This window comes from Rhea americana, unplaced genomic scaffold, assembly GCF_003343005.1.
Source record: "Rhea americana isolate MKP2758 unplaced genomic scaffold, rheAme1 scaffold_60, whole genome shotgun sequence".
Taxonomy (NCBI): domain Eukaryota; kingdom Metazoa; phylum Chordata; class Aves; order Rheiformes; family Rheidae; genus Rhea; species Rhea americana.
Genome location: NW_028186757.1, coordinates 4,712,245 through 4,784,333, shown reverse-complemented (window position 1 = coordinate 4,784,333; position 72,089 = coordinate 4,712,245).

Sequence of the window (72,089 nt, the reverse complement as noted above, 5' to 3'; positions counted from 1 at the left end):
TTTCTGTTTCCCAAAGATYCTTATCAAGCTCTGTATCTCAGTTAAAAAATGTGAAGAGACAGCTGGAGACACTGCCCCTGGGGGATATAAAGATAAATTATAAGAAATAGGGATTTAGCTCAAGACTTGACATTTTTTTCCCACAGTCTCTCTGGGAGGACACGTACACCACAGACTGCAGTGCAATGTAGGGCTGCCCAGGCCCCCCCGAACGGATGAGGTGGGCACCACGAACTGTTTGAGGCAAGCAGCGTGACGCTTCTTCACGTGGATTGGTCTCCTCTGCTTTAAAGCCGAGCAGATGGGCCCACACGGAGCTCAGGTCCCAGCGGAAGGACTGGAGCTAGCCCGCTTTTGAAATGGTACCCTGGCGTGCATCGCTCTTCTTCCAGCGTTGTCTCCGGAGTGGGCTGGCACTCTCTCCTCGTCCACCTCCTGCTTGCCACATCTCCCCAGGCTTCCCGGCCGCCTTGCTCATCGGAGTTTACTCCAGCTGCYCTGGGCGTGCGGCTCTAAGCTATGCCCCTGCCTTCCTCTCTTCGCCTCGTGCTTCCCAGGCAYGTTAAGTGGGAGGCAATAGTGTGAAACTGTAGCGTGAACTGGAGGAACATGAGAAAAATCCTGCTCAGCTGAGTATGACAATGTTATGCATATATCAAAAATCGAATTTTCCCCTGTGTTCTCTTCCGCTCTGACGTATTTGTTTGACTTTTCTGCCATCTGTCCATCTGTCTGATCCTGCAGAGTGACGAGGATTCTCCACTTGGGTTAAAGCCGGGAGGAGGAGTGCCTGTGCTTGGTCTGCGGGACCAGCACTTCCAGCATCAACGCCGTGGTGCTGGTCTCCCGATTAGAGCGTGGGCGCCCACCAGCGCAGCTCAGCCCAGCAGGCAAGGCGCCCGTAAGSCTCCGCGCGCCTCCGGGCAGCGTCTCCCCAGCTTGCCGCGTGCTGCACGCAGCGTGCGAAAGTCAGCTCCTTGTTCAGGAAACGTCCCCAGGAGCTCACCTGTCGGCTAGAAATACCTTGGCTTCCATCCTAACCTTAGCAAATGAGCTTGGAAAAATATACATCTAAGCCACTTAATAAGTAGCTTCTCTACTCATATCCACATGATCTTGCTTTGGTAAACTTTGTTCTCTCTCTTTTTTTTTTTTTTTTTAATTCATGGATTATATGATGCATAAAAGCCAGAATATGTATTCATCTAAGCAGAGACGTATGTTTTGCAAGTTCTGTAAAAAGTCTTCACATTTTTGACTAAAGGAAAAAATAAGACAATAATCATTGATTTCATCAGAAGCTTGAATTAAAAAAAAAAAAGTAAGGAAATAAGTTCTTGATTTTTGTGATTTTTGATTCCAGATCTAAAATGTGCACAGTCTGAGAAGTGTATCTGGGAAGAAAAATGACATGTAAATGTAACATATGACTGGCCTTGCTACTAGTAAGATGATAATCAGGACTACAGGTAGATCCATTAGTGAAATGAATAACAAAACCCTGTTGCTAATATTCCAGGCTTTCACTTAAAATGGAAGTCTGTAACRTTAAAAATAAATAAATAAATAAAGCTTGTTGCTGGTGCAGGCTGGCATGAAATTGCTCCTTTTCATCACTAAAAGCATTTGCATCCTAGTGCACACTAACTCTCTATTTTCTTTTCCCATGCCCCATAGTGCTAATTGAAGATTTTGTTACTTACTGTGAATGTGCAGGAAATGTCTACCAGGAACCCACAGCTTTTGAAATGAATGAAATTTTTTGCTAACTTGTTAGTGCCAGCATTTGGGCTTCATTAGTAAGCACTAGTCATCCTCAGGCTCATTGAAATTAATACCACTTACATTTAAAGATGACTCAGAAAGAGTGGGTTTAATTCCACATGTTCAGATTAAAAAGGTACTGATGAAGCAAAATTGTGTACTGTAGAAAAAAAAATTGTGAAGACAGGAAAATGAATATCAGTGCCTCAGTGTTTTGCTATCTTGCTGCTCTTAGCATTTCCAATAATCTAATTTGCAAAATTGGTTTATGATGCCTAATATTTTTTTARTATTGCATCTAATAAAATCACCTATAATGGTTGAGTAATATTCCTGCCATATTAGGGAAAGAGTGAAATAAAAGGTGTAACTTAAGCAGCATTGCTAGACTTTAGCTTTTATTGCTTTAATGGTTGTTGCTCAAACAAATAATTCCTCTAATATTGAAAATCAAAAGAATTTATTCTTCTATTGGACTAAAAATACAAAGATTTCAGTATTATCAAGAATAAACTCATCAGAAAAACATTTTAAAGCTAGATATATACACTCCCTAGGAACCTAGCAAGAAAGGGAAGGGGCTGTCTTTTTCCAGTTAAAAAATAAGTGTTTCTTTATAAAARCGCCTCTTCAGGGCTGTGATTTCAGCCAATATAGGATAATATACGGATGCGGGATAACAGAATCACTGCAGAGRTTGGGAAGAATTCTGGATGGCTTCTTCAATACACACTCAAGAGCACTGAGGCATGGAGGGCTTTTTTCAATGTGGTTGGTAGAAGTTGTGGCAGCAGGATCAAGTTACAATTGGGATGTTCATTAAATAGAACTTTGCATTTTTTGTAATACTTCCAGATTTTCAAACTATATGGAGATACTGATGTATGCAGCCTCACAAGCACATTTTGATAAGCACTGTTCTCCCAGCTTTACAAAGAAAGGGAGAAAAGATGTAGAAAAATGAAATTACTTGAGTCACTGAGTTTATGGCAAAGCTGGAAGGAATTTAGGTCTCTTACGTCACTGTTACATGGGCAAGCAACTGAATCCATGTATTTCCATGTGCTTACAACTACAAACTCTGCATGAAACAGAGTTTACTGTTTAAAACCAACTCTAAAGCTCATTGTTTAAAAAGGCTGAATAGAAGTTGATTTCTTTTAGATATTGCTAGGGTTTCTCTACTTCAATAACCCCAAATTTCTCTAACAAAAATAATACTCCTCTGAAAGCGATATTAGTTACTCTTCCCATCCTATGCCTATGGAAGTAAGCCAGGAATTCATATTTAATCACTCGCAGCCTTCAGAAAATCCCCAGTTAGACGTGAAGTCTGTCGGCACCTGGGTTTCTGCTGGTACAGCTGTGTGCTGCTGGATTCGCACAATGCTGCTCACGTCGCTGTAGTGCTACAGTCGTTCAGGGCCTGTACCTGAACAACGCACTATCAAGATTTGTCAAGACGGTTGTGCTGTCAAAGTGTTAAGTAAAGGGTAATGAGATCTCTGCAAAATTAATATGTTCCTGGTTTGTTAAGTCATTTTGTTCTGTGACTGCAATTGCCATTAATAGGAATTATGCACCTAGAGCAAGTCAGATCATTTGACTAGTCTTCTAATCCGTAATCTTATTTTCACTAACTAACCATCAGAACCTGTTCTGCCAAACCATGTTATCATTTTCTGTCTCGAAAACCCATTCTGGCTGCAGAGTTTCATCCCTCATTACTGAAAGCAAAGGCTGTATTGCAGCAATGCTGCCAGTGTCTTCCTGCTGAAAGATATGTATATTGGTGTGAAACCAGATTGATCGATGTGATAATACAGATTTTAAAAGACCATTTAAAGCTTCTATGCCTAGAATTTAAATAAGTCTGCTGATACGTGGCCCAATAGATTGTACCTGTTCCTTTGAATTTTGCTAGCGTAGTGCACTAGCATGAAACAGTGAATTGATTCTATTTTTCTAAAATAGACTTAAATACTGGCAGTGGTTTCATCAAGCTTTGTATATAGAGGGTTTCCAGACATTATTTTAATTTAAACTCATTTTAGAGGCCTCCAGGACATGTTCAGCAGTCTTTTCTCTCAAGTGCTTTTGCACTGTATTTATTTCCCCTAAAAAATTCCCAGAGGTTGGACGGCGTTCCGGATACATTGCAGACTTCAGCTGCTGGCCTTCAATTTATAGTCCTATATATCCAGCTAGTTTTACTGTTGCCTGTTGCTGCATACGTAACCAGACTGGACGTAGCAAAGCCCCAAGTAAATCTCTGTTGGCTATTGGCTTCTGAAGGAGGAAGAGACAGGCTGTGATTTGCAGGGGTGAGGAAAGGAGCTGGTTTCGTCTGGCCTGCTCCTCTGCAGAGAGGCCATAGCAGCTTTTCAAAGTGCTCCCCTATGTGGAATAGCATCTCTTCAGGCTAAACYGGTGTTTATTTGAACCAAGTGCTCTTTGTTCAGGATCTGATTTCTTGTATACAGTCCTGCGTCTAAATACCATTGCTAGAGGTGGAAATGAAGAAAGAGACTCCGGTGTCACCTGCTGAAAGGTGGTGACCAAGGTTATAATGAGAAAAACAAACAAACATACACAGTACTGCTTAAAACGTCTGACCAGCCAGTGCTCCAGCTCTGACCTGCATTACTCGTGAGGTCTGTTTTAGTGCATTCGGAACCGGCGGATCCAGCTGTCTCTGTGCCTCCATACCCGCCGCCTAGGGGTTAGTGACCGTCAAAATAGCATGTCTGGTAAGACAGCCCAGTGGTTTAGGTAAGCTGACAGACAGACAGACGGATAGATGGGTTTCTATTAATAGACTGATTGCTGTGACTGAAAAAAATTTAGTTATGCAAATGAAGCCTGTTCCTCTCTGCTGAATTAATTATTAAAGAAGAACTGTGACTGAGACAYGAATTCCCAGCAAAGGTATGACCCAGCGCRTACTGATCCTCCTCGGGACCCTCGCCGTGCCCCGCAGCAGCTTCCACGCTGGCCCTGCACCGCGAGCCATGCGGGGACAGCGCCGGTGCCCGGCTCGGGGGGCCGGCCCAGTTTCGCTTGTGCCCCCCGTTTCCCAGGCAGAGCCATGGGAACATCACCAGCTTCCCGTGAGGTTTCTTTGAAACCGAGTGACACAAATTCTATCGACTGAGACTGCGTATTTTTGTCAGCCAAACTGAGGCAAGAGCTTGCTGGAAAGTGACGGTAAAGACATTTCCGCACTCCCGATGGACAGMGACAACGCTGCAAGGGGATGGAGAAAAATCACCTTGTAGCTCTGGTTAGTCTGAGGTTAAACGAATCAAAGTTCAGCCGCAGCTCGTGGGGCTGCTGCTAGGCAACAAGCAACTTTTTGCACCCAGAACTTTATGCCTTTGGGACTAATCGACCCCTGACACGGCTCCCTGGGGGTTTTGGGGCATAGCGGAGGGTTGCTGAGAGCGGAGGGCAGGCTTCTGCCTTCCTTGCCAGSCTCAGGCACTGCCGACCGGCATCAGCTGGGTACCGCTACGGGGAAGCTTAAAAGCAAGCAAAGGGGAGAGCTGGAGCAGGGACTTATTTATAGGGYTTTTTGATCCTGGGAGAATCAGGTTAATAGAAAGGAAGGGGAAGCTTGCCCGAAGGAKAAAAATGAGCCTAGTAAGTGTCTGAGTGTCAAAATCCTCTTTGGCAGAGGGTCACTGCTTAAATAAAGACAGGTCCTCTGTTGGGTTGGCTCTGTGCCTAACCCTGATAAGATTTTACCCTCTCTCTGCTAACTGCAAGACTCAGGCACTGCAAAAACTTCCTCGTGGATTAAACTATTGTTCCTCATAAACAGACACCGATTCTTGTTTTCTCATGCATTATTTATTTCCTAGCTCTTTCTTCTACTGCAGAGAAATGCGAAGCGGGGAAGAAGGAATGCAGAAGGAAAGAGAAAGAAAGTGGGATGTTTCAAAGATGATAGGAATTATGTGATTATTTGGGGGGCAACAGTGGAAACCCCTTTTCATGCCACAGAGGTAATGAGGAGATGTTACACATCTACATCCCAGATGAACATGCTAAATRTTACATGATACTCTTATTTCACTTCCTTTCCAGCACGTCGTGAAAACACCTGCTGTTACTCTCTTTCTGCTTTTTCCTGAAGACTTTATGCTGTTATTGGGTGGCTCAGGTCAGGTGTAACGTGGCTCAGGGCGGGGGGGGGCAGGGGAATATTTAAAAATAAATCAGCTCTGAGTCGTGTTAGTAATGATGGAGAACACTTTGGATGTTGTCATCCATTCTACTTAGCCAATACCTTCAAACGAGGTTTCATGTTGAGGATGTTGCACTTAATTGCTGATGACCATGTTGGTCCCCCTGAGAGAGGGATGGAGCTACTGCCAACCTGCGCTACACCCTGTTCTGTGATAATCTCAGTTATAAATCAGTAGCTATTCCTTACATATATACTTGTTGGAAAGACTGCATGAATACATATTGGCACACTTTTCAAATATGCTACTACTACTCTTTTTAATATCTGATTAGATTACCTTTTGCTATCTTTTTTCTCTTTATAATGGCAAAATCTATTTAAAGAGGAAACCAGTATTTTTGTCTCTTATTAGAATTGTAGATTGTCTATGTGAGGTGCTAGACAAGAAACAGGAGACCTGACTAACATGTATTYATTTGTATGCGAGTGTATCCTGGTATGCTTATCCCATTTTAAAATAGAAAAGCATTCCAAAAATACTTAGACAAATTTAAAGCCTGACCTCTGCTGTCTGCAATTCCTCGTGGAACAGCAAAAGTGAAATGCACTACCCAAGAGAGCAATAAAGAGCTGAGTGAAAAATCAGACTGACATATTTGTTCCTTTTTCTTTTAAAATTACACGTAGTTCTCTCTTGATTATTCTTGCAAAATAACTGTGCTACCATTTCATAGACTTTTAAGAAAACCTGAATAAGCTCATCCAAAAACATTTCCTTTTTCAGATTTAGACCAATCTTATCTCAAAAGTCACTAGAATTTAATTTTATATTATATTTATTAGAACATAATAAATATAATAATCATATTTTATAATGCAATAAATATATAAGATATAMATTTATTTTATAAATTATATACACAATATAAATTATATATTTTATATATAAATACATAAAAATTGTTAGCACCAAGTTATCCAGAAATGCATACCTATTGGATTGGTACTATTAAACTAACCTTTTGCATATATCCACACCCATAATTTGGCCATGAGCTCTTCATAATTTCTGAATATTCAGGTTTTGTTCCATAATAGTTATTTACCTGACTAGTAAAGCAAAATTTCCTTTCACAGAGACAGAACATACAACGAAAAGACAGTGGGATGCTGRCTCCCTCAGAGAGAACTTGAGAGGCACTTCAGGGAGAGAAGAATAAACCAGATACAAAGATTCATTTGTGGTGTAATTACAGGGACTCCTCAGAGAGCACGTGAGACCAATTAGTCACAGTGTGCTTATTTGCTCTATAATATTTTTCTGTGTCTTCTCTCTGCCACCCTGTGCCATTTTTTGCAATATCATTTAAGTCTTTAGAGTCAAATTTGTAAACAACAACGTGAAGATGAATTCAGTATTAAGTAAAATAAATTGAATGCCATGTACAATATGAGGCCCAATACTCCTAATCAAGTCTGATGAGCCAAAGTACATCTACATATGCTTTAAAATAAGATTTTAATCTTAAAAACAAGAAAAAGTCTTTGGTGATACTAGCTGAAGAGGAGACAGCCATTGTTGCCAATGATGCCTTGCCTATGTTTACCTCTCTTTAGGAAAGAAAATACAAGCTTGTTGCTGTATAAGTTTTCTCTAATCATTCTACTGTGCTAAATATTGTTTCTGCTAAAAGAATAAGTGTTTATTTTATTGTTATTATTAAAATATTGGTGCACTGCAATAAAGAGTAAAATGATGACTTAAATGTGCTCAAGAAATTTTTAGCTCTCTTTTTGTGTTGAATCTTAAATAGAAAGTAATTATAATGATGTCTTAGAGTAATCTCAGCTTAACGAAGGAATTATATTGTCTGCTTTCGGAATTCTTACAAGGCACCATATAATAGATAATAACATACACTAACATCACTATATAAGCAACTGTGATGCTTTATTTATGACTGCTCCTGGCAAAGCAGTTACTTCATTTTACAGGCCAAGTGTCAGTGAAAATTCTGACAGAAATGAAAGATGAACCTAAAAAAAATATGAAAGTGAAATAAAAAAGATTTTCAGCATTTTAGCRTTTAGACAAGGTAAGTAGAGTTTCAAACTTTGTCTTTTATTAATCTCTTTGTCACTTATTCTTTCAGATTTTGGCTCTRCAGTAAAGTAATATATCACCTCCCTAAATTTCAGACTCAGATATTTCAAGCTAATAATATTTTTCAGTGGTACAAGTTCTTATTTCATTCCTGCTGGAGAGGCAACAGGCTTTAACACATAAGAATAAGATCTACATATTTATACGTAGACTTCTATATAGTAAACATAATCATGTCATATATCTGGCTGTATCCTTTTACATTACATTTTCATATTGTAGTGCGTGGAAGAGTGAACGGCGCGATCAGTAACGAAACACAAAAGGAAACCAGCCTCTGYTTTGGGGACTGAGGTTCCCTGTCGCCTCAGACACTGGTTTCCTACCAGCAAGCGACTGGCAGGACGTCGCGCTTGTGGTGGCTTTCTGTCTAAGCCTGCAAAGGCTGCGGGATCCGGTCAAGCCGGCACCCGCACTCGGTGACTTTGATCGCTCACAAGCTGGCTGCAGAAGAACRGGGGGGTCACGTCTGCCTGCGGCCTGACCCCGGCGTTACGGATCTCAGCAACGCAAGCCGGACCGAGATGACCACAGAGCACCTGGGGAAAAGGAAAGGGGAACAAGCAAAGACAAACATGGACAGAGCCAGCGGCAAAACAAGCCAAGAAGAGATCTGAAAACACGCACAAGCCGAAGAGGCGTTCAGACAGCGAGGCAAAGGGTGAAACACAGCAGGAGGCTGTCTTCAGAGGCACACTAGTTTACACCTGTCTCTCCTTCCCATGCACAACTAGGGGTCTCACCTGCCCTCCCATCGCTGTCCCCTCAGGCATGGCTGTGCCWCCAACACAGGCTGCAGCACTGTGCTGTTAACCGAACCAAGGAAATAACGCTGGGTTGAAACCAGTGTGATCCCATCTGCGACGGAGCCCCTTAGAGCTGAGCGGGTGAGGAACGAGGTGCAGGAGCAGCAGTGGGTGGCTGGGGGTCAGGGACCGGCACCTCCTCAGGCAGCTTTTCCTTATGTCTTAACCTACCACAGGGAAAGAGCAGGTTTGCTTGTGCCCTGGCAACCTACTTCCCACTCAGGTAACCGGAAAACAAATAGGACACTTATCTCTAGCCCAGCCTTTCCTGAAGGCATCCTTGTGAGGCTCTGCCATGGGTCCTGCTGGCCAACTGGGGCACAGTCTTAAGGTGATGAAAGTCACCTGAGATGTAAAGTCCCTCCTGACTTTGTGCTCCTTTCAGTTGGTGACCAGAAGGATTAAAGGAGCCTGGTGGCATCTCAGCAGCTTCCTGTCTTGCCTGGGACAGGCTGGGAAATCATTTATATCAGCTTTGGCAGCCCCATGGGCAGACAGGCTTGCTGGGGTCTCCTTCTGACACTGATTTTACCTGTTTTGTCAAGATCATGGTTAATACTCTSCCTCTATGAGGGCCCTGCCAGGAACGACCTTATCCTGCCCAGAATGGCTACACTGATGACACTGAGTACAGTAAAAAAGAACTAGAGAAATATTTCATGATCATTGCAGTGTGATTTTTGTGCAAACACAATTTCATACAAGCTCAAGGATGAGTCAGCAACTGATTTTATAAATATTTCTAGAGTTTTCTGAAGAACTGTCTGTCACTGGCATAAGAATACGATCATTTCAGAATCTCATATCCAGAACATAGAAGAGATCTTTCAGGCAGAAACAGATTTAGAAGCCCTGGGTCTTGTAGAAATCTCAGAACTATATAGGAAGATCTCCACAACAGCAGAACAAATGCAAAAGGTTCACAGAAAATTAAGTACACCTGGAGTTAAAAAAAAAAAAAAAAAAAAGAGTATGATAAGAGACTGTCAAACCAATGCTTGTAGTCTGCTAAGCCCCTGCAATGGGAGTGATGCAGAACATGTTACAAAAGCCTCACTGAACAGCTGGTGGACAAGGAGTTGAGATCTCAGATCCTATCCATCCTTTCTCAACTTTGCYGTTATAATTTGTCTGCTAAAGAAAAACGTTGAACATAAAACCCTAAAAGAGGAATGCTGTCACTATAGCAGRTGTCCTAAAACAGAGTCTTAAAACAGATGAAGCTGTGCGATGGCAAAGGTACCCAACAAAGGAAATAGAGAAATATGTAAATGGATGAAAAAAAGTAAGCAGACAGAGGATTTTGGTTCCTGAAAATCTAAAAATGGAGTTTTATTCTAAATAAGATGTTTAGCTAGTTGAGGCTGGGAGAGTTTTTTTATTAAGTGTGCACTTCTGTATTTGGAGCAGTATTTTCAGGCTATTAAAAAGTAATTATCAGTTGTGTTTACTGTCGYTGTGTAATTGAAAAAGTTACTAACCAAAATGTGTGGGAGGTGAAATATCTTTGATAACAATCTGCCCTGCTAAAGAAAAGAAATGCTTARTAAATATCTTGCCCACCACTAATCATCTGCCAAAAAAGCAGTTTGCGTTGGAAATGTTCTCTCCGTAAGCTAACATCACTTGACAGTAACAGAGATTTCAGCACTGGGACCTGTACAAGCCCCTCTAGAGGAACTCAGAATTGTCTATATTAGAGGTATCTGGGAGAAAGTACAATGTATTATTTTTAGAGAACAGGACTATGATTTTGCTATTTTTTAAATAGAACTAAAACTAATCACGTACTGCATAAAATAATCTGAAACTACATGCATTGCTAGCAATAACAGAAAAGCATAGGACCTTATTCTCTGCTTATTTCCACCATGTCTAGTGAAGTCTGTTGAACTGCAATGATGTGCAATAAACTGCAATAAAAACAAATTGAGAGAATGAAGAATAACAGGCTGTATTAGCTAATTAATACAAATAATAGTTTAGGAGYGAATAGGATTATTTTAATGAAAAATAATTAAATAAAAACATTTTTTGTATTTCATTAAGATGTAAGAATTGTAATTGATAGATGTAAAATATGTAGGGAGAATCATGAATCTAGATTGACTTTTGTAATTTTCACRTTTCAGCATGAAAAATAAAAAGATGTTGACAAGGCATGTTAAAAAGCAAAAGCAAAATTGTTTGCGCTCCTTCTTAAATTTTCCTTTCTTTAATTTTTCAGCCTTCCAAAGTCAGGAAAGTAAATGTGGCATAAGAACATAAGATGGTACTGAATCAGATCAAATTTCCATCTAATCTGATATCTTGTTTCTTTAGTGGCCATAGTGATGCCTAAGGAAAAAATAAAAAAATGGCAAGCATATATGATATGATGTTTTGAAAGCATGAAACTGAATTGCTTTCATTGCTTAAGGGTTGGGATCTCTCAAAAGCCATATTTTAGTCCTCAGATAACACCACCGAAACAACTAGAATTGTATTCAGAACAGTGATTCATCCAGCCTAAGCAATTCTCACAGAGTAACAAACACTTCTGTTTATCCAATGTCAGTTGTGCTTCATAAAATTTTCCAGCCATTGTATATATAAGAACACTGTTGCCTTCTATGGCTATACCTGAAAACTTAATAYAATTTGCAGATTATCCTTGACATCACCTTCTGGTCCTGTTAATGGCTGCAGTAACATCACTCACAGGGAGGAAAAGGTTTTATCTGAAAATTAAAGTAGCTGAAAATATCTTTGTAATACTAAGTATCTCAGACATCATAGATATCAATTTTCCGTGAATCCTCCTTGATCATAATCTACTATGAACCGAAAGGATCATGCAGGTCTGCACTGAACAAACTGAGCAATACCTTTCTTCATTCTCTACGCTTCTTTCTTCTAGACATTTCTTCTAAACTTCTTCCTTGGTAATTTGGAAAAAGAATAGGTGAAATTAATACTTATCCAATACTAGCAAGTCTTCCAGCATATGGAAATGAGCAGGAAAAGCAAAAATCTATGCAGTAAAAGGAAGTTGCATCTGTTAAATACACCACTTTGTCACCCAAACAGGTGATTTTCTGAGTTCAGATTTTTTTTTTAATATATATAGCTGCCTAGATAGTAGTAATTATTATGATATCTACACATGGGTATGCAAAAATCTATGCCCTGCAACTCCTGGAAGAACAACTTCTGTTTCATTTGACAAAGTTTAATGAAAGTATCACACCTTTGGTTTGATAAGACACTAATTTTTGAAACTGTTCTGAAGAGATATGAATTGTATATGCAGAGTAGTAGAACTGCTGCTTTGGAAATAGCAAAATCTCTTTGAAAAGTTTTAGTTCTGTGAGCATTAAGTGTAATATTATTTGTTTTCCAATCTAGAGCTACAGGTAAAGCCAATTAATGACCATGAAAACATGAAGAGGCMCATTATGCATTCACCATGACAACAAATTTGTAAAATACATAAAATATGCACAAAACGRTAATCTTTTTTAGAGTTTTTTTTTTTTAATTTTCTGAAAGCCTGGCATTTTCGAATTGCACACACATCACAACACAAAGTGTGCATGCAGAAACAACCTTTCGTATAATGAAAGGAAATATTATTATTATTTGCTTTATATAAGCTGGAAAAAAGACAGATTTCACCATTATGCATTCCTTTCAGGACAGAAGCTTTTCTGTGGTCCTTTTATGAATATCTGTGCTTTCTCTATCTAAGATTTCATAAATTTTGAGTGTTTTAAGTAGTGTCATGATGTATTTTTGACATTTGTCAGCTATTTGTACTATTATATGGGAATTTACCTGAGTATTAGAAGCAGTCTGAATGCTATATGCATCCCAAACATGTGGTGAGGTAGAGTTCTAGCAAAACGGGAAAACTGAGATGTCTTTGTAACATATCAACCTACAATAACAACATTTTTAGGAGAGGCTCAAATGGTATAGAGGATATGGCTGGTAGGAACAGTAATTGCTGGCAAAGCAGAGGCTAAGGAAGTGCCAGATACCATAGACAACCTCCCAGCCACAAATRAAGCTAACTATGAAACTGTGTTTCTTTGTGGCCTTATCTTTAGAATTTGTATATTCTCTAGAAGTCTCTTGTTTGTACTCTTTCTCTCCTGTAATGATTTTAAATGTCTTTGAGTCAGGRTCTATCTGTCTGCTATGTGAAGGATGTAAGGTGGGTATGACAGTGGAAATAAATTGCATATTGTCACTGCAGAAATTTTTTTTTCTCCTACAGCTCTTTAAAAGGTAAAGATTTCTCCATATTRAAAGCTTGTATGCTCCTGAAGTGATTGCTCAGAATGATTTACTAAGCTGAGRAACTGTTTCTTGCATGTGCTTAAAGATTTCAGGGGAGTGGAGATGGAATTTTAGTTTGCACAGCTTTCCGCAGAAAAACGGACAAACATTTAATATTCTCTAGGGCAGTTTTCAAAGACTCTATCATACTTGCCCTTACTCACATATAAACAAAATCTATTGCTACTCTGAGTGCATACACTAGTAAGTCCGATGTTTTACTTCAGTGTCTACTGAAMTATATGAGTCACAAAAACATTTTTATTTCCCAAAGGGTGGAAATGAGATCTCTCTCTCTGGCCGTCTCTTCTAGTGCCCTTTCAGTTTTCAGTTCCATTTTTTTCTTTTTTTCCTTCTTCTCTTCTTTCTATTTTTMCCTACTCTTCATGCAGGAAGACAGAAGCTAAGGCTAGGATGGAGTTAGTATAACTCCATTCTGCATTAGTCTTGGCATCATCTTCTTGGCAAAAGAAGCATTAYATCACTTGTGGTGAGAGATTTTCTGAGTCCTGCTACTGGGGTAATGAAAGTAGCATGTCTGGCACTGCTTATGAAGATCTTTTGAGATATTTGCTAAAGAAGAAAAAAATTATTGTTAGTCAGTGCAACAAGAAAATAACTACCTTTTCTTCCTTACGGCTGCACCCTGGATAAGGACTACAGCAGCTCTTGCACCCTTTCCAGCAGCCTCTGCACCCCTCCTAGCAGTCTGTGCACCCTCTTCATATCCCAAGGACAGTCCCAGCCATGCCTTTCGAAAGCTCGCTGGAGCATGCAAATGTTCAAATGCCAGATTTGAGTGTAATTTCCATAAAGCACAGCAGAGACAGAAGAGAGTCTCTGTGTAACAAGAACTAAAAAATACAGGCCACTACTCAGCTAATGAGCCACAGTGTATTCCCACGTGCCCAAAGGAAAGGTCTGGTGAGTATTTTTCTCTCTTTTAGGGAGCTAACAAACAAATTATTTGCTAGATATTGCATGGATTTTGGAGTCAAAGCCTATCATCTGCTTTGTGCAAAACTCTTCTCTCACAGAAAGTAAAATTCAGACCTTCACAAACAACCGGAGGCAGATCTATAAAAGTACACGCAGCATCTGCCTAAGTGCTTTGATAAGGTAGCAGTGGGAAGTGCATTTAAGAGCCTGTATTGCACAGTTGCTAAGAGCCTAAATGAAGACAACTGAAGACTTACAGCTAGGATCAGCAGGAGCTTAAATTCTGCCTGCCACATCAAAGCTGTCGTCAACGTACGAAGCTCAAATATCAACAAGGTCTCCAAAGTGGCTCTGGRGTTCTGTTCTAGACCAAGACAGGGTCATGTATAATCCCTGTGTATACAAAAAATGCATCCCCACTGTCTTCCTTACCCCCCCTGAATCCCAAGGGATAGTGTTTTGACAGAATGTTTTGACATCTGAAATGCAATGCAGAAATCATCTTAAAAAGCAATAAGCAATCGATATCAAAATTCTCAGAATTTCATAGAATGAAGTATATTTGCTCTTTGCCCAATATTATGCATAGGTTTGTCAAAATAAAAAGGTACTAAAAAAATCTTTAGTAAAATCAAATGATTTTAAAAATTTTAAAATTTTTGAATATTCTAAATATAGATGTACTATATATTTGTATAGGTGCGAACGAAGTACTCCTGTGGAAAGCAGGTGATTCTGAACTTCCAGAGACCAGCGATGGGCTGGTTCAGCCTTCACTGTAGCTTTTAGCCAGACTGAGGTCTGCTTTAAGTTGCGTGCAAGCTGCCTACAGGATCACACACTGACCAGTTACATTACTRAAGTACAGTGTGTTTGTGCCACAACTGCCTTCCTATATGGAATATCCAACTCAGTGCAAAGAGATAAAAACCCCCAAAGGCTTATGAGAATGTAACTAGAGTCATCAAATAGGTTTTTAGGTCAGTCTTTGTGCTATGTTGTAGTGAGACCAAAGACAAAACTTACCGTGCCAATATCATGTACAAATATGCTTATGCAGCAGGATATTCTATTTAGGTACAKCTTGTGCTATGACCAATCATATACGTCATCCTACCAGCAGTGGCAAGAAAATATCCTCTTTTAGGGCAAGCTAATTTGAGGATGGCTTACCAAATCATTCCTTCTAATACTTTTCCCTACCTAATGCAGTAATGAAACCTCATATTTTTCTGTTTAAATTATGGCAGCTAAAGAATRCCAAAAATCTAGAGAAAAATGTGCATTTATACAACTGATTTATGTAAATAGCCAGCTTGCTGAAAGGGTGGCTACAGCCATTGTGCAGAAGTGCTTGGAATAATGGATCACTCAGGAGCAATTCAGGTGTTAATGAAACACTTTTATCTGCCTATGAGAAGAATGAGATAGTCAAGTATTTTCAAATGAGTCAGTGAACTACTCACATTAAGTACCAGGTCATCAGCCTACCGGTGAAATTCCTTTAAAAGCTTCTGAACTCTCCACCCTCCCCAGTGCCTTCTAGGAGCATAGAGCAGAAGAACCTGTCAGACTTTTTTCCCTTATGACTGCAAAATGCTTTTAAAGTTAAGGATTCACTTAGTGTAGCTCATTTGTTTTACACTATAAAGTTTTACATTATAAAGCTTTATTTTTATTTCTTGAGTTGTATGAAACCTTTATCAAAATTATAATCCTGCAATTGTTTCAAAGCATTTAATACGACAAAGTCCATTTGTAGATGACAGGAGATACTCTATTTTCCTATCTTTTCAATTTTAGGATTTGACAGCATTTGAATTAAACTAAAATTAAATCAAATTAAAATCAAATTAAAATAASAAAACTAGACAAAAAATCTTCACCATGCCTGTTTGCACCCATCCTCACTCCCCTCACCCGATTTAGGCTTCAGTGAAGACTGTATCTTGACCTGACTTTCAGGAAACCCTATGGTCCATCCCCCATGCCCCAGAGCAGAAAYGGCTATATCCTATGCCATTCCTGACAGATATTTTTCTCTTATTCTTAAAAGCCCAAGTGACAGTGACTCTCCAAATCCCCAGGCACTTTGTTCTCATGTTATTCTGTATTTGCCTTTGGAATTTTCCCTAAATTTCTATTCTAAAACTCCCTTGTCACAGTTTAAACCCATTATTTCTTCTTCTAGCCTCTATGGAGATAGAGATAGAGTAATTACTCCCTTCTTCCTTTCAGCTGTCCTTTACATATCTGAAGTTAGCTATCATTCTTCTTCTCTGTCTTCATGGTCTCCCCAGGAAARGCATTGTTATTTAGTATCATTGCCAAACTAAGAAAAAAGATTTGCTGGTAGTATTTATGTAATTATTGTCAAGGGAATAGTTTTTCCACTGTCTCAGTTTTCAGTGATATTTGCAATGGGATTATGTTAGGAGAAATGATAACATTCTTTCTTTTTGTAGTTCTAGGGATAAAAAGAATAAAATGGTCTAATGGGAACAATTGCAAGGGAAAGAACCCTTCAATAAATTTTTGGGCTGCAGCTGGCTCGCAATTTCACTTCTATTTACGTAGCAGGCCTTGTCTCAGCCTGATTGCTGTTTGTGTAACAGCACAGGACAGGGAACTTGAGGGTTTGCTATTTTGTGAGTATGTGYCCGTGTTTGTGTGTATATGCATGTGTATGAAGAGGTTACACTCTGAGAATGCTTCCAAAAAATGTTTCCTGTTCCATGCTTATAAGCATGTCAAGTCTCTGTGTTAGTGGAAAGGAGACTATTTATTGCCACTGACTGATATTTGGGCACCTGAAGTAGCTTCTTCCTTCTCTGATGATCACTTCTCCATTCATTTTGACTTGCTGGGGTGGGGACCTTCCAGCTGTCATTGGGTAGCTAAGGCCACTCTCCTAGGGTAGCATTATCAGCAGCAGTCTTGGAAACCTGGGCATATTTACTCTTGCTTTGTGCTACCATCAGTACACTCTCTTTTTTCCACCTTGTTTACAGCTTTACCTACAGTGCAAAACTCCAAGGTGAGGCTATAGGTAATTTTGGTTCAAAATTACTGTTCATGTCACCATGTTGCTTAGAGGAGTTCATTATCAGCAAATCACAAGTGCCTCCACACTCTTAGGTGTGGGATGTCAGAAGACCTCTGTGGGTCTGGTGAGGAAAGCAACTATTGTGAGAACATCTGAGCTCAGACTGTCTACAGATCTCAGAAGYAGAACATAGAGACTGGGGATCTTGAGAGTACGGTTTGCTACAGCTGATGCCTTAATGTTCTTTAGGAGCTTAACAGTCCATGAAGTTCAAATGATCATCTGGAGCATCTCTCCAGCTGTAAATAAAAGAGATAGTGCTGGATGGCTAAGAATACAAAGCAACTACACACAGTATAGACCTGTACTAGGCCATAAAGATTTTTCATGATCTTCCTTCAGTCCCTGAAGACTCAAAAACAATACCTGCATATGGTTCCTGTAAAGAAGCAGTAAAAATATGATGTGAGCTTGGGCTCAAGTGCACGCTGAAAATACCCCACAGGAAGAATGAGAATGCTTGGTGCTAAATAAGCTCTTCTCCGTAAGGAAAGTGTACACGTGTTGTGAAAGGAGTCAAAGCATAAAACAAAAACACATATTTTGGAGGTATTTTCTGAAATGAGATAGCTCTGGACACTGTTCCTTTTTTTTGTTTGTTTATCTAATTAAATTGGAAGTCTATTTAAATAAAACACACTTAAAATCCCAGATTAGTACCTGGGATCTTAAAAAAAATAGTCTTGTAGGAAGTTATGTTCATTTTAGTATCTTTCCCAGTTCTCCTAAAATAGCCACTGTATTTTTCTGCTTCATCGTTCCCACAGAAGTGCCATATTTTGTGAATGCATACAAGCTATTCTGGAAGACTCTGTCTTTCTCTAAACCCCTTCACTGTAGATGATGACTTCTTGTACCTTGGAATTTAAGTGTAATACATTTTCTACACGTATTTATCAGGTATAAGCACCTGATGCATTCTTTTTTCTGAGTTAATGTTCTTCGCTTTTGTAAGAATTTTTTTCCTATCAAGTTAAGTGTTTGACAAAACATTCTCTGGCATCATCATCTTCTCACAGATACTTCTTTTGTATGTATTTCATTTATTCTTTTCTGTGCCATGAGATGACAGTAGAAAAATACATAAAAATACATAMAGTACTTGAACAGCTACCAAGGATAACTGCGAAACCAATACTGCTTAAAATAAACCACTAAGAAGGCACTGATGCCAGCATATGCATTTGGACCAGGGACATGCTTGTGAAGTGAATTTCTGATCATCCCCATGTCCTGTCCTACTCACACTAAGGGCTGGTCTTGGCAGTCCATAAACTGAATTCCTTTTAAATGAAACTACACTGGAAGATGTGCTCCACCTAATGTGCTCTTAGCTTCATGCTCTCCGGGTACAAATAGGCTTTCTACGGTACCAGAGTAAATGTACTCCAGAGTGAGCAAACTCCTGAAATTTCTGTAGCTTGCATGTCCGATCATCAGTGCTAGTGTTTTACTCTGTGGATCCACTCTTAYGCAACTCAACTCATAACGTAGACATAGCCTTAGATGAGTTGCATTTCACCTAGCAGCCAAGCAGGGCACTCAGCCTTTGCAGACACATTCCCAGGTCTTCAGGTCCCAGTGTTGCACAGTAGTTCTCCCATTACAGTGGTCAAACTCCCACTCTCATGACTAGGACATGATAAAGCTGGAAAACCCTGAGGCTGTATTACTTTAAACCAGTTAACTGAAGCTTAGCTTTTATATTTCTGTTTTCAGGAAGTTTTGGRAGGACTTTTCAAGCTCTCTCCTGATGTTTAGGTTTCAGAGCCCATTATTCATCTCTCTAGAAGCATGAAATTTAGAGGCAGCTATATGTTTTCCTGTAAGTTGGGTCAATGAGTCATGACCACTTTATGTTATCTGGTTTATAATTGTTATTACTTAACGATCTTGAAAGTAGTAAAATTAAATTGATAATAAATAGCATACAGAGATTAAACAAAGATGCTCAATGAAGAGTTTTAGCAACTTCATATTTCAGATCTAATGGTTCATCTAATTCTTTCCAAAACCTAACTATCATAGCATTTGGCATTTATAAGAAATTTTTAAAATAAATCCTAATTGTCTATAATCTATGAACTGATGCAGAGGGACGCCAGAGCTACTTTCTTCATTTGAAAGTAGGACAGGGACTGTTGCGATCTTAGAGACCTAATATGGAGCTAACAGGCAGGATCATATTTTAGGTACCTTTCCCTCATTCTGCTTTAAGTAGGAAACATAAACCATTATTAAATCTGTGTGGGAATATATACCTCAAAGGAGAATGACAAAAACCTGAACTACCTGCAGGAAATGCTTGGCACAGGAGATGTGCCTGCAGGTTGCAGACCTGATCTAGAATTGCAGAAAGCTAATTCTGTCCACAGAAAGCTAATCAAAGCCCACACCAGAACCTACACCTGCACTTTGAAAGAAATGAGACTGCCAAATCCTTTTTTTTTTCCTTTCCTTTTAAAAAAGTAATTAGGCACAGATTTACCAGGGATTTTAGTCATCACCTCTCCTAGCCCTGCCTCCCACTCACTCCTCACATTCTTAGCGCTGAACTGAAGCTTATGTCTGGGTCGACTGAAATGTGTCAGATACATGGAGTTGAGCAGAAGCTGTTGGGCTGTGCAGAAGGCATGGAGCAAACGTGCTCACCCCCATCTACAGTCCCACACTGGTCATCTGCTCTATCACATGGTCTGGCAGGGCTGCAGTCCTTCTTAGCCCTCATTTACTGTAGAGATCTGCCTATCCCTTCAAAAATTCATGGAATTACTATTGCTTATCTTTTGCATACCTTGGTTTGTACGACGTCTACAAAGCAGGCAACCTAGGTTCAGTTTCTTTCTCCAAAAGGAGGATTCGAATAKGAATCTCCCTGTAACTGCTTAACTACCACTACCAGACTTCTGAGAATAGTCAGATCACTGACCAAGCGCTCTGGAGATTATGAGAAGGAGCTCTGTGATTCACCTTTACTGGTTCAAAGTGTAGGGAGCATGGTGAGAAAGCCTGTCTTCCCAAATGAAAATATCTTCCAAAGACTGTCACAGGAAGAAAGAGCCAGAGTGAGAAATTTTGCATTTGGAAARTGCTTTCAGTCTAAAATACAACCTGAAGAAAGAGCAATTCTGTGCTTGGAGTTCTGATTAAAAGTTTATTTATGTCTCTGTTGAGTCATGTTCTTTCAAGGAAGTTAAACTGTAGCCAGAATATCTGTAGGTTCATAGTTGAAGGTATGGAGAAGATTGAAAGGCTGCAAGACTGAAGAGACTGGGCTGTGAGGTCGCTTCCAATAGCGGTGAGCATCAGGAAGACTGTGCGTGAGAATCACAGGCAAGGAGTGCTGTGCTGAAGCGCCTCCAAGGCTTGAGGCTAAAAGTCGCCTGGTGGATTGGCTCACGGTAGTCTGGTGAGCGTGTGAGGTGCGAGACGTTAAGCTAGTAGGCAACTTTCTTCTTGTCACAGGTCATGAATTGAATGTTGCAAAGTGATTCGATTAGATTAATGTTAACCTGGTGGAAAAATAGGTCAGTTTTAAATAGTTACCTTTGTGTACATTCAGCAGAACTCAATATTCACCTTTGACTTCTGTGCGTGCCTTCTTGTATATGTGAGCTTCCAATCTTAGAGAGCTACTTCCTTATAGAAAAATGTTGTGTCATCGAAGGCTTCTGTCGGTTGCCACCACAACGAAGCAAACATTGAAATGTGTGATGATACCTATTTTTTAATTCTCTGTTTAATGGGTTAGTTTCTTAAAACCACTTCCCACTGAGAGCTCTGCATAGGTGTCTGTGTCTCAGTGCAATTCATGACTCTGGAACCATTCATATTGACTCAGTCCTTGGAGACCACCTCATAAAATTGTCCTATTGGGAATATAGTATGCAAAACTATTTTCACCCATTTTCCACCTATTGCTCAGAATGCAAATGATTATGAAAATTTGAGACTTCCCGTAAAGTCTCCTGATAACTGTACTTGGCTATTTTGCTTTATTTGAGGGCTTTAAATGGTATCCTAACAAGATTTCATGGTAATTATGTAATCTATTACTTCGCCACAGTACGTTTGAAATTATATTTAAAGGTTCATGTGGTGATAATTTTGGTTACAGCCACAATTTAACTTTCTACAGATCAGCAAGTGATACTCATAAAAATACAACTCATTTTAAACTGTTCCAGTGCACCAAACAAAATTTATGATCTTGGGAATTAGTTAAAGTCTAAATGTTTCTTATTTCTCTTAATGAAACAAAATGAAAAATATTTTTACTAATCTATACAGTCCCCTAGGTAACAAAGATAGCAAAGAATGAAAAGGCTTTCTTAGTGCACCATCTAATTTGATAAAGACTGAAAGAAATAATAACGGTCTGTCATTTGATTTTTATTTGGTTGTCTTTTTAAGGAGCAAATGTTCAAAGCGGGAAAACTGGTCTGTCGGTTTTTACTTGCTTTAGTAAGTTAGAGCTTGTCCAGACCCACAGCTTGTGTTATCATTGGCAGCCTTTGTCTTTCTCTCCTAGAAGAACTAACATGTCTTAAGGTGCCGCCTAAGAGAAGCATCTGTTCTGCCGGAATGAAACCCTTCCACGTTAAAGTTGATGGTCATTGTTATCAGAATTTGAAATCCATATTAAAGCTCAGGCGTATCTCTGAAACACAGAAGTTAAACCAAACTGCTGCATTGGTCTGTAAAGTCCCATGAYGTGGTATTTGACCTTCCTTGAGCTTCTGCAGATTTTTTCTGGGCTCTGAAGTCAGAAGCAAGAGAGTGAATCTCCTCAGAGCGGTCCTTTCTAGTACGTTCCCTTTGGCAGCAAGGAACTGCTGAACCAGGTAAAGAAAACCTGGATTCTCTGGAGTGCCCGCTACATTTCCATGGCTGTATGTAGGATTTTGTTTGTGCTCAAGACTAACTTTTGTTTCTAAAATGACTGTGAAAGACGAGTTCATCAACTCTTTACGAGAGTTACTGACTTTCGGAACGCAGGCCTGGTTCACTGGGTATATCCACGCTGGTGCAAGCCAAAGCTTGCAGCTGTACGAGGCTGAAGCAGGATCTGGAAGCCAGCTGTCTCTGTCTTTGCGCAAACTAAGCTTCTCCTCTCAGTGGCAAGGCTGCTGCCAAGAGCCGCACTAGCCTGGGTGCGACGCAGTATGGATAACTCATTGGGTTATCATCTTCCCTGACGGGAGTGATTCTTTTTGGGGGGGTTTCTGAACATAGACAAACTGCAAGACAGCTTAAGGATGATTACGGCAGGCAAAGAAAACCATGTGTAATCACTCAGYGCTGTGACACTAGCTGGGGGGATAATCCATAACCAGCCAGGAGAGGGAGAGGTCGCTGGAACATGGTCTGGTGTTCACCTTGTCAGCTGCCCAGCGTAGCAGGAAAAATGAATGTCTACTACTGTCATCCTGAACACGAAGTCCCGCGGTTATCAGGATGATTATAAAATCAGTCAGCTGAGGCTGGGAATAGGAGTTGCAGAAACGATTAAAATCAGATCACTTGTGATATAATTCTCTCAGATGCAGCCATTGCAAATGAATACAGTGCCCTACAGTTATAGAATTTATTTGGAGGAGCACTCTGAGCAGTAGTGCCATTAATAAATATTATCTCAAAGATGCTTTGAAAAAAGTTCCCTTTCCATCCCTTGCAGAAGACAGCTGCTTTCTGCYCAAAGAAATGAAATAAGGAAGAGCTAACTGCAGAGATATCAAATGTCTTATTTCTACAGAATATAGGTGTCTTTAAGCTTATCAAACAAAGARAGAAAAAGGGAAGAAATATAAGGTTATATTTTTAGCTATGCTATCAGCTGATTTAAAAATTATCCATTCCCTCTTTGCTTGAAATAAARCACCTTATAATTATGGTTCAAATATCTGAGGACAAATCCAGCACTTTTCCATACTAACATATATATTTAGTACTTATGGATATTGCCTGTTAACCAGTCCAAAAAAGCTTTTTCTGTGATGAGCCTCACCATTGCTGCACAGAGAAGCATATTTGATTTCAACATCTTTTTCAAGTTAAGTGCAGCATCTGCTCCCCCGTTCTCAAAATTCCTGTGAATTCACTGTAATTGTTCATCAGCCTTCCCAAAGCTATGTTTAATATACAATAGTTCCATTAAATATCACTCATCTATTGGAAATGGAGCTATTATGCGATCAACATATAATGCATGGATGAATCTAAATTAATAACTCTTTCCATGCACAACAATAACTTTTACTGTAATTAGTTTTGCTACATAATACACATAATTTACCATTTTATCATACCCACTCAACTATCTGGTTTAGCAGTGAACCCTGCTGCAAACCTGAAGTCATATAGATAACTGCTCACAGTCGAAGGTAGACTCCTGGGATTAAAGAGAGTCAGCCTCTGAATATTTYATGGTCTTAGGGAACTCGTTAATATCTGTGCCATAATTTTCCAACATGTAAAAGGGTGCTAATGATGCCTGATGACCTCTGCGAAAGTGCTTTGAGCTTTTATTGTACAGAAAATGTTATTGCTGCTGTTCTTCAAGGAAGGAATCTATCCTTTGGGAGTGTGGTGAAGCTTCAAACTACATGAAACAATGAAAGAGAAGATTTTAAGAGCCTCATCCAGAAAGAAATTTAAACTTACAAAGCTTTGAATCCTGAGGCTAGCACATCAGGCATGAGATGAGAGACAGGCCATCAAATACCTACTTTTTGCCCACCAAAGGCAAATGGGATACAGATTATTGCAAAAATCTGGAAATATAAAGGATGGTACAGCATTTAGGTTGAGCATTTCTACAGAATGTTTTGATTCCTTTGCTGCTGAGTTGCAGTTTCCACAAGAGGGCTGAAACATATAGGTATAACTTATAGGTATGACTTATAGGTACCGTCCTATAAGTGAATTTGTGGAACTGAGTATTACATAAAAAAGTACAAACATCCAGATACAAAAAAATGAATCAAACTATATGAAAAAAAAAATAATCTTCAAATATAAAGATATGAAATTTTAAATAAAATTGGAAAAATCCAGCAGCATATCTCAGTACTGGACCAGCAATATCTTGGCACTAGGATTTACAGGAATTTGGGAAAATTATTTCTAATCCGGGGGAGGTTTAACTTCATTTCATTCATTTTGCTATGTATGGCTACAGAAAGTGAAAGGAAATAAAGAATTATACCTGAAAATTATGTTTCTTCTTACTCATCCCTAGGCTTCTATACAATCCCCATCTATACAATCCACTCCTACATGATTATGGAGAGAAGAGTGGAGTGGAATGGAGTGGCATAAGCAATGACAGAAGCTCTTTGTCTTTATAGCACATATGTAAGAGTGAATAGTCAAAGAGCAAAGAGAGTGCAAATATTAAGATAATATTGTGAAGTCACCCAAAAGTCCATGCCTACCTGAAAAAAAAGGATATTTTAAAAAATGTGTATCCTATACTGGCCTTGCCAGGGGAATACTCGTTCCTGAACATAGATTCATTTTGTACTTCCACTGCAATTTTTAAGTTGCTTCCTGAGAAGGTATTTATTCTGGATTGAAAATGTTTGATGATGACATCTAGTGAAGAGTATTGGCAGACTGACAGTGCATGCTGTGGAAAGGATATAGCTATTTTAGCTGTAAGTAAAAAGATAGGCTTTCACACAGAGATATAAGACAAAAAAGAAAGAAAAAGATATCAGTTATGTGAATATGAGTAAAATTGATTTTTGTTTTCTACACAAATATTATGCAGATACATGCCGTGCCAGTAATTAATTTCAAATATAACTAATTTAAAGGAAGCAGTATATATATATTTCTTTTACTTCTAACTTTCCTGAAAAATTTCCTGAGAAAATTAAAGACTTTCATCTCATTCCAGCTAAGTATAACAACTTATCAAGAAGGAATGAGAATTCATGAATTCTCTTCGGTGTATACTGTGTTAATTTACACTTTTGCTTTTAGATCATACTCGGACAGATGAAAATGCATGCATCATACAGCAGCTCATGCAATAACATGTAAACATTTGTTTACACGAAGRTGTACAAACATCTTGTAAAATGTTATTTACTATTAACTATCAAAGGTTTATCTGCATTACTGGTATTAAAAAATAGTCTTATCAAATTGTCTACTTATTCTGCTTTCACATTCTTAATAGTATCAAAAGCAAGGAAACAKCAGAAAATGTCTTTAGCCTTAAGGTTAGAGCACTGTTAATACAGGCTTGAACCAAAGGCTTTGAGACTGTTCTCATTCATTCTAGCAGGCTCAGTTTGAAGCACTGTATCCAGAAGGATCTGTGTATCTCTGGAGTGACAATACATGTCACAACAAGGTTACAGCAGACAACTGACTGCAGCTCTCATTTGCACTGAGTCAGAGACTCAGGATTTGTCATTCTGACTCTCACCATCCATCTTTATAGGGGAAGATACTAATAGAAAGGAGGTTTATCATGAATTTATAGTAAATGCGTACGTTATTGCAGCTTTACAAATGAATAGCACCATTAAATTCTCTTGCATTTCCACCACAAGCTAATCAGACTCAGTAAAATTATCTTTGCATGGCTACATTTTATGAAAGAGCAATCTTTCAACACTTAATTGAAAGTTAATTGTTAATTGTGATGAGAATATTTTGTAAGTCATTTCATGGAAAACAAGCTGTTTGGCGAGTGGGGAACTAATGACGCTGCGCTTCCAACAGATTTGTGACTTGTCAGCTTCCTCCCACTTAAAACAGTCCCCAGACATCTCATGATGCCTTTCGCCATCTTCTCTAAACCTCAGTCCAGGATCCTCCTATTCCTCTCCTGTTCCCTATTTACCTTTGTGTGGGCTGTGCTGAGAGTACGTTAGAGGTATACTGCTTTTAACCAGCTGCCTGATATCCAAACTAAAAGTAATGCGTTAAAAGTGTCTTTTCTTTTCTTTTCTTTTCTTTTCTTTTTTCTTTTCTTTTCTTCTCTTCTCTTTTCTCTTTTCTTTTCTTTTCTCCTGTCTGTCTGTCTGTCTGTAGACTCAGGAAGCAAATCCTGCTGAGACATCCCCCTCTTTGTCACATTTGGCTGAAATGGCCTAATGTGTTCAAACATGGTTAGAGGAGGACAGACACAGGGTCATACAASGTGATGGAGAAAAATCCCCCCGCTCCCCTCCCCAGCCCAAGGCCTGTGCACGAGTGTCATAGCCACAGAATACATCTCCACCTGGAGATCAGCGAAGCAAATGCGGGGCTGTCAGAATAGGCTGCGAAGCTGTTGCAAAGCTAGTGCCCTTTAGCAGAGCAACATTTTAGCTGGCATGTACTATAGTTGCATACAAAGCTAACCTAGATAAATCTGACTTGTACTGGAAGATGGGAAGTGTTTCTTCTTGAAACTGGACTGAATAAAGAACAGCATGAAGCTATTGCAGCGCACAAGCAACGCTATCACCACCACAAAATTCAAGACTTCACCTACCGTGCCGGCAACTGAGTGAGCTCTGATTACCCTCAGACGGGGTATTCCTCACAGTGTGCTGTATGGACCTTATGCGCATACTAAGCTAGTCTGAACTTCTCTCAGATATGAAAGACTTTCAGTAGCATTTCTTTAAATGAGTGTTGCAAAGCTAAGTCTGTTAAAGGYTGTGCAGTGTGCTGGTAGGGAACTATCAAAAATATATGAGCTTTTAACCCATCTGTGGCTTACCTGTCAGAGGTGTCTGCCCCTCCAATACTGGTGGTCATAGTGGGAGATGACTGATAGCTGAGATGGTGACATATTCAGATAGACATCTGGAAAAACATATCTGTCTGTGAGGTGTTTCTGTTTTCATGCTAGCTGCTGCAGGTTGTGAAAAACATTTTGGACAAACAGTTTATTTTCTGGCAGTGAGAGGAAGGCTCACAAATAGGCTGTAGGCTTGGCTGCAGGAAGGARGGCCAGCCTGTCCACCAGCGCTGCCAGGGCCCTAAGGGCACCAATAGGCGTTAATGGCCCTGAGTGGCCTCACCTGGTCCCTCACCTACCCACCCCCTGCCCATGGGCTTGGAGCACCATTTAAGCTCAGGCCTGGCCACTCAGCTCTGTGCTGTGCTAGAGATGTGCTTGTCTCAATCCTGCCTCCTGGCTGGACCTTGGACCAATGATGTAGCCTTATCTCCAACCCATCTCCTGCTGCTCCTGACTTGGACCCTGGACCTAGCTCATTCTCTTGCTGTGCTGATGGACCTGGTACCCAGTGCCTGACTCTGACTGCCTGGCTCAGATACTGCAGGATTGTCCTGGTCAGTGAGGGTATGGTCTCTGCTGGGTCACCTACACCTTCTAGCTCATTTTCCCTTGAGCCTTAYGGTACAGCCCTGCCTCTGCTGCTCCCTGAATTGGAAGCTCTTATGAATGTACTTAGTAGGTATTTTACAGGAGGCCTGGAATATACTTCCAATTTCTCTGTAGAAGTCTTTGGCCTTGGTATTTTAAGGCAGTTCTAGTACAAAATGTTCCAACAGTCTCACTTCTAAAGTAAATAATATTTTTTTTCTTAGGTTCAAAACAAGACTCAAATGCTTTAATTTCAAGGCACTAATTTCCAAGTAGGTTGTTTTGACTTTTTTTTTTGTATAGTGACTGAAAATGATAATAAAATAGCAACTGTAAGAATGTATGAAGAACGTATCACTTCTGAAGAGGAAGACAAAAAGAAAGAACTTCATAGGTTTTGATAATCTAATATAAATGACTTCTCTACTCCTTTCAAGCTGCCAGGGTAGTTCTACAAGATAATTGCTTAAAATTAGCATAGCAGTAATTTCATCAACTAAAGCTAGTCTTTCTCCCAGTGTATTTTGCAGCTGTTACTACTGCTTCTATTAGTATTGTTTTGATCTTCAATGTATCAAAGTTTTCAGAGAGGGGCTTATAAAATTATAGCTACCCTARTAACTCTTGTTTTCTCTATGCTTATTAGGCAGTGAGAAACTCTCATTATTCCAGAAAAACAGTAATACTGTCTACATAAGTATAAATATTTCTATATACTTTTGTAGTCTGTGACTGACAGGAAAAAAGGGTTAGCAAATCCTTTCATACAGCACTAACTCTCCTTCAGCAAATAAGTTCTGTTCTGYGGAGCTAGCCTTTCAGACTGTCTACAAATCAGCCAACTCTGTCTCATGGCATGTAAAAACATTAAAKAATGTCCAGAGTAGATAGCAACTACACTCATTTCAGTTTAAATTGCCTTAAACTTGTAACCAAGCACAGAACGTGGATCGCTGCATGCAGAGGCTAAGCTTTGATTAAAATTACGTCTACAAGACTCTTCTAGAGGCCGATGTGAAGGACCCCTTCAAGTACTCAGTCTCCTAACAGGGCTGATAATCTAATCCCTACCAAAAGGCACCTGTATCATTTCTGGTTCTGGTAGGCAGTTTCAGTTGGAAGGATCAGTATCATAGGTGTGAAATGCTTRTGTCCCTGCTGACCCAGCCCCCAGAATCCTGGTCTTTCTGTGTTCCTTAAGTAAGGACTATTGGGAGAAAGCCCAGGAAGAGATAAAGGTCCATCCTATAGAGCTGCTGGCTCATATAATCTCCAGTAGTTAGAAGATCCTTGTGAATGCATGTGTTTGAGATTTGAGGAATCAGTCTGAGTGTGTTGCTCTTTACAGCCATGACARCTGGGGAAGCAGAAAATGTTCTCCAGACCTATCAGTGCAATTCGCATATCAGGCCATGAAACTGTTTTCAAGATTTGATTTCTTTTTCTCTCAGAGGTTTCAAAATACGAAGATTGAATTTTGAGCCTTTATTTTGAGCCAAAATAACGTTTAAAAGGTTATTTTGAACAAAATCATAAAACTTATGTAGGCATGGGTAGATTTTTTTTTTCTTCTCACATGGTTACAGTTCAAGTAAAAAAAGCAGAGCTTTCAGTCTTCTTGAGGAAAATCACCTGTGGCCTGAGATCAAGCAGAGGATAATTCTGCTTGATCTCTGAATCGGTGCTTAACACTGAAAATGCAACTTATGCTAGGAAATGTTTTGAGTTAGCATGTTTTATTACATAGTATATGCTGGTGCAAGCACTGATATGTAGTAGTGTCAGTTTTGAGATATTTGGGAGATGTAAAAGGCAAAGTTACAAAATTCCAGTTTTACACTGAAATAGTCATCCATAAGTGTATTTGTCTTCATAATGATAATAAGATTGTGAAAGTAATGTTGTGCAGATTTTTTGTATTTAAAAGGATGAATATGTGTAACTTAGCTCCCTATACTGAAGAAACTTCGTGTTTCAAATGAATTATAATAGAAATAAGCTTTGTATATTCTATCAAAAAATGCTAACACACATTTTAAACAATGTTGAACTTAGATTCTGTAATATGTGCACACAGGACTGAGCCATTCAAAGTCGTTCATTCTTTACACTTCAGCCCAGAACGGTATGTCTTTAAAAATATCAAGATAGATGTGTAGGTCTTCACTTTCAGGTAGTCTGAACTTCAAGGGGGAATGCTGCTGCTTTAGAGGGTAACAAACTGTGTGTTAACCAAAAAGACTAATTTTCCACTATTTCTAAGCTCATGTGGGTGTAGCAGAAAATACAGATGATAAGGTGAGTTCTGTCAGAGAACTGGTTAAAACTCCTTGATTCTCTGACTCAGCCATACACCAATTCGGAACTGRAGTTAAGACAGCTCTGTAAACTGTGCAGTCCGGTCTGCTTACGTGGGAATCATCTTGCAGGCAGGTACAGATGGAGTGCAAAGGCATGTTCCAAGTCTCAGGGAAAAAAGAAGTTTAAGATACTCCCCTCAGTTTCCTTTTAACATTTGCTCTTGGCCTGGCCTCCTGCTGGTTTTGTATATTGTATTCCTAGTTGCTGCATGCATTATATATGAAGCCTGAGTTTTTATCATGAAGTTTTGGATTCCAGAAGCAAGAGGTACCTAGATGTGGGATGAGTGTTTCAAAAAGGACTTAACATTTCAGTAATCCAGGATCTTGAGGGCTCTGCCAACCTTCAGATGTATCAGGACAAGACTTGAGGGTAGATCACATCTCTACCATGACATTTGAAAGCAACTCYCAAAAGGTGCCATGCTTCAAATAAACCAGTCCAGCACAAAAACGCAACGTGAATTATTTCAGTATCATCATCAGCTGTTAAGAAAGAGCTCATTGGTATCCATGAAAAAAATCRTCACAAAATTGAGCTTTGGATCAAGGTTGGGTTTTGGGATAGGCTGGCATTTCCTTCCTGTGTAGTGTTCAGCTCTGATATATACTATGCTTCTCATTAACTTGTATAAAGGAAAAAAAWATATTTTGGGCACCAGTTCTCACTAGATTGGAGGTTGAATCATTTGTTTGGAAGATGGCCAGTCTTTATAAAAGAAAACCTTTATCTTTCTACATTTCAGCCTGTGGGATGCTGATGAAGCATTTTGACTGTGTTAACAGCTCTTACTACTTTTCCTCCTGTTTCTGGGAAATGTCTAATGATGAAGTCTGCATGAGGCAAATCTCAGCAGTCACCATGCTCTTCCCCCTTTCCTGTATATTTTAGATCATAATCTGCAAAGCTATAGATACCTCTAAGGCTAAAAAATACTGAGTACTATCGAAACACTTAGTACCTACCATATATCAGGGTCTCTGAATTACGAGTTCAGCTCTCTTAAAGGCAACAAATTAACTGACTGAATTCTAGGTGAACTTAGCATTAGGTTTCACTTATTTTAATGCATTTTATGACGRAGTTCTTCTGACCTTAAGATTTAGATCTTAAAACTTTAGTCAGAAACACACTACCGAAGAATAATTGGTGTGGAAGGCTAAAATGAGGTTCTATCATAACAAAATAAACAGTAAAGCAGCATATAARCACAAATTCCTTGGCAGTCAGATATGCTGGCTGTATATTTCTCTGGGAGAACAATATAAAAAATGACAACCGTCTGTTATCTGCAGCTAAAATTTTTAATGTACGTTAGCATATAAACCTTCTGTCATATAGAATGAGGTACTGGAAGTTTTTTTTTATATGATCATAAGTATTCTAAAGTATTAAATGAAATAAGTTAAGGTTGTAGATTTAAAAAATATATAGTTTATCAGTCATTCTTACTATTACCTCCCTTGTGCTAGTACTGAGATAAAGAAATAGCAAAAAATCTAAAAAAACATTTACCCCCAGAGATTACAGACCTGAGTGACGAAAAGAAATGTGTACAAACATTTTGCAAGGAAGATTGCAAGGAAGAATTTACTATAGTACAAGCAGTTTTTCTTTAGTAGATATAATGTTTATAATATTCTTTGTTATTAGATATTTATCTGGTATTATATAGAAAATATCATCTTTGGAGTGAGTTTTATGTAATCAGTATCTCAGACTAGACAGATTAAATGTTGCTTTGTGCAATTTTTAACTTCTACTCTTGGCTGATCAACTCTAAACAGAATCAGTTAAAGCTGAAAGGGTTATTTATGTATATCTTCACATTATTCTGGTGCAAACCTGGCAGGAAAGYTCTGCTGAAAGAATTTCTAGGGGCAGCCTGCTCACTGGAGAGTGGAAACAAAAAGGTCTATTAAATCTGCTGAASTGAACACTCCTGAATGACAAATTTAACAGGTAGGATCATGCTCCCACATGTATGTAGCATGTAAAAAGAAAATACTGGACTGCTAGCAAAACAATGTGGATTGTGTGTTTAGCAGAAGGAGGATCTAAATCAATATAAGTAATGTAAACTAATTTCAGGTGAGACAAGTGTAGGAGTAATATGTCTTTAACCAGACAATCCTTCATGCACACGAATCCTTCTCCAGAAGCAGCCTGAAAGCTAAGTGCAAGGCAGTGACTCACAGGGTAGTTAGGTACATACTGGTGAGCTACCTCTGCAAGGACAGTTAGCTTGGGCGGAGGGGGAGGAACTGTATGGAAAGAGAAAACATAAGGCAGTTATGTACTTGGGAGAGTGAGAGGAAATACTACGGCAGCTGAGAGCTTAGCAATATATTATCAGTAATYTGGTGCTCTTCAGATGGCGGATGCTCGTGTGTGGTGGGTGTAAGAGTGAAATGTAAGCCTCCTTTAGCTGCAGATTCTCTCTTGCTTGTGGCTTTAGACCATTACCAGCAAAACACGGTTAGATTAGTCTCATACATTTTGTGTAAGAATACAGTCTAGAATGTTGAGATATGGAGAGATAATAAAAGATACGTGCTTGGAATAAATGCTATAATAAATCTTTAAAAAAACCATCCTGTGACCATTCACATTAATTACCCAGGATCTAGGAATAACTTCAGTATTACAGGGTTAAAAGGGGAAGGGGATACTGGAAATAACGTGCAATAACATGCAATTGCTTAATCTTGTATTCACTGAAGCTAATGACGAAACTCCTAGTGGCTGTGCAGGATTAGGCTCTAAGAGAGCATCAGCGCGAGGGAACAGCTATCACAAAATTCAGCAATGTTCTCTAGATGTTTTTGTTACTGTCAGCTCTTTCATAAGGTAAATATGTGGCAATCCTCAAAAGTATGCTTTCACCTTTTTTAAAGGCTGTGGGATTCCTTTAAGAATTACCATTATAAGGTTACTTACATTCTCCTTAGATATTGCTGTAAATGTGTATCTAAAACCAGTCTTTTTAAATTACAGTATGAACTACTTCAGACCCTTCACATTTACTATGACGCTTCTTAGTCACTTGACCCATCAAGTTTGCATTTTTAAAGTGCATTGCACTTTGAATGTCCAAATCCTTTAATAAATGTAGAATTRTAGACAGGGAAGACTACTTTCATGTTTTAACTTAATGCAGCTTTAGCAGTATTCAATCAAAAAGCATACTTCAGGGACTACAGGAAGCTCCAAACTCTTTAATGAAACATGATCATATTGGATTTACATTTTTCTCTGTRCATGTAGATTGATATGAAAAATATWGCCACCATAAAAGAWAKATMTATMTATMTATMWATAYAYAYAYAMAMAYAMAYAMAYACACACACACACACACAYAYAYAYACACACAYACACACGTATTTTATTACTAACAGGAAAATATTGATGTGGTGAATGATTTACACTTCAGATAATAAAGCAGATTTCATGAAGCAGCCAGTGTAAGTTGTGATTTGGGAGCTGTATTGATGGTGAATTCAGGGAATGAATTGCATAAATATGTATCATCACAGCAAACATTTTATTGTACTAAATCTAAATAATTAGAACCTGGATGAAATCGGATGAAAGGCTTTTCATTTACGAGGGGCAAATGAAAAACCTGTCTCAGGAGCAGTAACACAAGCGTTGTTGGAACRGGGGAAATCTCCAGCACGCTGTTTCCGTTGCCTGGCAGTGTTGTAACACGGTGCTCTCCTTCGTGGCTGGGAGTTGTCCTGTACTTGGAGATGATGGTGTTGTCCCGTGCTTAGAGAAGAAAACAGCTTTGCTTTGCCAGCGGTAGCTGTTTTCAGCTGAGAGCGGTGGGGAGGAGCAGGTGCTCAGTCCAAAGGCGCTCGGCGAGAAGCCCTCGACGGCCCGACCGCGTCCCGCCCTGGAAGGCGAGAGCTCCCCGCGCCAGGTCTGCTGCGGGCGCCGCTCCKCTGCGCTCCCGCTCGGGCACCGCTGGTCGAGCCGGCCGTCACACCGCTCCCGGCTCCCTTCCGAGCGTGCCCGTGAGCAAGGCACGGCACGGAGCAACGCTACGTCTCCTCGGCGGCGGCGAAGTGATGTGAGTGACCAAAGTTGAAGGATGGCTRACCGGTTTCCAGGTGCGCACCAGTACAGCTGAGCAGCAGTCAGACCGGCCAGGCAGAGGAACAGCTCCCAGTAAGCATGATATGGAACCAGTAACACGCTCCCCTTCACAAAGTGGGGAGCAAACTTTATGGGCAGGCTTGATGCTTGGAATAATACACTTCCCTATAAGAGCATTACACATTGCTACTGTGCATTGAGGCAGAAAATGACCAAAATCAGCTGGAAAAAAATTTTTGAGCCCTCAAAAATCAGCAAGTGCCATTACTAGGGAACCTCCTACAGATGGAGGATTTCTAGAAAGAATGAAGGAAAAAGTAGAAGGAGGTGGTGGAGGCATGGCAGCCCCTGGTGACAAGCCAAGAGCCCAACCAGGTGGGTCTGGGCTTCTTCCCACTGATTTATTTAGCTCCTTTTTTTGCTTGGRACTGGTAAATACAGGAGGGATATTTTTTTGCAAAGGTAGAAGGGAATATGGCATGACACTTTTTCCTTTTTATAATTGAAAGGTAAAGAAGGACTGAATATACTTCCTAAAGATGATGGTGAAGCAGAAGTACAAATATGCTTTGTAATTTTAGAATTGTTTCTTAAGAACAAACTATCACTTTTCTCCATTTTGAAATCATGGGTATACTATAGAAGTCCTTTATTTTTCTTTTTGGTTGTAACATTGTTTTTTAGTTAAATTTCTTACCTGTTTAAGCTAAAAGAAATATTTTTAATAATGTAAGCAATAAACATTCAGGGCTCACCTGAGAAAAATAAATTTCATTGATATGATAAACTGTTGCTTTTATGGTAGAAAAAAAATCCTAATGGGGTATGTGGCTAATCATTTCTAAATGCTATTCCATCATATCTGCACTGTATACTTCATAAGATACTTTCAAATGTAATATATTCAGTAACATTTGAATTGTTTTTTCAGTTTCATTTTTGTTGGCTAATGCTACTAGATGAGGCATTTCATACTCTGTTTCACTTCTTTATTGCTTTGCAAAAAGGCTTTCCCTTAGGAAAGAAAGAGCTCCTAAAGTACAGAACTTCAGAAGYACATCTGAAAAATACGTTTGCTCTTGTGAAAATTAAAAAAGGGGGATCAATTTTTCATTCCTTAAAAACAAAGCCCTATTCTTAATAAGAACAAAAAAGAGCTAATTTGTTTGCCTAAATTGCCTGACTAGGTTAATTATCTCTTTATTATTGACCTGAGGAAGTGCATGACAGGTATCCTTGRAAAAGGAATTAATGTAGCAGAGCAACTTCAACTGGAGCATTTTCTTTGTTTATAAGCCAATAGTTTTCATGAGTAGTTCCTCTGATTTCCAGGGAAAAATCAGCACAGATACTGCACATCACAGGTAAATATATATATATATTCAAGAACCTACAGTAAAGCCAATGACTGTGAGAGCGTTGATGACAAAATGTTAAAACTTTATCCTCCGGATCACCGGGATGGATTTGGCACAAATTCAACTTAATAAACAAAAGTCATTTGTATCGCTAGCAGCTTGCCAAATGGATGTCACACATCCATGTCATCCAGCTCCCAGAGAACAGATGTCCATAGCATTAAGCCATACTCGGTAGCMCTGAAAGCCAAGGGAGTGGATGGGCGTGAAAAATGAGCCTCCCTCCTCCGTCTCCTCCCTGAGAGGAGTATTTTTTTCCTGTTCAGAGACGAGATGTGCGGTGACAGACATGCAAGGTGACGCTCGTGGCGCGAGCTGCGGGGAGCTCTGCAACGCCACGGCGGCCAACGGCCGTGTCCTTCTCGAGAGCTGAGTCCCGCTGTAAATGTAATCTGTTGATGGGGAAAGTAAGCTGAGTCCAGGAGTGCAAAGGGTAAGGAGACACGCATACAGCTAGTAAAAATGGCTGCAAAGCTCTGCTCTGTGCACAGCTGTCCTGCTCACTSATTTTGGTCCTTCAGGGCTCTTCAGAAGAAAGGCTGCTGTCCTCAGCTGAGCAGACCCACCAGGTACGGTGAAGCGTGTTTCTAAAAGCATCTCTTTCTAAAATAAGTAATTGGAAGGAAGAAATTAGAAGTTGAAAGCTGAGGTTATCYTTGGGAAGATACCTCTGACGGGAGTGGACAGAAGCAGGACGCACGCTGCTGACAGCAGCTTGGTAGTGCAGCCGTCCGTTTCTGACTGCTCCAGCCTGGCGCTTGCGCCGTAACGTGGTTATTTAACCGTCCATCAGTGCATAGGCCAAATGCACCCGAAACAGAGAACGAGCGTGAAGCAAATTGTGTGGGACTCAGATGTGGGAAGCAACATCCAAAAGACCGCATTTAATTTTTAATCAACCTTTAAGCTGCAGYAAAGCAGTCATGCGTGGCAAACAGGATGATGTACTGAAGAGGTTTTTTTCAAAGCTGGACTGCTGAGCAGGTGTCAAAGGGAGAGTTTAAAGGGCTTATCTCTTTCTGTTTCTACACAGGAGAGATCCATGCAGAATACGTGCAAAAAACAGCCTGGCTGGTAACGTGTGAAAAATTGCCTTAAATTTTACGGCAGTACCCTTGGTACAAGGAGAACTAGTGGTGTGTTCTTCACCAGCACYCGGAAAGGTTTCAGCCTTCACCACCCATCAAAAGGTGTGTCTGCCTCCCTGCAAAAAAGGGATTTTAGTTAAATTTTTTTAGGTCACTCCAAATTGGCCATTCTAAGTGGCAAGCTCAGTGCGATTAAGTGTGTTCAATGCTGGGAACCTTCCAGAAAACCCTATAATTGAAATTATCTGTTTTTTTTTTTTTCGGGTTTTTAAAGTCCTAATACACCAAGGTATATCCCTCCAGCTACTCCAGGTAAAAGTAAGATTTTTTTCTTATTTATTTGTTTATCATGAATATTTTCAAGATCTATCTAAAATACTAAGCGTGTGCCAATAAATCAATTACAGAAGAAAAAAAAAAAAACAAAAATCAAGCAAATCAGAATTCCACTCTTTAATGTCTTAATATTAAGGAAATAAAATATAACCAGTACATGCTAAGTCAATATTGATAGAAGTGCAAAGACACTGCAGTTCTGAACTGGCCTTAGCCTGCTGTCATTTTTTAAAAAAAAAAAAAAAAAAAAAAAAAAAAAAAAAAAAAAAAAAAAAAAAAAAAAAAAAAAAAAGCTCTTGGAAAAAAAGACAGGCAGCAGACAGACTCAGATCTTTAAGTTTAGTGATTACCTGCGAATTTTGTTCAAACTTGCACTGACATCTCATAAATCACAATGTTTCTTTTGTGGGACATACAATATTTGATGAAATACTAAGCCCTCTAGTTTTGAAGATAATTGGTCAGGTTACCATCAAGACAGTCTAAGACACACTGTCATAACTGAATCCTTTTCCAAGGGAAATTAAGTGTAACATCTGATTACAGCTGAACATATTTCAGGAGTCTGGCAAAATTGGATTTGAGTGGATACCTGCTTCTTTGGGAAGAAGATTGTGTTTAGATTAGGTCTGACCAGCAATCACTCSTTTTAGTCAACAAAAACTTTTACAGGAACAGTTACAATCTTGGGGAAATGTAGAAACCAGGAACTCTTGGTTTCCTTTACAATCCCATGAAAATCCATGGATTCTTACTAGCTTCAGTAGGATAAATTCACATTTATATTAGTTAAAACTGAAAAATATTTGGCATTTTTTTCAGTAGGTGATGACAAACTGATGCATAGGAAACAATCTGGAACGAGTGCATCGAGGCGGTGCGATAGCGAATAGAAAAAGGAAAGAGTTAGGAAGTGCACTAAATGTGTTCACTTGCCCACCACAGAGCCCTAGCTGCAGCCACGGATTATGTTATGGGAGATACTGTCCTCACATTCACTGATGTATTTAAATGAGATTTTTGTAGATCTAAGGAATCTTTTCTAGTGCTGGTTAAGCTATTTCCATGAGATATTTCACTGACCTATTTAGTCCCTTCTTTTGCTCATAGGCTATTTTGAAACAATTTATCTTTGGTGTACATTATATATATATATATGATTTAGGCAATAGTTTATGGAAATACATCTTGCTCCATAACTCTCTACTGTCCCAGTTTCCTCTGCTGCCTTTTGTTTGGAACACTGGTGGTATCTGGACAATTYGGTAAACAACTGGTATTCCCATTCCCATGCTGTTCTTTGGTTCCAAACCTGTGAAAGCTTTGAGCTGAACAGAGTTTTCTTGTGCAAATTCCCTTCCTCAGTTTTCTGCTACAAATCCTTTGCAAACAAAGTTGTGCATAAATATTTTGTTGGGAAAAATACATTTATGAATATTACAGCAACACATTTAGTTTTTCCTTCGCAATAGTGTGTTTCTAGTTAGGTATTGTTTCCCTTTGTTTTCAACTGGTATCCGTCCTCAGCTCTGCCTACAGATAGTTTCTCAGACCAGACCATTTTATTTTGTGTTTAGATGATGGTTTGAATGTCTATGCTCAGGTGACTTGCACTCAATTACAAGGAGTAGATGGTTTTAAGCTTTCTTGAAAAAGCAAATGAAAGAATGAAAAAAAATAACAGCACTCACAGCAATTTTGGAAGAACAAGGGTTTAACTTGGGTGTGTGAGATTATTTAATGCATTGTTTAGCAGATTTTGTTATCTTCCTTTGTGGAGATTATTTTAAATTGATTTCTCCTAGTAGAAAATTATGGTGCTGAAAAAGATGCTATGCATATTTTAATTAAAACATTGGACATGGCTGAATAGCTCTAAAGGTTTTGAAACCAAAGAGACCAGCTCTTTCTTTTATGTATATGTTATACACACAGACACACACACACACACACACACACATATATGTATATGTGTATATATATGTAGAAGGAAAGAGATAATGAGAGGTCCAAGAATGAGTTACTTCTGATGTGAAAGCTCAGCTGCCTACTTTACCTCTGAACATTAACAAATAGACATATATATGTACAATACATGTGTTTTCTAAGTACAGAGTTCTGCTTTTACAGACTGAACTCACAGTTTTATTCCCCCTTGTATTTTACCTGTTCTAAGTACTATAGATGCTCTTCTGACATAATAAACAACCTTTCATTTAAAAACAAGATCAGGAACCCTCAGTAATATTATCATWAACCTGTGAATTCAATTTTCTATGGTAAATCCAAGAAGAAAATACTTTCCAGTAAAATGCCCTCAGAATTTCTCCTGTCCAGTGTAAAGCAGATGTGCTCTGTCTGTCTAAATCRGGACACCTCAGGGGACCCTGGTGTAGATCCTGGGGCAAGCAGAAAGCCAAGGCTGCCCTCAGAGATTGATTTCTTTGCATTGACACTGTGACCTTCTAACCAAAGTCCTTCGGATGGTGAGAACTCAAGCACTACCAAGCTTTTTCTGTGGTTTTGTATTCATATAARTCCCCTTGAAGGGCCCTTATAATAYGTTAGTTCTCTGAAATAAGCTCTGTAGTTGTTGAAGAATTTATATATGCATGAATACTGAAGGCAAAGGCATTCTGAAAGAGTAATCCCCAAACTCTTAATAACAGATGATTTCATACTTTATTTTGAAATCACAGGTATTCAAAAACAAAAATTCCTAGCAGGATGTTTAAAATAGGATTTTTAAATTGATATATTTTTTCATCATTTTTTTTCATTCAGATCTACTAATTAGAGAAGTTCTATGCCAACAGAAATTACCTTCACCTGTTATATCATATTGAAATACAAGGCGTCTGGGTGATTATTCAGGRCTATGAAAACAAGCTGACTCTGTATACAGCTCCCAGTGAAAAATGTATTGTATTTATTATTTTACTAAGACCAAGAGATGGCAGTAATAAAAAGAAGAAGATAATGACATCATCAAGGATTATAGAAAACAGAACTTAATGTTTGTACCTTTAATCTGTCATACTTCARGGCATAAATCCTGGTCCAGCTTCCACTAGAATTAATGACTTTTATGCCATTAAAATAATATGCCATATTAAATATGTCATATAATAATTACTCATTTAATAATGAGTGAGATGAGCTCTATTTACCCAGATTTAGAAACTAACTTCTTTCCAAGGATCCCTCTACTCCATTCCTCTCTTTTACATCCTATTCCAGAGCTATTAGATTCAAGTTTTATTATATCTGGTTCCAAAGCACTGACAAAAGTGCACGCAGAGATACAAAACTTGACCTAGTAGACAGTGGTTGAATAAATCAAATGATTTCCTACAAAGAAATTTGTAACTTGTTCACGGAGGTATAGATGCATTGAGTTGCTTAGAACTTAGCTCATTTAAGACTTGACTCTAGTTTCACTAAAAGAAAGTGTTTTCATGTAGCTTAAAGTAGGTTGATCCAGAGCTTGAAGTACAGCTAAAAATGCCTCTCCAGAAATGACTACATTTRCTTTTGACTGTTCTTGTAATAAATTGAAGATAACTCACCAGTTCACCATGCCACAGAGAAAAACAAGATAGAAGTAAAGATAGTTGAACAGGTTGATACCCATTTTGCAAGCAAAGGATTTACACATGTAGTTCAACACGTTTGTTGTTACCACTTTCGACACCGAAACACTGAAATCTTATTTGTGCCATCCACCTGTCTGGGGACAAGCACAGAAAAAGTGAAGGACAGTCAAGTTCTGTTTTAATGGGAACTCTAAGTAACAGGCTTGGAGGTAGGACCGCACTCGTGTATCTTCCATCTATGGATCTAGAGTATATGAGGAAGAGGCAGCTGTTACGGCCATGTTATTTTCTAAAATTGCCTCAATTTCTATTAACAATTCAGCCCTGAGATGTCCTCAGATACAACTGCTCAAGACTTCTTAGTATAAAGGGGAGAGTCAAAAAGGGAAGTACAGCGTTCTTTGCATTCCCCTATTGAATTTTGCTGGTTATTTTTTCTTTCCTTTAAGTAGGACTTTTCTAGTGTCTCACTGCTGCAAAATTAAGGCATTTAGAGAACTTGTCCTCCTTCTGTCTGTGATCTATTTGCTTTTCATTTTAATTGATATTAATTTTGTATACAGCATTGAGTCATGAAGTAGGTTGCATMTTTGTCCTGAATTTAACTCGGTCTTGTGTTTCCTGACAATAGTGTGGTCTMTGCTTATGAATCACTGTGTCTGATGACCTCCATCTAGTGCAGAAGAAAGATCAGGTAATAAAATAATAAATGATCAGATTATTTTTTTTCGGTCTTGTGATAATTTTACTCTTTCAAGCCTTTTTCGGTATGAAACATCATTCAAAACTAGGTATGCTGATATCCATTGTGTGTCATCATTAGATGAGCCTGTGGCTTCAAAATATTTCTAGTTTTAAATTCCATTTTATATTTTTAAATAACCCCAAATGATGTCTGCCTTGTGTTTCAACTGATGATTCTTATGTGTTCTCATGTACTTCAGTTTATATTTGGCTGATAACAYAGGAGATCATAGGACRGTAAGGTTGGAAGGGAYCTCTGGAGATCATCTAGTCCAACCCTCAGCATAGCCCACACGGGGACTGAGCYCGCGACCTTGGCATTAGCAGCACCRTGCTCTAACCAGCTGAGCTGAACTGGTGCAATAGTGTAACATGGTTCCTCTGGAAGAGTCAGTGACAGTAAGTAGAGCACAGYATTAACTATTCAGCTGCTCAGATAACCTGTATCAGGGACAGTTCAGTGAAYATTTGATTCGTAGCTTTAAAAGTTACTACTGCCTTATAGCTTTACTACTAAAAAGTCCACAATTCAAATCATTATTAAAAATCTTACATCATATATAAATTGTCAGTGTTTCCAGTCCTACTGCAGGATTCACTAGCATGTACCACAGAGCTGTAGGATTGGGAATCAATGGCAGCTTCARTGAAATTTTGTTTGTATAGACAAGGGTAGAATTTGTACAAAGATTGAAAGGATTAAAATGCAAATGATGCATTTTCAAATGTGATTATCTCGACTTGTTTTTTGTTGTTTTAGAACTGTTCATATATGCCATAGACCTAGAAAGCTATTGGCAGATTTCAGCAGCTCCTGTTAGCTTTCTTTGCTTTATATGAACAATTTTTCATGAGAAAGTCACCTAGCAGAAAACCTCTCATTTATAGAAAATGTGTCCATACATATCTGCATATTTTGCCATTAGCAAAAGTAAATCTTACTACTCATTATAAAGATTTTCGGTGGTTCTCAAGCTATTCACTTTTTCATCACAAGATGTTATGTGTTTGTATGTCTAATTCTATATGCTRCTCATTTGCAAACAGTTTATAACACTGTTATACCTGCCTCTGAGATGAAGGAAGAAAGACAACATACACTCAGTACGCTAATCACACAGAAATAAAAATCTAGGGCAAGTTCTTATTTGACAGGAAATGCTCTGGGAACCTTATGTCCAGGCAATGCTGGGACCTTGGCATGTTGAACCTTTAGAAAGTCATTAGGTTGCACAATCTACTATATCTGTCTAAGTTCTCCTGCCAACTTAACCTTGTAGGAGCAGAAAGTGGTGCTTTCAGATGTACTTGGTGAATGTACAAAAGCATTGGTGAATACCTTTCTGAATTAACCCTTAAAACATTTAATAGAAGTTTCCTGCTAAACTTGTAGGCATAGGTGTAACTTATTTTGGTGTACCAGTAAATAGTAAAGTCAGTGCACAAATCATCCACCACTCAGCCTTTCGTCCAGTTTATTCTCCTGTGTAAACTTACCTGAAAATTAGGCTTATGCTGACCATGCATTAAAGTCTTCCCTCTTTTCAACTGACCTTCTGTCATTACATGAAAAATGTTATTTCTATGGGGCAGAGATCTCTTACTGTGTGCGTGCAGTGTACTACTGTTGGGATGGCTGCAACACACAGGACCTATCTTCACATTTCAGCAACAAAATYATCCAAGAATTAGAAAACTGAAATTAGAAACCTCCCTTCCTCCCTCCTGGTACACCTAGGTGAAATAGAAACCTCTGCCTATTATCTCATCAATAAGAATTCCTCTGTCTCTGAAAATGTTACAATCCACTTGCAAAGTTTAAAATACATTTTCTGTCACAACAGAAAAGTAAAATGGTATTTTACTGCATAAACAGAACTAAAAAAGAGCTTTTATTATAGTTATAAATTTCAGAGTGATAATCCATTATTATATTATTGAATCAATAAATAAAATGTGTAATCAAAATATTTTAAGAATTAAAATAGCATCTTAAACCCTTCCTGCAAAAGGCAGTGACAGTTCCACAGATTACTTACCAATTTTCTATGGTCTCTGAACAGCAGTTAATAAAAACAGATATATTTTTAAAATGCCTATTCTCTTTTCACAAGTAATCTTTAATCTTACCTTATGAAAAATGATAGTCTTTAATGGCTGAAGTAATTAAGGCAAGTTATGCATAGCAAAGAGCCTATAAGAAAATCTCAGCTGCTGTACAGAGCTTTCAATCAAGTTCAGGATTTATAAACCAGCCTACCAAGTTAAATCTGAAATCACCATAAATAATTTATATTAATAATTCATGTGTGTTTCCTGTTAAAGGTTTCATTTAAATAGAGATTGAACTAAGAACTAAAGCACAGYATATTCATGCAGTAAAGTTGTGTACTGAGTAGTTATGCAAAATGAATGAATACCAATTTTCTCTGTAATGTTTTGTTATCTATAGATATAGCCATCAGAGAAAGCTTGGTGAGCACTACGGGACATAATATTATATAGTTGGATAGTATCATCAGTCTTGAAGAATGACAAAGACCTTCATTAAATGTATATCCTTATATATGACTTCAGCTCCAAGTCATAATAATCCATAGACTGAGAAGGCAACAAATAGATTGATAACCATGAATCTCTATTTCTTTTTTTCAGCAAGTTCCTTAATATCAAAATTCTGAGGTTYATTTTGTTTCTGAATCTTTTATACCCTGGGAAAGTTTATGATTTTTTTTCATTGAGCCTAAGGGGAAGAAGGAAGTGATTTAAACCTCATAGAGATACATTGTACTGGCTGCACAAATGCCATATTAAATGGTTGACTCAAGAGAAAAAARGAAGGAACATGATTTTTGATCTTAGGCCAGATGACATTTTACAGCCATTCTTTTATCTCAGCTGCCAGCTCTATCAGTRGCCACGTAATGGGAATCTCTTGCAGCCCTATAGGTTGGGTCATACTACGGGCCTGGCTATTGGCCAACTTCCCCATCCTCAGTCCTGACTCTCCTTTTTTTAGTGTTCATACTGAAAAAAAAGAGCTATGTTCCTGAGACAGCAGAGCTTTCTTTGCTGTTTCTCAAAAGTATACCTCCCTTATGCACTTGAAAATTGAKAATTCTGTTGCCTCCAGAGGCATCTGGGACTTCTATAAGGTAGGCAAACTTTGGGGCACATTAGCTAAATAGCCCTGTGTTCTCAGTAGAAGAGAAAAGCAACCTGTATTGATCCCACAAACAGAAGCTTGACAAACCTAACATATCAGATGTTGCTAAAGAGGGCCAATCACATGCCATTGCTGATAATACTTTTCAGATATTGCTGATAAAACTGTCAGGAATACTAATTATGCTCCATTTTCTCAACACCTCGTGCTTTCATCAGCCCACACCATTTATTGTTCTATTAAGACCTGAATGCTGTAATCAAACAAAAGGAATCTCTCCTTTACTATCAGAAATGAAGCCTATTTCCTTACTGTGTCATTAGTTTTGAGCATACTGTCATAGTTTTCACAGAGCATCTTGCAGAAGAAGAAGCTTTATCATTCATCTGAAAGCCATGCATTTAAGAGCAAGAATTGTAAGTCATATCCGGATGTTTTGAGTACTTTTTTTCAGGAGGTTTTACTGTTTTGGGATTCAGCCTAGAGTTTCATTTTTTATTCTGGCACCACAACAATCTGTGGATGGAAGTCATCTTTTTTGCTAACAAGTGTGAGTTCTTCCACATCCACAGTACTCAAGTGTGTGGTTAGTTCACTTGATTCAATATCCTCTTCTGCAACAACAAAKAGTGTGGAGTCATCAATGGTGCAGCAGTACATTGTTCTGCTGCTGCTATCTCAAACAAAAATGAAAAGTGTTAAAGGTCTTCTCTACTGATCAGTCACAGACCATTAAGAAATGGAAGTTTGATACAATGTCTTCAGGGATAATGCACCTTCCTTCAAAGATAGGTTCTTCTAGCTCAAGCATTGTCCCAACAGCAATATTTTTCTTTTTAAGTGTTAGCTCTCAATATCCTGCTTTTTGAGTGTTCTCCTCAGAAAAGTTCTATTTTCAGGTACACAAAAATTAGTTATGTAGAGTTTTCCCAAGATATAGCCTCAATATTCAAAAGTTATAAGAAAATAGTACGCAAGGGAAAGAAAAAAAAGGAACTTGGCAATACCTAAGTTATCACAAAGAGCTAAAACTACTTTCCCAAGCTAAAAGAAATTTTTATTTCCCTACTTGTGCCAGATTTAAGTTCAGAGGAACAAAAAAAAAATTGCTAGTGATGAAGGTATTGTGTTATTGGGCTTTTTCTTCTAGGCAAGGTAAACAATAGCCTGTAGTATATTAATTAGGGAGCTGCTGCTTAGCAGAAAGACTGCTAGAAGCTGTTGAAAAAGCAGGAAGCAGAAGAGGTGTGATAACTTCTGGTCAGTAACTCCCTGGTAATAATCACATTCTTTGGAGTATCAGAGGGGGTGTTATTAACATCTCTTTCTATTTCTTCACTTTGACACCTCTAGAAAGTGAAGTGTAGATGTTAATCTAAATCCATCAGTGATGTATAATGGGTCATATGGACCAGGCAGCACTTTTCTGTACTGGTAACTCTCTTATGAGTGTTGTTTTTCTTACTTGGCGGCGTAAGTGGCTGCTTGACATTTGCTTTGAAAATGTTGCCTAAAAATTTGAAGTATATTGCTTCCCCTAGTCCTCATGCAGGAAACTGCTTTGAATTTTTCAGAGGCAAACTGTTCTGCAAAGCTGTACACTTTAAATAGAAAAGCTTTCCAAGTGCAAGGTGGAAATTTTGGTCAGCAAGTAAAACCTGCTGTCAAAATACCCAGCAGGAGCATGAGACATCCATGTGAAGACCCTGGGCCCAGGTCCCTTGGAGCCTGGTGTGTATTCCCATGGCTAAGCTACATGGTAGAACAGGTCATAAATGGGAACAGTGCTTTCTTCATACACACAAAATGGCAATATCTTATTTTTGTTCAGTAATAAACTGAAACAAGTGGTAAAGCTTCAATTAAAAAAAAATAGTGACATTATTTTGCAGCCAGTGCAATTCCAAGTGTATTGCTTTCTCTCTGCATTCATAGCCAAATATCTCCCTCACATACCGTCACTCACCTCTTCTGTGGTTTGTCAATGATATGCTGGGAACTAAACCACAGGTAAGAGAAGAGAAACCAGTGAGACTCGGCCTCTTCCACACACACATCTGCATATGTTAGTGCTATTCATTGACAAAGCAGTCTGCTGGGTTTTTTTGTTTTTTTTTGTTTTTTTTGTTTTTGTTTTTTTTTAGAAAATTGGAAATTCAACAATTTGTCCATCTATTGTAACAGTGAACCAGACCTTATTCAAGCAAAAGTCTGTATGTCAAAATAGTTAGAAGATGCAAAGATGGGGATGAAATAGCTAGGAGAAACATTCAAACACACACATACATGATACTGCCTGCTGGCAGTAGTTTGTGCAATTATGGTTGGAAGATGACACTTTTATTCTGTGACCCTGAATCTGCCAACATACCCATGTCTCACATAACACAAACAAATGCCCGATGGGAAAATACAAGTTTGTGAAGGCTTTTGGAACTAAATCACTGTTTCCAGCCTCCAGGCTGATTGGTTCCCTTCTCATTCCTTGAGTGATACTGTTCTGCTAATTTGAAGACCATCTATTAAAAAAGGTTCCCATTCCAGTGGGGTTTGGGTGATACAATTTTTCAAAGATGGTTACCTTTCTGTTGATCTCTGGTTTTCCTGTTTCTGGATGATAAAATCCCATCAATTTAATGGACATCAGGATTGGGCTATTATCTTAAACTGCTGCTTTGTAGGATTGGCATAGGATATTAGCTTAATTTCTTTCCTACCTTTGCTKCAAGTATTAGTTTGGTATGAGAAATGGATAGGTTATATGATTTTCACACTTTTTTTCAGTAACTCTGCTATTTATATGCTAGAATACATTAATATATCACTGTTGCTAGGCAAAATCATCAACAGACTGTTTTGAACAGTTATGAGATACTCATAAAAATATTACTTTAAAGCAGATTTATATATTAATCTTCATATTTATACCATAAATTACAAGTGATAAACTAAGCTAGCTTTTTCATATATAAAGGTTAGCTGGTAGAGAAATAACCTGAAAATACATGCAAACATTTTTTGCCACATGATATCGATACACTGAAAACATATTTTCTAATTTCTCCTTTAAAACAAAAGATTTCCTGATGCAATAACATGTAGAGTCTTATTCACAATAATTGCAGACAGGAGTGGCTCTGATGTTTTTTAGATGCTGGGATTCTCCGAAGAGAATTTTGTAGTAGATTTTTGTGTGTGTGTGTGTACATATGTATACATATATATATATGTATATATACATATATACATGTGCGTATATGCACATTCAATACAATGGAGATTAGGGAGAATGGTATCTTACAAAACAAATATTTCTAACAAATATTTGTAACTAACATACAATTTATTCATTATTCAGTAAAACTAACGAAACATGAAACTTAATTGTGACATACTGGAAAACAAAAAAAATGGCCACTAATTTGTAAAGCGCCTTGTAACTTTCTCCTGTAAACTTCTTTTCACGCTTAGCCTGAGTTGCCTCCTGCCTGTCTTTATGAGTTTTGGGATGGTCAGTAAAATCCCCAGTGTAAGCACACACACAAATGCATGACAAGTCTGAAATGTTTTAGCACTTGGGGAAAAAAATACACCTTCTTTTTTTGCATTACATGTTGCAACTCATGATATGCTATAGTAAGTTTGTATTTACTTCTGTTTTGCTGTACCACTACTGAAGGTCAAGACAAAAAGAGAAAGATTTTAGTGAGGTTTGTAAGGTTCTGGTGGAGATAGAGCTCACTATTCTCAACATAAAAGCTGCCCTTGACTTCAGGGGCAGCTCATTTAAAATATAATATAATTTCTCCACTTGGAGAAATTCAGGAATGCTTTCTTGTTTCTGCACCCTTCTTCCTAGAGTCTAGGCAACAATAATGTCAAAGGCAATGCGCGGATTAAAGCCCACATTTCTGTGAGGTGGTTGTATTATCCATAGGAGAGGATTTTATGACAATTTTGACGTATTTTGATGAATTATCAGCTCCAGAATAGCATGTCTGACCAAGCCTAACAGCAAACAAGACTGAAACCATCCTCCTCATTATTCAAATATACACACTGTTTTTTTCACCTTCAGTAATTATATGGGATTTGAAAGGATTAAAACCTAATAGTGCTCCCTTCAGGCATAATTAAATCATTTACCTAAGGAAAATCACAACTAATGATGTTTTAAGATCTCTATGTTGCCTGAAAATTCATTTTGCTGCAGAAACCTGACAAAATCTCAAGAATTTCGATAGCCAAAGGCTAGGCAGGCAAGAGGACTGTGGTCTGGTAGCATGAAGCTTGCTCAGGTAGCCCAGCAGAACATGATGTATTTACTGTGCTCTACTGATCTTATTACTGGAACAGCACCAGGTATKACTCATTGAAGGTCTCAGACTAGTGAAAGCTATATTTTTTAAAGGGAAGATTAATAAGCAGAGGACATTTTTATCTGTCAGTTTGATGTGAGTGTTTTTCTGATGTTTATCTTGTGAGTTTGAAGTTCCTGTGTCAGACATTTTGAATGCTAAAATAAACTGTGAGGAGGTAGATTAGTAGTGAAAGAACAAATCGTAAGGAGATGTACATGTGAAAGCCAACTGGAGACCTTTATCATTTCACACACTATGCAGGATGATAAGGTAAAAAAAAGGCTTTAAAAAGTGTGCTATTTTGAAATATTCTCCTCCTTCTGATGAATTTTTCCAGTAGCAGGAATATTGTTTAAAACAATTCTTTCTAGCAAAACAATATATATTTTAAGTGACTCCATTTTAAGGTATATTTTTGCAGGCTTTCCCTTTGATGTGTTTTTTCATATGTAATTAATATTAGAATTTCTTAGCAATTTCTTTCTCTTAATTGAGAGATGCATTTAGCAATATTCTAATAGTTTCCAACAATTGAAGTGTGGAATCAGAAATCAAAAAGCCAACATTCTTCATTACCCCTTGACACAAAATGGATGTCAGAYAGCATTGTTTATCTTCCCTGTGACTTACTTCAGTCCTTTACAGTACTAGAAAATATTGRTTTGTTAATAGCACATTCAATTTTGTTGGCTATTTTTTCAATTTTTTAGCAAACAGATGCTACTGCAAGCAAATTAAACAATAGTACATTCTTCTAGAAATCTGAACCCAGAAAATAGATTATTACAAGTAATCGATGCTATTCATACATACATTATGTAACTGTGTCGCAGATCTAGTCTTTGTCTTACTGGCGTAAGCATTTGTAGCTTAGGTATTCAAACTTTAATTTTAAAAAGGCTTGCAAAACCATTACATTTATGAAAAAGGGCGAAGCGACATAAATATTTCTTTTGTCTGTTAGTACCGAGATCCTTGAGATGAGTGGTTAGATTGCTACAGTTTTTGCCTAAACATATATTTAGCCAAATTAGCAAATGAGGTCAACAATTAGATAGCTAAAGGGGATCCGTGCATGAGCCCAGCTATGCTATAAAGGTTATCAGTACAAAGCACAAGCTAAAATCTTTGTATTAGCCTCATTTGCAGTAGTGCAGAGCCAGCAGGAGAAGAATGCCACAAAATGTGATCAGAGAGGACCAAAGACGTGTAGTGCCTGATCAGCAGGGCACTCGTTTGGGTCGTTACATACCCACTGCCCATRTCCCACACACGCTCTGCTAAACAAACCTCCTGCCTGGCAGGCGGGATGGTGGGGTAAGTGGTCTGGTCTCTCCTGACGCTGGAAGAGCCACTGCAGAATGCCTAATTGGTGGTACCAGAACACCAGTTAGACTAACAAATAGCACAGATTCGATCGCCACCACTGTTTTGGGATTTTTAATCTTTATCTTGCATAATATCCTACAGCTTTTCTGGCTCCTCCATCACCTGTAGGTAAAGCAGCATAGAGGGTCTAAAACCTCACGTACCCCTTAGAACACCTCGAATCACCGCCCACGAGCCCTTATCTTCAAGTAGTCCTGGAAATACTTCATGATGTTGTATAATCCAGTTCCTTGACAGGAATTACAAGGGGAGGCACATAATACGAAGGGATGAAAGAGAAGCTGTCTTTAATGAGCACACGTGGCGCTCTGTCACAGCAAGTTACCCCATGATACTCATGATTAATTGTTCTGCCACTTGTATGGCAGCGCAGTAATGCAAGCCAGGTAAGCACAATGTGAAATTGTCTACAAAATTCATAAGCTTTTTTATATTTATTGTGTCTGCCAGCTGTGACAATCCTTCATATAGGTACTCTTGCCTAGGTTGTCCTGAATTAAAATAGATCATATAGAGCCCGGGTTCAGTGCAGGGCCAAAGAGCCTATGCAAGCTGACAAGCCAAAAGTTGCTAGTAATTAAAATGAATTTGTGCCAATCTCTCTGGAGCTAGTTACGGTACTATTGTATTCCAGTTTGACTCTTTTTAAAACATCCTGTCACCATGTTTTTTTTCTAAGAATATTGTCTTTTTTATTCTTTGCRTACATTTTCTTGTAATTGAGATGTATTTCTTTTCTCATACTTGGTACTTTATGCACTTGTTTCTGGATTACTAATGTATGATGTAGTGCCAACAAAACTGAGTTACAATAGCACAGCTGAAATCCCAGTCTRGATAGGATACAAATTCTTTTTTGAAGTTAAAATAGCAGTTACGAGTTTAGATTCCCCATTAGCCTCAGGCATTCTACTTACTGGATTTGTGGCATAATGTCTCAGACAATAAACTATTTAGATGTRTATGAAGAAGAGCATACAATCTGGACAAAAAACCCCCCTGAAATTGTGCACATTGTGACATTTATTACTGGTTCATCTTCTGGTGATTTCGATTATGTTGTTGTTCATTATTTTTCAAGGCAAAGGGAAAAGAAATCTTTTCYAAGATTGAAATGTGTAGGCAAATTTAAAAATTACATTATCCTTGCAAGTTACATTTCTGGAGTGTTATTAAGAACCCAGATAGCATTTGAAGATTTAGTTTTCGATATTTACTGAGCTTTATTTTCTCTGGAATCTGACCGTGGGAAGGACAATGTAGCCAGACTACAAGTGCCTTTTAGAAATGCTCTTTCTAACATTAAGAAAGGCTGTAACCTTGTATTTTGGAGCAGATTCAAATATTTTTGATCTTCARCCCCTGACTAAATGCACAATCAATAGAAGCTAGCCTCACTAAGCAATTTTTCTGCTCTCATGAAGAGTGGGTCAGTAAGCGAGGGAAAGGTAACTTTTCCCAGCAGTATATGCACTACACAGTGACACTACAAGCCACTCCATTTGCTTTTGCAAAGTTATGTACACAGCTCTGGTTCATACTAAGAATTTCATATATTTTCATTTGAAAAACCATTTGCTCCAGGACATTATATCTGGTCTCCACTGAAAGCTTCAGTACAAAACTGAGGTTTCTCATATGCTACCTATGAGCATATGGAGGGTAGGATTTCTAATTGTCTACTCAGCAGAAGAATATGGTGATTCTCTTGCAAGAAGTGCATAGTAACCTGCAAACAGGACAAAGTGGTCTGTAGCATTTTGTAATAAAGCTACTTAGGACTGTGTAATATAGGTTAGAGTCTATATCTCACCAAGAGAGGATTGCTCTGGAAGAGATATAACTTTCAATGCTTCTCACTGTAAAATGTTTTTAAGAGAATGGGCTTTTTCTGCTCAGTTAAGTCATCCTAAAAATGTAGAGGGAGAAACTGAAAAGAATTATTATGACTTAGAAGTTCCTCCGAGAAAGAAAGAGATTTGTTTTCAGAAGACACACTGGAGCTTTGCTTATGGAAGAAAATGCATTATTTAACTTATCAATGGAGGTCATAGAAGCACCAAGTAAAAGCAACAAAGAAAAATTCAAGATAAACAGCTGGAAAAGTAGCAACTTCAGTCCTTTCCTGTAATTTCTTGCAATGAACTTCAGCAACCATTAGTAAAGGTGCACTATGAAAATGTTTAATATTGATGGATGGAGACGTAAAATGATTCATCAGAATTTTTTGAGACATCCCTTAGCTTCTTTAATACTCGAAAAAGGAAATCGCTGCTTTATGAAAACTTTATTTTTATTCCATTTCATTTGATCTTTTTTATTAGAAAATCCTTGAACTATTTGGTGGTAAAATGTCTGATTTACAYGTGAATCACAATATTTATAAACTGTGGAAATGCACCAGGGTTAATTCAAGTCCCTGTTGTTCTTCCTACAGCTCTGAGCTGTCAGAGAAAAATGATGAACTCTGGATATGTAATAAATTGTGTGAGTTAGAAAAGAATTCACTGATGCCAGTGGTCCGTTACCAGGGGGAAACAATAAAAGAGGTGATAACAAATCCCAGCCTTTTTTGAGGCCTAAGCACTTTGCTGAGTGTTACCCTCATGTTACTCCCAAGACTCGAAAGTCACAGGTCTATGTTCAGAATRCAACAGCCTATCTTTTATTTTAAAAATGTAGTATAAAGCATTTCTTTTCAATGCACAATGGAGAATTAACCTTTTTATACAATAATTCTGTAGCTAGAGTACACCTCTAAATCCRGAATCAGGACATACTTGGCCCTAAGAAGTTTAAAATCCACGTCTATCTTCGCGGAMGGTACTCCGACCCCTTGACTAAAGGGTACTCAGSCTTGAGGGACAGTGTTTTCTGTCCMGTGTTTAAACCATGACACTGCCAAAAAYGCAAGTTACTTTGGGCAGTAAAAATACCTCATGCTGGTGGGTGGACACTCACTGGAAAGGAGGAGAGATGGGCTCCAGTGGTCATGGTTGATCATTCATTTCACCCAATCACTGTTCATTGTTAAGTGCTAAAATTGCTTTTCCAGCTTCCAGGCTGGAAGCCAGGCCCAGGGGAAACCTCTAACCGCCGGGCTGCCGTCGCGCTCTGTCGCTCCTATCCCATGGACCGCAATTCTCTTCTGCATGGTGGAGCGGTTGAGGGGAAGACTTCTCAGCCACAACAAACCTGAAATGCTTCTGGGTGTCTAGAGAGGCAGAATTTGAGAGCGTATCAGAAACAGAGGCATCTGTGCAGTCTACGAGTTCCAGCAGCAGCTGCCACTTGACTGGGAGAATTTTGGATATATAACCAAATCCCATRGAAGGTTCACAAGCCCTGCTTTGGATCTGTATCAGTTTCCCATGACCTGGCTGTAGCCTAGTTGTGCCTTTAAGAGGCTTTTCTTTGCATTTCTAAATTCATTTCTAAAATGTCTTAATTTCACTCCCTACAATACCATTCAACTGCTCAAAAAATTATTAACATYCATTTACCCTAAAATATCCTTATTCCATGTTTGGCTAGATCTCTAGCTACAAATGGCCATACATCACTGAAATAATTTATATTCTCCCACACAGCTCCTACACACATTTTCCTAAAATCGTGTTGAATTACTCTTGGGTACCTTCAAGRCTGAAATCCTGTCACCCTTGCTCACGTTGGTGACACCTCACTCTGCAAACYATCCCATTAATTTCTGACTGCTTCCTCTGCTCAGACCTCTCCTGAGTAAAGTCTYTCAGCAACTTACCTGACACTGACAGCAGTTAAATCTGAGAAGTTCTGCCAATGGTCTTTCACTCCATAAAGTACACCAGCTTTGCTGAAAGGAAGGATATACTGTCAGGCTGCGTAGAGCCCAGAATAGGAGACATATGTCCTAATCACTGTTCAGCCACAGTCCTCCTGGGTAGCTTCAGAGGCTCAGTTATTATCAAGTGATTATTTTCTTGTCTCATATGTGAAAACTAATTTCTTCATGTTACTTAATATGTTCAGATATTGCAGTGATGAACATAACTTATTATAGAAAAGAAATAGGATTTCACAGCTGCGCAGTACAGCAGCTGTTGCCAGACCCTTGCATACGTGTGGTCCGCTTTTTGGTACTATTTCATGGAAGCAATGYAGGGAAGCAACCTGTTACACAATATAGAGCCCTAGGTTGGGTAAAGCAGATGCAGTAAAACCTGACACCAAACAAAGCACAAATTTGACCCTGTCTTAAGATGATTATTAAGCAGTGCGGCAATTTTCCCTGTAGCACCGAAGTCTGAATCAATTCTGCTACTGACCTCACTTACCCCAGTGTGACTCCATTGATTTAGCACAATTTTACATCAATGGAGGCAGAAAAAGGGGTCACAAAATTAGCCCTAGGTGACTTGGTATAGTATAATCCATGTTTAAATATCCAATATAAATGGCTAATTTCAAATTTGTTAAGAAATCTTCATACTTTAGAAGAAAAGGAATTAGTGATAGTCAGAATGTCTCTAAAACAGGTTATTCTTTATTCAGATGCCTAGCTATGGCTTTAGTTTCCGGTGATTATGACTAAAATATCTAAATCTTATTAGAGAAATAGGAGATTATTTGGGGTTTATAAGCATGAGAAGCTAAATGATATCTAATGCTGCAATATAAATATACTATATTTGGAACAACCCCCTAAGATGCAGTTTTATTTTATTGTGCAGTCTCTGCCTCGTACCTATTCTGTAGCAACAGAAATACAAGGATGATTCCCGACATCTTTCTACTTCTTTATAATTACCCTCTGTCAGATTCCTTGTGATTATATTGATTAAAGTCTTCTTTCATTTTTGCCTGTAGCTGAAACACATTTCTCATTTATAGAGTTTGACTTCATTCTGTCATTTCATTGTGTCATAAGCATATATTTAATGTTTGTTTATAAGGATGAAAGTGAATTCTATTACAGYGCAGTCATCCACACAGCTATTAAAAACTGCATTTTCTCTCAGTGTGTTCCTGACATTGCTGAATTCTCTTTCTCTGAGCATAAGAGACAGAGCTTTATTTATGAATGAATTTTTGACATTTTTTTCAATGAACAAGCATGTACAGGCGCATATATATATATAGAGAGAGTGTGTTTATGATTTTAAAAATTCGTGCTCAAAAACTGAAAATAATTTTTTTGAACAATAGGCATAGAAGCTATATACAGTCATCAGCTACCTTCTGATGAGAATTAGGTTAAAAATCCAATTATTATCTAGTCGAATGTTAAATTAATGTAGAGACAGAGAGGGCAGAGGAAAAACAGAAAGGTCTTTCCCCAGGTAAAATGCAGAAATATTTGTCAGCCTTCATTCTGGAAGCACAAAAAGGTACTAGTTAGTACCTTTAGTTAGTTAGTGTTATTCTCAGTCCTCCTTCTCCAGAGCCCTTGAGAATATCTCCAGCTATGGCTGTAATGTTAATAAATCCCTGGTAAGTATGGACCGAATGGAGGACAGCAAACTAGAGGCAGAAACTGCGGAGAACACGCTGCTTCCTCCTCAAAAATCTATCCTCTTACCTTCAGCGGACATTTGAGCATATACTTTCTGCTTCATGGAGACAGACTCCTCTACCCATCTAAATACAAAAATGAAGTCCAGCTACGTTGCAGTAGTGCAAATTTCTTAGCAACGATAGGGTTTTCTAACACAGTTGCTCCTGGCAGAGCCATTGGAGGTCTTACGCCTTCTCCTGGCGTCGAGAGAAACACAGCAAAGCCTCACATCCGATGGTCTGATTTGCTGAGCAGTCTTGACTACGTCAGCTCTACCTTTCATAACGTCTGGCTTAAAACATTAAATAAAAATAATGTTAATAAATATTGGAAAAATAGGCAACTGTGGAACTCAGGGGCTGCTATTTTGGTCTGACTTAGAAGCGTTCTGCTGTCTGCTCCTTCCGGCTGCGTATCAAGACACCGTAGTGCACGGTCTGTCATCCCCGAGCTGTATCGCTGCAGACTCCCCCTTCCCACCGCCGAGTGGAACAGAACACGTCACATCAATTCTGCACGCGCGCGCTGACCCTCCATGAGCCACTGGATCCATTTTAAGGCCTCCTTGCTCAGTCCGCGGATTCTGCAAGAGACTACGCCTAAAATGGCTCTGCTTGCTTCTCCAGCAAGTTTTTTGCTATCAGCAAACGTGAGCATTAACAAATGTCCATAAAAGCAACAAGAAAATGAGAAATTAGAAATGTGAGATAAAAAACATTAAAGAAAAGGAGGAGTGGGGAGAGGGTTCTGTGTGTTTTCCTAAGGAGAAAATATATTGCTTGGAGATTTTTGCTTTAATTCAGAAGTATTCYTCTTCGAAATTAAAACTGAAATAATTTTTAAGTACTGTTAATAATAGCATTACAAGTGCTGGTGCTCAGTCCTTCAACATCTTTTCTGTAAGTAAGGAGTATAGCAAAATAAAGTTGTTTAATTTCACAAGCTTGCAGTTTTAAGCAGTTACAGTTTCTGTGTTCGTTTGCCAAATTTAAGTTCAGTTCTTAACTTTGCTGTGTCAACACAGTACCAGATCTTGTTCGTTTTCCAGCTTTTTAACATTTTAAACTCAGAACTTGCATTATTAGGTGCCTACTTACATTTTAATTCCGAGACCTACAAAATGWCATTTTGTTTATAATTCAACAATTCTGATATTCTATTTCCAGACGTGTAATTTTCTCTTCCAGTTAGAGAAATGCTGCTGGGTGAGCAGTGTATGTGCGTATTTAATGTGTGAAATATCTCCATCTCTAATACCRTCCATGTGTGTCATTTCTGTGAAGTAAAAGATCTATACTTACTTCATAAATATCAGCAAGCCTTTCTATGTTATGCATAACACTTTTTAATTATAGGTAATCCGTAACTGTATATATCTTAAACATTTTTCTAATTCATGAYGTAATTTAGCTTACTTTTAATAAGTAAATTCACTCCTGCAGCTATTTTAGTTTCACAATAGATTACCTAGGAAAGAAAGAGGTGGGGGGGAAGACTTTTACCCGGCTTCATAATTTCCAGATACTTTATCTTTGAAAAAAAGACTTCACTAAAGCACTTGCAAAGAAAGGAAATCCTTTCAAGCCATAGCCTTTGTGCAAATAGCTGAGCTTTCCTCCTGATAATACAGGCTGTAAGGGCTTCTAAAAGAATGCGTGTCCCCACCCCAAGGATGTCACCACTGTAAGTAATAACTGATCAGGAAATTATCTAGTACGGGGACCTTTACGGGCACTTTCTCCCATGAGCTCCTTCCTCTGAGTTTCCACATAATTCCCTGAATACAGAATTCACARCTAAAGCCCTCTATTATTCAGCTCCATGCTTCCTTCGTCATTCTCTGCAGCAGAAAAGAAATGAAAGGAAGAAAGGGAGAATGCTGAAATAATCAAGTGGAAAGGCCATAGGTATTAAAGGCTTTAAACCCACTAAAAAGAAAACAAAAGAAAAGAAAGAAAGAAAAAGAAAACCAACCCAAATACTGAGAACTGACAATCCTTAACAATGTGTCAAGCAATGTGATCACCATGAACTTAGCTGCCAAAATGTCACTAGCATTTAATACCTTAGCTAACTCATCGTACTTTGCCATTTAAATGACTGCTCTTGCCTCCYTGTGCTTTACTTGCCCAGACCTCTGCGGCCTATTACATAATATATTTTAACTTCTCCAATCAAAATAACTTCACAACTCTCCAAATCCTCCTACACTGCTCAGTCCATTTCCATATAATTTTTTTCTCTCTCTCTCTCTGTCACTTTCCTGATGCAAGTCATATAAATAGAACACACATAGTTATTCAGCTTTAAAGATATATTTCCGATGGGTACCTTTTTAGAGGTTCTGACTGCTTCACATATTTCCCAGACTACCTTCTCCGTTGTTTTTACATGGTACTATCTTGGTACTGGGAATGCGGTACATAACTGTGTTTTTTGTTCTATACATTAGAATATATATTTAGTGCTTAAAGAAATGTAAAAAAGGGTAAAATAATGAAGTCTTATCAAGGAAAGCATGGCTCTTCATACTCAAAAGGAAAATGCTGAAGATTACTAACCTTAGGAAAATGATCATTGTCTTAACTGTGGCTTGATAAGGAAAAAAAGAAGAAAGTTCAGATGTACTGCAGCACTTTAGGTCAACAGTTTATACAAACATGTATGTTCCAACTTTTCAGCATAACATAGAAACAGTTGAAGGAGTACCTATGTTTATAGTTATAGGTACTCCTGTACAGTTATAGACATACAGCAAGGGAAATAAGCCACACTAGCACAAGGCCCCTAATTCTGTTTGTAGTCAGAATTAGCAGTTGTTCGTAGGTATTGTTAAGTGATATTGATAAAAATCAGACTCCTTCCTACCTTTTTACCCAAGTAAAAAATCACTAATGCTTATTACAGGTAAGTATTAATATCAAAGATAAGAGAAAAAGTATTTTTATATTCCTCAGATTTTTAGTTTTGTTTTTTAAATCAAACAGCCATGCTAAATGGACAAGTGGAATTGCATCCTCACAACCTGAACATTGATTTGGCTTCATACACCAGCTTAAATTATTAAAGAGATGAAAAGTAGCACCTTACCACCTTCACTGTAGAGGCACTGTTAATGTATCCCTGCAGAGGACAAAAGGAAACGTCTAATTCCTGTGCCAGTGGGTCAGTTCTATCGCCTCTGAGATTTACATGGGTCACCTTTATAGCATAACAGATTAAACTTTGAAATTACAGTTCTTGTTAAAGAACTGCAACAATATTTGGAAATGTAGTCTCTGTGTTTTCTCCAGTTAGAGTCTTGATTTTTTTTTTTTTTAATTTGCCTTAGCTTCACTGGTACTCAGAGAGAAAAGATATATGACATGGGATCCAGTTTTGAGCTGATGTATATTATCTTACCTTAAGAGAGTTACTGAGGCTCTTGTTCCTCAGCCATTATTTGAGATGGATCTTACACAGGCTTTTTTTTTCTAAGCTATTACTGTTTTGCAGAGGCTCATGCCCAAAGGGTGCTCTCTATTTTTTTACCGTTAAATTACATTTAGAAGATAACATAAGTATTGATCTTAACAAGAAGGCAACATTGGTCAGGTGAGCTGTGAGAGATAGTACATTTTTGGCAAGGCTTGGTAATTTTTATGTTTTTTATTGATCTCTCCTCTGATCTAAGTTCTGCTCAATAGCTGAATTACTAACCTAGTTATTTCATTATAAAGAGTGACAAATAATACTGCTTTCAGACCTACAGTGCCCTATTTCAGATTCTGGGATCTCAGCACAGGTTCAGTCAATACTGGTTCAAGCTAAAGGTTATTCCTTCTTCATAAGGAACGTAGGTGCTTCTTTAGATGTGGAGTCACAGGATGGACATCTCCACTGCTCGTGTTTGCCAGTAAAGGTCAGAAAGCAAGCATTAGCATTCAACAACACCACAGTAGTTTGGATCCTGCCTGGAGGATATGTCTAGCAGCTTGAGAGTGAAAATCCTGCCTCCATCTGTCTCATGCCACAGAGCAGTAAAGTACGCCTATGCTCCCTTATGCTATCACTCAGGAACGTCAAGAAAGTCGCCTTTGAGCATGAATCAGGCAGATTCCCTGATGAAAACAAGCAGAGTGATCTCCTGGTTTTCCTCTGAGAACACAGGTCTGTACTGTAAGTACAATATGCAAGTTTCATATATCCAGATACCTAGCAGAATAACTGGAAAGCACTTAGATGCCAGGTGGAGATGGCCTGTTGACAACATCCAGCTCAGTCAAGACACAGATATACCATTGTCTGAAAGCAGACCTTAGTGCTAATTAGTCTTAAAGCTGAAAACAATCTCATTGTACCTAACTTCTTCTGTTTTCTGTTTACGGTGCTGTGCTCTCAGCCAGCTTATCCTGGACTAGATATAGTTTTTGTGTGCTGAAAAGCTATCGATTCCAGTAATTACTGCAATGAATTGCAACTTTTTCTGCAACTCTTCCTGGCAAAGAAACACCAAGTGAGAGATAGGATGAAGGAGGAAAGGATCAAAATGGATAAAAGTGCTTCTTAGGGAACAAGCTGAGTCCAACAGTAGTGGACACATCCACTCACATTTAGAGTGTGCTCTGTTGAATAGCGATGGCTTCCTGCTTCCTCTGCTGATGTTCTGCCAYCAGCTTGTAACTCTCTGCACTGAAGCTCTAGTGCACTCTATGCACTTTATCGTCTGCCATGCAAAGTTTTCTGAACTATGTCAGCTAACTGGGAAAAAACAGTGAAGTTCAGATTACTAGAGCACCAGGCAGTCACAAACACCTCCTTTGTAGCTCCTAGGACATAGATACTTATGGACAAAGTTAGKCATTTTTCTTTTTAAAGTGCTGAARAATTTAGCAGATCTGGCTAGCTTTTCTGTAATTAATATACTCAGTAAAATCTTTTCTCAAATGGTTAAGTAGATCTGCAGCTGAAAAGTATCCTGTTTTTCTGGCCCAGTCACCAACTAGTGACAGAAGTCTATTTTTCTCTTTTTTTTCTCCAGCTCTTCTCTCTCTCTCTCACCTYAAGTGCCCTAGATCATGCGCTGTTGTTTTTCTTTAACCCAGTTACTTGCAATATATCTATTTTGTGAATGTAGAGAGAAACAAACTGATATTTTTGACCTACAGAGATCTCAAGAGACCATAAACAGTCTGTCCAGGATTGCAACCTTTTCAACATCAGAATTTACCACTTGCATCCCTTAAAAAGTAGATATAGTTGCCATATACCCACATATGAAAATCTGAGTAAAATATCCAGATGGAACCACATATGCTGGCTTTTTTCCTTCATCATCATCAAATCAGTCCTAGTTAAGCACAGAAAATGAGTGATCTYATTCTTAACAAGGATTATGTGTCTTTATTGGCTACAAACGTAAAACAAACAATTGATTACCTGTCAAGAGCTTGAGCTTCAGAGATCATTTAAAAAWATATWATAGGTATACATAAGACTAAATATCTWAGTCAGAATATGTGGCTATTATTCTGTGCTGTTCTGCTTGACTGTATACTTCTCTATGATCCTTACAACTAATCTGCTGTAGATCCTATCTCCTTAATACACATCCAACCCAATTATTCAGCCCTTTGGGCACCACAGAGGTGAAGCTGCTGAAGCTGCTGAAAGCTGCTKCTGAAGCTGCTTTTGTGGAAAAGAATTTTTCTGCAGACCATCCACAGATAATTGTTTTGCTTAGCCTTCCACAGCATAGCTTCCAATGTAGCATAAAGATATTCAAATAAATTTTAAAACTCCAAGATTAAGAGATCTTGAGCAGAGCTTTGTTTAGCTGTGTTTGTCTGCTGCCTCAACCAGAGTTAACGTGAACCTATCAACTCCACATTGGAGTCCACCATATGGAGAGGCTGTAAGACGAAGAGAGCCAATATAACAAACAAACTGAATTGCTTTCAGATTCACCAACATTGTTAAACTACAGCTGCCATTATTAATATCTATACTGAATTACTTTCAGCAGTCCTATAATCAGCTGTCCTTTCTGCAGCCACCAAAATCTGTATATGGCTAAGAGTCTCGACACATACCACATGTCAGACAGTTGAGGAAAGGGAAAGGTCGTGATGACCTGAACTGAATGTACCTGCTTGCTTTGTCATACAGCTGTAACTTTTATCTCAGCTGCCCCTGTAGCCTTATCCCTTTCCACATCTACAGATTTGTGCAGTCTTTTATGTATCCATGTACAGACCTTATGGCAACACAACCCCATATAATACTGTCATGCCAAAATCCAGCTCTCTAAGTGCCATGAGGTTGCCTGTAGTACAGTTCTTGTGGTCCCACACAAGGCCTGAGGTGATATTTAGATGAAGGAAATATCTACTTTTTTAAAAAATTAGTCTACACCAAAGTTTACAATGGAAATAGATGCTCTCTTTTGACATAGGGACGATCTRTTTTCCTTCTGTGAGGCCATCTGCCTGTCTGCATGACAGTGAAGACAGTAGAAAGTAGAAAGCATCTTAAAGACACATCCCCGTGGGCCTCCTCCCACCCATGAAGCAGTCATACAATGTCATATATAACATTCAACACACTAAGTAAAACAGTTTAGAATGAAACATCTTTTTCCTGTTTCCACATATGTAATTTACTTGGGTATTAGCAGGTATCCAGTTTGAAGGCAGATACAGCTGATGCTCAACGAACATGGAGCAGCCAAGCATGGAAATGATGTTCTTTCTTTGACACTGTTCTTTCTTTAGTGAGTACATTCCTGAAATTGTTCCAATCTGACCACATTTTGGTTAAAATAAATCACACGTTCATTTAAAGTGCATCCATCAATGCCACAATAATCACTGGGCTCTTAAGCCTTCTTTAGCAAAGAAATTAAGTGTGTAACAGAGGAGTTAGGTGGAATTTAAATAAAAAAATGCTATATAAGTTGATTCTATCTTATTAGGAAAGAATAGTTTAGTGCCTAAATTACATCTAATATTTAGGGCTAGTATTAAGGACTGCAACTATTGCCTAAGTCTTCAGAGGAGGCCCATCAATTCAAATTTAATACATACCACCAAGAAACACAGCTACCTACAGCCCTTGTCCATAGGAGTTGTTGATTAGAAAAATTTTCTTGGTGTATGTTTGAGACTGTTCCTTTAACTAAGTGGGTCCAAATTCACTTAATCTGTGAATTGGAAGAAGGTCTTAAAATTCCAGCTAGCTATAAATGGGGATTATTTTATCTCTCCTTTGTAAATAGACATGATACTGTACTAAAATAAAATCAGTCATGATTTTCTTTCTCTAGACCAGAAAAAGGAAGAAAGAGGCATCGTGATTTCATAATTAAATAATGACAACACTAACCTGAAAGAAGGGAGATGTAAGGTTATTCTCTATTTCGAGAACTACTTGTAAGTCTTTTTTTTTTTTTTTTTTTTTTTTTGAGTGTGATGTAAAGGAAGTAGAGTTACATTTGTTCATCTGCACAATTTTGAAAAAAGAAAAGTATCTGTGAAGAAGGGCTGTCATTTCATGTAGTTTCCGATATGATCATTCATCAAATTTATGTCTACAGTTGACAGTTATGGTTTTCCTCTTCCCTGTTCTATATGTAATGTCTGTTCTTTACATTGTAAGGTTGTTTTCCAAAGAATGATCTAAAGCAATCCAGAGAAGAGAATCATTGACCGAAAGTCAAATGTGTACTTTCCTGTGAATCCAAGCATTCAGCAATATATGCCTGTTTGGCAGTTCTCCCACATCCACCCTGCTGCAGTTCCCCACTGATACACAAGCTGATAGGACATGCTTTATATGCGATGCTCTTCCCAGAGTAACAAAGGTGTTGAGGGAGTAGCATCTTTGACATTACATATTTCTAAAAGTTCATCTTTTCTGACACCCGCTGTTTTGTAATTTAAAAAAATCATTGTTTTTTGGAATATATATACACTTCCTTAAGTAATATACACTACCTTTTGTTCCTTTTTTATTTTGTCTCTTTTATTTTTTCTTTTGTGAAATTCAGATTGGGATCACAACTACCAAGATACCAACCTCAGAAATGATTTCCACATGCTGGAATTTCCACATACAGGATTTTAATGACAAGATTGTCTAACTGACTTAAATTCATAATATTTTCTTTCTTTCTGGGAACCCATGATACTGAATATTGTGAAATCTAAGCACACTCTAAAGCAATCATTAGTGACCGCCACAATATGCAAAAGAATTTCACTTTATAACAGAAAAAAAAATCAGAAGAATTATCAATACAATTTGATTTGATACTTTATTAAGGTCATTTGATGATAGTAAATAGGACAAGATTCAATGGACACTAGCTGGAACACAGAAAATTTTGATCAAATGTCAAGAAAAAAATCTCTATGAAGATGATTAGTACTTTTAGGGGTTACTCTATCCTTGGAGGTGTTCARGATTTGAGTGGACACAGCCCTGAGCAGCATAATCTAATTAGCCTGGCTTTGAGAGAGGTTTGGACTAGATGACCTCTGAAGGTCCCTTCCAACCTAAGTTATTCTATGACTTCAGGATTCTAAAAATTGAATTCCTTTTTACAATACRAAAATTCCTTTTCTTAACCAAACAGATAGAATTTTTCAAAGCTGAAGTTATTCTRGTAACCGTGAACCTACTTCAAAAATGGCTATTTGAGACACTTCAGTTTCCCTCTTAGCACATAAATATGACATTCAAAATCTACGGATACAAGTCCAAATCAAGCACATTAGCACGTCTGCAGAAAATAAGCTTCCTATAAYGACAGAAGAAAACAGTAAATTAATTAAAGAAATAATATATCTGGTGACAACATTAAGATCTGAAAAGCATGATTTGTCTGCATCACCTTCAAGGAAAACCAGGCTGCCAGCTAAACTGATATCGACGCTCAGACAAATTAGCCATTCAAAAATATATCTAAACTAATAAAAATCAGGTGATTTCATGTGCCACCACTTATTTCCTTTTCTAAAAAGAAAAGAAAAATAAAGAACAAAAGAGTTTATTTCAAATCTGAAGATACATCACTAGAAAATCTATTTTGCATTCTATTTACAAAGTTGAGAATCAGTTACAGTAATGTAAATGAAAGTTGATGTGCTGATAATATTAATTTTAATTAAATAAATGCACAGCTACCTGACGTAGCTAGGTAGTTGCCTGGGGTACCAGAGATAGGATTGTAGGAAAAAAAATCTAGCTCMAGGGAGCTTTTACTTTTGTTCTTTCTATGACAAAGTCTATAGGTAATTGCACAATTCTGCAGAATGAAAATTGTCTTTGTAGAATTTAGAAACATGATAAGGAATTTTTCWTTTTAATGCATATGGAATTGAAGATCAGTGATGCTTTGGTCCAATCTGAATATCCAGCAACCTAAACATGTTGGCTATTAAYTGCACCAAGAAGCAGAAACCATCAATAGAGATCACTGTATCCTCACAATTATTTTTTATTATTTTTGTCGTATTTCCCAGTGGTAGCAGGATGAGGGTAGTATTAAACAGATGTATGGTATAGGAGATTGCTTGTTAACTTTCTTCCATGAAAATGATTCCCTTTGCATTAATCCAACTTTGGCTGATGTTCAGAGATCCATGTTTAGCTTAGTGTAAGAAAGTTCACAGTATAATAATTCCTCCCCATTTGCATTTTGTCTTTCACTGTTATGCTAAAATAAAAACTAAAATGCTCCAGAGATGCTCTTATTTACCATATAATCAGGACAATATCATTACCTGACAGATTTAGTTACCCAATGATCTCTGAGCATATTGCCAGCACTTGCAATTGTTCATAATGGCAACATATTTCATCTACTTACCTATCACTAATTATCATTTAATGGTAAATATGTTTCAGCAGGAACTCTGTGCCTGAGCACTTTCCAACCGCACAATTTGTAGCCTAATTATTGCTCAATGAAGTTTTGGTATTTTATTCTCTGAAATCTATTTATAGGTCTGTTTTTCTAAAATTTTAAATTCTTTATTTAAGGAGACAGAGAAGAAGGSAGAAAATCACTTTTTAATTCCATAACAAAAATAGTTGCACATGGCTTCCTCAAATGTACATCAATTTTAAATAAAAACAGAATACTAAAACTTAATTAGGAAATATATCTACTAGACCGAGTTAAATATACATGAAATTTTTCCGGAGCTGTAGCTTTCCAGAAGCATTATTATCTTAGGTTCATACCAGACAGATGTAGTATTTCTAAATTGTTCCTTCCTTTACACTACCACCATACTTCATGGAACAAGAGATCTTAATATTGTAATAAGAGATGACATTCAAGATTCTTTGTATTTTGACAAGAATTGCTTATCAATATGATGTGATATGTTGGTAGGTGTTTTAACTGAGTAAATATAGCTCTACCTTCATGGAGCTCTTTTCGGTCTTTCATCATAGTAGATTATTAAAAGAATAAATATTTACTAATACAAGTGAAGATACGTTAAAACTATGGTCAAACTAAAGGTAGAAGTATACTCCTAAAATATGTAAATAGAAACATTCTCAAATTTAGCTTCTTGTTACTTTTATAACTAGAGTTAATAAGAGCTCGGTAGTAGAGAGTTTCCCGATGGTGAGTAAAAATGCTCCAGCCTAGATAATTATTGACATAAATTAATGTGGGAAAATGGTGAATCTTTAACAGGGCAGTGAAATTAAAAGTGTTTGAAGGAGATGTCATTATGAGACCAAGCAAACACAGTAATGGATGTCTGGCTGATTGAAGTAATTTTGGGAAGCTGCCTGATTCAGCTGGCAGTATGAGTTTAAACATATTTCTGTTACTCTTGCTATATGACAATGTGACTGAAATCTGAGTGTAAATACCCTAATTTTTCGAGAGGGAACAGTATGTGATTCTTTGGAGCTTATAAAATCCTATTGCTTATTTATTCCAATGCACAAATTCTATGCTTGTGATCATCTGCTAACTTCATACAAAATATGCTAGACATTGCAACTGAGATTATAATTACTTCCAATAGAGAAAATTAAACTGATTCTGTTTCTAAAGAAGGGGGGAGGGGAGGAGGGAACCCAAACAAAWTACAAAGAACAAGAACAAGCCCATAATCACCCCAAAAGTTAAAGAGCCTCCAGACCTTATACTTTTTTCTGCAGTGAAATAACTCAAACAAAATTACTGGCACTAAGCAGTCCTGATACTTCTAGCACATCAAAAATAATATATCAACATCACATTAGGTTACTTTCAAGGCAGCTATCCAAGAGGAAACTTGCATTAACTATGTAAAATTGTCTTGAGGATCTTAGAATTTAAACACATTTATTTTTCCAGCATCCCGTTAAAACCAAGAGTATACATATGTTTTCACATGTAAAGCCAACGAGGTATTGGGTAAGTTTCCTCACTTGATCACTACTGTACTAGACGGTGCCATTGGGATTCTCAGATCGCTCTTGTTTTGTTGAAAATAGATCGACGTTCAGTAGCTTCTGGGAGAGCATCTCTATGAGGRGAGGAGAAAGGAGCTTTAGAAGAGAAAAAAGCAAAAGTAAGCTCTTGTAGTTAAAGTCGCTAYGGTTGAGGCATCCTAAAAAGTGATTCAGACATTCAGCCAGACGTCCCACTTTCGGGAGGACTCGACTGYTCTGTAGCCTTAATGCCTGTATCGATCAGCAGTCCTGTTATTATAACAGGAATGTGAACACCTAATTCACACGCAGATGCTGAAAGGTGGGCATCTGACTCTCAAACTGGATCTCACTCACAGCAAAGRAATGGAAGAGCCTCCAAATCCAGTGGTTAATGTTAGCTGCCTGGTTTGGGAGTGGAGAGCTGTTAGGGGAAAGGACCTAAGAGAAGGAGAAGAAGAAAGTGGAATAAAGGGACAGGGCAGGTACAGRGATTAAAGGAAAAGAGTGAGAGAAAGCTGAAGTCCTCAGATGCTACAGCAGAGATTTAAGCAAGTGGGTACAAAAACCACATCAGCGCACGTCAAGAACGATGCAGGTGAAAGGAGGTTCCCCACGTGAAAATCTGGGTGAATGAGTTAGCTCTTGGTTTCTGACTGGCTACACAGTGCAACTCCCAGCCAGACTACAGGAGAGACGCACGCATATACTCACTGGATCCTGTTGTCCTCTTACTGCAGGGTYGTACTCTGGATTTTAAATTCGTACCTCAGGAGGCCACTGAAGGTGCCACGTTAGAGGAAAGGAAGGTGTCTGCTCTCAGCTGTTTGCTCCGTCAGGTTCGGTGCTGTGGCGCGAGCACCTGACCGGGGCTGCACCCGTGACTATTTGTGTGTTTTGCAGGACTCCATGCTTGAGCGATGGTGTTAGTACACTTGAAAATAAAAGTATCGTATTAAAGGGAAGTAAATACCACCTCAACATATAAAATGTGAGGAAAGAGCAGAAATGATTAATATATTAAATGAAACCAAGATATCATATGATAATATACCCTAAATCTACCTGAGGAACCATTTGAAAATGGAGGAAGCCAAACTGAAAGCTGTGCCCTGGGGCCAGTATTCTTTACAGTCTACCTGTGTTAATCATAACGCCTCCTGGAAATACTGTTGCAGAGGTGGGCATGAGACCTGRCTTACACCACAGGCAAGCGTCAACACGAAGATCAAAACCTGGTTCTCTCCAAGTCGGAGTTTCTTGGGCATCCATCACACTGCAGACCTTCCCAGAATGAGTTACGCTGGGCTCCTCCTGCCTTCGAAGATAGCTGCTTAAAAGTTTGGCAGATAAATTCATATACGGGAAAGTGCGTTTAAGGGAAGCAGCCTGAGATTTAGAGGTGCTAGTGGACTTCTCTTCCACCTTTGGCTACAGTTTTCCTGTCTAAATCACCTCAACTCTGTATGMATCTCATACCTTAATCGATAAGACCATTCATCTTATTTCCCTGTGAATATCTGAAGCCTCCTGAGCGGTCTGGTGCTGTTCTAGTCACCACCCTGGGGAAAGTAATAATTATCAGTGCCAGCCAGACTAGATCTCAGGCTCTCTTATTTTTCAGCCTCAGAAATTTCTGAGCCAAAAAAAYATTGGTAGACACTCTGAGAAGAGCAGGAGGATCTTTTTATAGCTCTCTTTTAATGATGCCCTTTTAAACAAGACTGCTTTCCTAAATCAACCATAAAGCAGCCTTGCCCGACTTGAAGACATTCAGAGCGCTTGACATTTCTACATTAAGTACAGTACACAACCAGCACATGCATACAGAGTGCACAGTTCATAAGCTGAACACTTAACAATCTCATGAAAAATTTTGCTGTGCACGCAGGTACTCCAAGGCCCATTGACGTCAAGAGGAATTCAAGCTCTTAGTCAAATCAGAAGTGATTTGTATCAGAATTCGCTTTGCATTATCCCTCACCAAAGATTCACTCATGTGAGAATCAAGCCTTCCTAAACGACTTTGAATATAACCTGTTAGAAAAGTTAGTAGGAAAAACTACTTTTTCTTTTCAGGAAAAGGATTTTGCCTTACATTGCCATGGGAAGGATGGTTATTGTATGATGTGCCACACAGGACTGGGACCCTCATATATATAATTGAAAGAAAAAGTCAATATGTATTCAAAGTTATGTTTTAAAAGGAAACATTCTCATATGTATGCTTTTTCACTTTACAGAAATAGAGTATTGTGATTGTTATGGAGTAAGTTTAAAGCAGCCACATAAAATGACAGGTTTTGGACTATGACATAAATGACTACTTAAAACAGAACTGTTTAGCAGTCTTTTCCAGTGATCCAAATAACAAATAGGGTCAGTGAACAYGTCTGTTTGTTGCCTCTTCAAAACTACATAATTTTATGTCAGTACGATTGTTAACCTTCATGTATTTCTGTGTGATTAAATCAAAAATTTCAACTCAAAGAATCCCATACAAAGTTACAAATATCTGAAAACATGAGTGTATCATAGAAATTCCTTTTCAGCCTCTCAGAATTTCTCACTAGAGGCTTAACATTGCAGATATTTGGAAAATAAGGGTGAAAACAGCCAGTAATACATGCTACAAACAAAATATTGCATAAGGCATATTTTTATTCCTAAAAGTAGTATTGGTCTCGGCGTCATTAACACCCAAAAAACAACCTCGTCCTCTCCAATATTCCCCTCTTGTCTTTTCACTTGTAAGAAATCTTTTCCAGGACCAACTGAGAAAACAAAAATAATAATGATATCCCAATCCTGTTCAGGCAATTTTTGAAAGCATATATTCTATTCATGATTAAAAAATTACTAACTATGGAGAATACACTTCAGTGCTTAGTAGGAGTTAACCAGGCTCACTGCTAAAAGCAGCTAGCAAACAGTCTCAAAATACACTGTCATATGTTCCTGATTTCAAGTCAGATATCACCAGGTCTCTGAATTTTCATCAGTCTCTTCCCTTGATCTATCTGATTACTGGATAGATGCCTTGTTGTCATTCCTCAGAAAACACTCTAGGGAAGATATACCACAGCTTCAGGAATAACACCAAATTGTCAGATACTAGTAATAAAATACCTTTCATCTCTAATGTATTTTGTCTCCCATTTTTGCAGCCTAAGATTGATGAGATGCAGGAAACAAAACAGGTAGTAGACCCAGGGCAGATGTGCTGCAACACGAATCTGCAAAATGTGGCCTGTATAGTTAGGAAAAATGTTTTATTTTCAGAAAATGTGGTTAATGTAGGACATAGCAAAGAGCTACCTAGTAATTGTGTATAAAAAGTGCCTGTTCAATGTCTTTAATCTTGGTATTTTCTACTCACTTCTTATTTTTTCTTCTCTCAAATTTACTACTAGATGAAGTTATGTTAACATATTGCAGAAAGCCAAAGTTCCATGCTGTTCAACTATTAGTCCATCAAATGAGTGCTTTTAAGGACAGCTCTGTGCTGTTAAGGCTCGTCCTCAGAACTCCTTTTTTTTCAGCTTTAACATGTGAGAAGGACAGAGTTTCCAGTCTCAAAAAACCTCCTTTTTTAGATACAACTCAAGATGCAAAACTATTTCTGACACTTTGAATATAGGAATAGCTAAATCAGAACATTGTAGGGACTGATGAAAATGCTGAGAGGTGGATTCTATTTTATTCAATATAGAGCATATATACAGTACTTTGGYACATTGCTGTGGTGCAGCAAGCTGTCATCTGTTGTTCTCTCTTCTTCTGTACAGGTAGAGTAGTATGCAGCAGAAATTTGCCTCCACTAAAGCCATTAAAAATAGGTATCTTCAAAATGTAGGTAACATTTCTTAACAGAAATCTGGAAAAAAAAATTAGTGGCTAGATAAATTGAACAATAACAGAGGTTCAGTGCCATCAAAACCTACTTGGCTACATATTAATTCATGAAGAAGAGAACATAGATATTTATTGCAAAGTGGTTCTGGAAAATAAAAAAAGCTAGAGACATATTCAAGGGTATTTAAAGTTACAAAAATAAAATGGCTTGGATTTCAGAAACTGGAAAGCTAAAGATAGCCAAGTTCTAAAAACATCATTTCAAATGTGTACAGACATTATATTCTTCTTTTTTTTTTAATCCATGTAGCTCTATTGCAATTTGTAAGTGTTAATCAAAACTTGATCTCCATCTACTGACACTAAGGATGGGCAAGATAACACCATGAGATAAGACACTTAATGAGTCTGTCTCTATTAATATGTATTCATCTACATTTAGGTATGTGATGTGAACTGTACTTCAGGAGTAAGCAGGTTCACAAAAGCACACACCTGAAAAAGAACTGCAGAACAAAGATATTTCATTACAGAAAAAGAGTTTAGCTACGTGCAAATTCTTTCACTTAAAGTGTTTATTTATAGGTGTCTGCATTTTTAAATRTTTCTTTAGTTTGCCCTTTGGTTCTCTCCCTATGACTCCAGTATAGGCATTGAATTAACTGAATAAGTACATAAAGTGCTATTATTATTATAAGTTCTAAATAAGGATATAAAAAACAGATATGATCTAGCAAAAATGGATTAGTTTTTGTGTTACGCGTAATTGTTATTAATACAGATATTTTAGGTAACCCAAGCATATAGGGAGACAGAGAAGTAAACATATAAATCTGTAATAATTTTTACACAGTATCCAAATAAACTGCTCCTCATGGGTACCATGAACAGGCAGAATAATTTCAGCGACATAAATTATATCTATTTATACATGTGCAGCATCCATTTAATATGGTTAAATAGCAGCTATTCAAATATTTGGCTGTGAAATTAGGTGGAATAGTTTCAAGTGCATGGACAAAAAATGCCTGAAGTTGTTCTGACACAAACATCTGAACCGCCCCACGCCTGCCACACAAAA